The sequence below is a fragment of the Lissotriton vulgaris genome, chromosome 1_1 (assembly GCF_964263255.1).
Source record: "Lissotriton vulgaris chromosome 1_1, aLisVul1.2, whole genome shotgun sequence".
NCBI classification, from domain to species: domain Eukaryota; kingdom Metazoa; phylum Chordata; class Amphibia; order Caudata; family Salamandridae; genus Lissotriton; species Lissotriton vulgaris.
In genome coordinates this window covers 1,018,998,817-1,019,070,905 of record NC_141685.1, presented here as the reverse complement: position 1 = coordinate 1,019,070,905, position 72,089 = coordinate 1,018,998,817, and the positions used below count along the sequence as shown (strand labels likewise).

The window sequence follows — 72,089 nt, the reverse complement described above, 5'->3', positions numbered from 1 at the left end:
TTCTCTCCAGTGCGAGCACCCCTTCTGGAATGGAAACTCAACCTGATTCTCGCACAAATGATGAAGCTGCCATTTGAGCCAATCCACAGAACGGAGTTGAAATTCCTCACATGGAAGGTAGCTCTCTTCCTGACTCTCACTTCAGCGAGGAAGGTTAGTGAAATATGGGCATTCACTATCAAAAAACATTTCTTCAGTTCACAGAGTAGTGTAGTAGTTGTAGTTTATTTGATTAGCACAGTTAATTAAAACCATTGCTAAAATATCAGCATTAGCACAGTTATCACATTACAAAACGAAAATGGAAAAACACTCAGTCAGGATTAAAAAATCAATACAAATAAAAACAGTCTTATAGTTATCAGTGTTTTCGTACCACTGGTCTGGACCAAAAATAAATTAGAGTAAGACAGGAAGTGCTAAACCATTGGACAAAAGAAGTCTGTAATGAGTTTTTTGGGGGGAGGGAGAGGAAGAGCTGGGGCCAAAGAGGATGAAAGGATATTGTCCAGGAGTCTCACGATCTTTCCAATCCTTGCGAGCGCTTGAATGTCTGACGAGGTAAAACACAGGGACGTTGCCTCCCAGCATGACCCAATACCCCATTTTAGAAATACGGGTTTTAGGAGTATTCTTCTGGGGGCATCCATGGCAGGGCAACAGCACAAAAGATGCAGCCATGATTCAGAGTGGTAGGTGCACAGTCTGCAGGCCCCCCTCCTTTGAGGGAGCCCATCTGTAAAAGGCCGTAGAGCAAAGGCCTAAAAGGCGCATGAACATTATGTTCTTCTGAGCCACTGCATTCAGATTTTCCAGCAGATAAGATTGCGATACCCCAGGATGGTATGAGATATTAAGGGGGAGCAGGACAATAGATGTGTTTAAAGCCTGGATGTCCATCCGATGGGAGATTAGTTTCACCTGCTTGTTAACTTTTTTCCAGACGGAGTATGGAATAGTGTCTGACGTTGGCAGTGAATTGTCAATCTCTAGCGATTTTATGGCCTTTGTGATCTGACCATTGCATGGATTTCCAGGGCTGGCGAAGATTTCTTTTAGCCAGAATTTTAAGGTGGTATCACAGAGGACTTTGTGACTGTCAGGACTAATCCTACCGTTATCCCTTAATTCCATCTCAGTTTCACCTTAATGAGCCAGTCATAGCCCGATCTTTCTTCCCAAATCCAGCTACACCAGCAGAGCAGGCGTTGCAAACACTTGATATCAAACGATGTCCCAAATTTTACCTGCATAGAACAAAGGACATTCATAAGACTGATCAGTTGCTTGTGGCTTAAGGTCAAGGCAGGGAAGGAACTGCATTCACAAAAGCCACTGTCAGTATTTGGGTTTCCATGGTAATTCAGCTTTGTCATGATAAGGCTGACAGGTCTTTACCAAGGAGGACTAAGGCACACTCCACCAGATCAGTGTTTGCTTCAGCTCCTTTCACTGGAGTGACGCTGGAGAAAATGTGCTGTGCTGCAAACTGGAAAAGTACCCATAGTTTCATACAGCACTAATGCAGGAACTCTGTGCAGCTGTCAATCAGGCAGTATTAAGTCATCTGTTCAATGAGGTGAGCCTCTTTCGAGTACAGAGGTTCTTTTATAGAAAAGTGTATATTACATATCTAAATATTGTTATACGTTTAGATATAGTGATATGTTGTTTGCATTTTTTCATCACGACAAGATTCAGTCAAATTTAAAGGGCTCTTTGAAAGTACAGTTAGTATAAGTTTATGTTTAAGAAATCGAAAAAAGATTTATATGTACAAGAACATAAGTATCTTCTCTAAGCCTACATGTATGTTACCTCATATTCTCTATTTTAGAGTATGTTCGGGCATTTCCTTAATAATAATAATAATGATCTTTATTTAGATATAAAACATATCTTTAAAAGAATTTACAGATTCACAGCCTGACTAAATATTAGAATAAAAACTTCAAGGAAATAACAACACGAGTGTAGATATAAAAGCACGATCCATTAACAATCATTTCCTTTTTTCTTTCTTCAGACTAGATATATAATGACATTTACCACATGGGAAGGGTAGAAGGACACCTACAAGTGTATCTGCTTTGTTATACAGGTGCATATGTGTATACTTTAGATGTCTCCCACCCCCCCCCCCATTAGACATTATGATCCTTGACATTACTGCTTGCTATTCTGATTCAAGCATGTGAATCTATGAAAGATGCCACAATAGATAAGAAAATAAGTTTTTTAGCTGTAACTATAGTTATCCAGTATTGGTATCTTTCATGGATTCCCATGCAACCCACCCTCCTCCCCGTAGAGACTTCCCTCTTTTGTTTTATGGGATACTTACTCCCCACTTGTGCTTGAGAAATCTGCAGGAAACTGCATCTGCATGGAGTGTTCTAGAGAGTGCTGATGGGCTGTACTTAAAGTGTTTGGTCCTTTTTTCAAAAAAAGGACATAGATAAGTTATTAAATGAATGGCCTAATGCCATTATATCCTATGGCAATTGTTCAATCAATTGAAATTTATAGAGCGACCGCTACCTCAACAGAGGTGTCCTGGTGCTAAGTTGCAGATTCGTGGTGGGGGCAAAAAGAGGGTCGAACTAAGGCAAGCTAAAAAGCCAGGTTTTTAAGGCCTTCCTAAAGGCTTGCTCTGACATGCGGAGGGGGGGCATTGTATTACAGAGTTTCACAGTTTTCGCCGCGTACGCTCTGCCACCCTATCCTAGCCTTAATGAAGCAGGGAACCCTGAGTAGTCGCAGGTGGTTTGATCTCAGGGCCCGGTATCTTTGCCTCAAATAGCCCAGATCCTGATCTCTGGTGACTCTATAGGCCAAGGTAAGCACATTGAACTCTATCCTCCTTTTGACTGGAAAACAATGGAGGCGCCGTAATGTGGGGAAATATGAAGGCGAAACGACACTTTCCTAATTTATATGGTCTCTGATTTTTTAATTATTTCCAATCTGCGAACCAGGTAATCTGGAAGCCCTAGGTAGAGGCTATAGGAATAGTCCAGACAGTGGAGCCAGGACAAGGCAGTACCCCGCACTCCTACTTGTCTCAGTCTCTCCAAAAGAATCGGGTGAGCCAGTGTCGAGGCCTTGACCTACGACGCTGGTCTTTGATCAGCTGACTCAAGACACTGACGTCGTCGGTCAAAGTAACTTCTCCTCCTCTGTGTAGGGGCCGTATGACGACAGATGCAGAATAGGCTATTCAGAATGAGGGGAATATGCAGGTTTTGATTCCTTCTCAGGAAGAGGTTGTTGAAAGACAGCCTATGTCGATTGAGGCAGGGCCCTTTCAGCCCATTTCTATTATTATTGTGCCTCAGATGGAGGAGAGCTGGTTGTCAGCTCTGAGAGAGGCTAGTGGCCTGGATTCAGTTTCAGGGTTGCTTTCTCCCCCTGGCCTTGCCACAGAGACAAGTTCCTCCTTTGCAGATATGCTAAGAAAAGTGGCTACAATTTTAAACTTGTCACCTCCTTTGGTGCAACAGTCCACAGACCCTTTGATTGAGGTCCTTTTTCAGGGACAGACAGGGATAGAACCTGTTCTTCCGTTTGAGGGGGCCCTTTTTGATATTTTATTAGGTTCTTGGACCAAGCCTGAGTCGGGGGTTTCAGAAGACCGTGATATTGCATGAAGGGACCCAGGTTGTCTTCAGACACCCTTCCACCTGTAGCTTGGTGACTCAGGTTGCGACTTCTTTGCAAGATGTAGATTCTGTTCCTAAGAATCCAGTGCGTAAGGAGTCGAAGAATCGTGATGCATGTGGTGAACACATCTTTGCTTTGGCAAGTTCAACCTTGAGATCCGCAAATACATCTTGTGTGCTGGAGCGAGATGCCCATGCCTTATGGGATTCACTACAGAATTTGTTACCATCTCTTCTGGATAATGTCAGCTAGGAGATTGGTGATTTGATTAAAGATGATCCACAGGCTGCTAGGCTTACCATAAGGTGTGGTTTGCACTCCACAGACTCTGTAGGTCGCACAGTGGCATTAAGGCATAGATCTTGGTTGGCAACTTCGGGATTCTCGGAGGCCGGCCAGTCAACTTTGGTTGACATGCCATTAGATGGTGCCCATCTTTCTGGGAGGCAAACTGATGCAGCGTATATTTTACCCGTATTTTTGGGTGTCTACTTTCACTGTGCTTTACAAGTCCTTGTTAATCATGGCTGTTACTACTTGCGGCAGGCTTGTGAGCAATTTGGGCTTCGTTTCACAAGTGTTGTTGCATGCACTTGTTGCTAACAAGGATTGATTTTATATATTATTTCTAATGGGTGTGTAACCTTTGGATGATCATTTTGTTCATACTAAATTCTCAATACCAAGGAGGTATTCATGTTAACTGTTCTTTTGGTGCTCATTCATCTAGGTATAATGGAATGGGTTCTGAGAGTCTTTCAATGGGATTTTATCAGGAAAGTTCTTTCCTCAGATATTTCTTTATCCTTGTTACATGACTTGTCTTGCACTCAGACCTTTTAGTCAACGAGTTTCTATCCCCTTGGGGGAATCGAGGTTAATGTCTGATAACTGATAGTTGGTTCTTTTGGGGATTTTCCCCCTTTTTCCTTCAAAGCACAATTCTCTCAAGGCCTGTAAGGTTGTTTATTATTTATATGTTCTGTGACAGTCATCATGGATTCTATTGTATGCCAAGCTCTTGTTTAGCTATTCCTACGTACATTTGGTCAGTTGTTAGTTAGGACCAGCTCGTTCTCATTGAGAACTTTTGTAGGATTGGTTCACAGACCCTCCTCCAGGGGGTATAGCTATGGCATTTAATTTAAGTGAAGGAATCTGTGGCTAAATCGTTCTACCAAATGTTCTTATCACTTCAGTCAATGATGGCCTCGGATTCCTAATTTTGTTGACTAACTGCCCATTTGCTACACAAGACTTAGACGCATTTTACTGAGGCCGGAGTTGTGACTTTTGAAAACTGGCAGGGTTTAGTTGTGGTACCATCTGGAGGTTGGGATATTAAAGATTGACAAAAAGCAGGGTAGGTTTTGTTGCGAAACAGAATTAGGCTTCCAATGGGGGTGCTGAAATCACCATGGTGTCTTCGACTTTAGTTCAGTACCCAGCAGTATAGATGAGATATACAAATTCAAGTTTCAAAGCTTTATTCGACTTTTAGTCATAAAAGCAAACCTCCTAACCACGATACAATAAATACTAAATATAATAATTCTCTAAAAACATATTAAACAACAAAAGTCGAATGCTGATAAATACTAAAAAATGTATACATACATTCTTTAAAAATCATTGAGGAAGATTAAAAAACGAGCAAGTTTAGACAGGCAGTTCATAGTACATATTAAACAATAGGCTTTAAAGTACGTGATCTTATTACCCAAGCCCATGCCAAGAATTTTGCTACGCCTATTACTAGTGGGGTTGAGCAATCAGATACTAGAATTCTTAAGGCTTGTGCACAACAGCGAGTACCCATATTTTTGCATACAGGTTTTAGCCACTTTTGGCGGGGAATAACGTACAAAGGACAGGAAAAAAGCAGATGCGCAATGTCTTCTGTTTGATTTTTACAATGGTCGCAGTATGCATCCTGTACTGGGGACCAGTGTTGTCTAAAAGCGTTCACTGGGAGTGTTCCCACACGAAATTGGAAGTATAATTTCCTGTCAAATGGACTTTCAATTACATCCCAGTATTTTTCATAAAATGGAAGTTGTTTAATGTCCAAAAAGCCTGATGACAGGGTTGATTGCAAACCTTTACGATACACTGATACATATACCGACTCCCAATAGATATCCTTCAATTGCTTTTTCGATGGGAATAAGGCAATATCCTTATTACCCCACAAGTGGTCAAGGCCCAACTTCGCCAATATACCTCGAAGTTCCTTTAACCATGTAATACGATGAAAACGGTCCCAATTCACAACATCAAACAGAGCTGATACATAGTGGCTTAGCTCTGGGGTTACCATTAAACGCCTCCAATACAGCAGAGGACGTAGGCGGGCAATGTCTTCGATGTTTTTCCTACCTAGGTCCATCTTTAGTGGGATTATGGGGGTACTTTGTGGGGCCCTAACCAGACCTCGCAAAAATGTGTTTTCCGCCCGTCCCAAGACTCCCAAGTTTGAAAAACCCCAGAGCTCAGACCCATATAAGCATGCACTCATTACTTTCATACTATACACTTCAAGTGCACAATTTATAGGTCTTGTCAAAGATGTATTATGCTTGATGGTAACTGCGCCTGCTAACTGGCAAAATTTTAAAGATGCCATATTGATGTGTGATTTCCATTTCATGTCATGTTGTAGGATGATTCCTAGATAGGTAAAGGCATCTACTTTTTCCAGTGGTTCGCCCTTGTACTTTATCACCCCCTTGAAAGATGATTGGGAACTCAAGCACATGAATTTGGTTTTGCTGGTGTTTAGTTCCAGACCCCAACTGTCACAAAAATCCCCAAAGGCGTCAACCGCTTTCTGCAGTCCGCTAGGCGTACGCGATAATAAAAGCGTATCGTCCGCGAACATTAGAACGGGGACGTGTTCACCTGCTATGATTGAAGCATCATTTGGGGATTTATTTAAATACTCCACAATTCCATTTATATAGATTGAAAAGAGCGTTGGGGCCAGAACACACCCTTGCCTCACCCCTCGTTCTACTGGGAAAGGCGTCGTTACTTCCCCCTGTTTGCCCCACCTTATTTTTGCAAAGTTGTTTTCATGGAGGCGCACCAACAAGGTAAGGAGTTCATGGCTTATTCCCACATCAGCCAGAGTTTCCCACAGTTTTTCTCTCGGGACCATGTCAAATGCGGCTTTTAAGTCCACGAAAACTGCATACAATGTGCCGTTTCGCAGCGTGACATTTCTCCAATAGATGGCTAAAAAGTAGAAAACTTGGTCAACACTACTAGTCAAGGGGCGAAATCCCGCTTGGTATGGCGACAATATATTTTGATCTTCAATCCACTGCTGTAATTTGTTCTGGACTAATCGACCCATTATTTTCTGCGCAGTGTCAATTAGACTAATGGGTCTATAATTTTTTGCCTGGGTTTTGTCACCCTTTTTAAATACAGGGATAATTTCTGCCCCTTTCCACGAGGCTGGTACTTCTCCACCCATAGCTATTGCATTTGCCAACCATGTGAAATATGTGCACCAGGAATGCCGGTCTGATAAAGACATCTGCTGGAATGCCATCCATTCCCGGCGCTTTTCCCCCTGACACACAGTCCAATGCCAAGCTGACATCTTTTTCAGTAAATATTTGATCATTAAAAAAGACAGTTGGGGGGGGGGGATATGAATGCATATATTGGACTTCTGGCATATTGGGGTTGAAAGAAATCATTCCAGCCATCTTTTGACACATGGTTTTGTGGTTGGGCAGCTGCCCCTCCCCTGTTCCATTTAACTAAGGCCCAAAACCGTTTGGAATCTTTATTGGTACAGGCCTGTTTTAGCTCACTCCAGCCCTCTTCATCCCAACGCCTCTTTGATTGCTTTTGCGTCAGCCTATAACTATCTCTTGCCCTTTTGACAGCTATTGGGTTTCCTATTTTCAATTCTATACTTAGATTTTGCCTTGCCAATCTGCAGCTTTTGTCATACCAGCCTTTAACGGCTTGATGTTTCTTGGCTGTAGTTGGATCTACTGTTTTAATATAAAAACTTTGCAGTTTACTAAATAGACTTTTATGGGCCTCCATCATGTATACCTGGAAGTTAGGATTCCCATAGTGGGCCTTGATAGTACTCACTTCTTCCTTTATTAGTTTTTAGGTCTCGCTATTCGATGCGTATGCGCATCGAGCTTGCGAGACTATGGGGGCTTAACCACTCTTTAACTAACTTGCAAGGAATCGTGGCGATTCCTTGCAGTGCCCGTGAAATTCAAGCTCAATGCGCATGCGCATTGAGCTTGAAAGCGCGTGCACATGCCCCCAGCCGTATTTTCCCTCAGGCGCACTCCTCCCACACCCCCGCTCCGCCCCCTCCCCTGCCCGCCGTGTTGCATTTCTCCTCCCCCCTCCCCTTCTCTGCCTTCTCTGTTCGACTACTATTCATATAAAAATATAGGCAATGAAACACATTGGGAAGCTTAAAAAAACAAGAACCGACTAAATTAGTAGTGTTATGTTTCTCTCTCCTTTGGGATGCCCGTGCAATGTATGTGTTATCGTTTTCTATCTCTATCCTGGCTGTGTTTTAATAACAGATATCTTAGGCGCTATTCTCACGAAAGCGACAAGAAATGTCATCTCGCGAGGCTTCGGCCATCTTTGTGTCAGGCCGCCAGTGTTGCTATAGTTCCATTTACCCCGCCTACAAAAAGCCCAGCACGAGGCCTTCCTCCTTACCCTTCATTACCTATGCCGCCCATAGCATAAATATCCATTGGTTGACCACCTCCCACTCATCAAAGCCATCCCTGCCATACCGCCGTCTTTGTGAGGAGCATCAAGATATCATTTATTTATTATTAGGTGTGTTATTGAGTTGTAGTTCCCGTTCCCAAGCTATAAAGCTGTGGTACGAGAGCACACCAGAGATCAATGAAACGCGTACTTTAAAGATGAAAGTTAGCTACAGTTCTCATTGTCTGGCTGAATATACTACCAGATTCATTACATCTCAAAGCAATTTGAATATGCATTTTCTGTTGTAAAATGCATTTCTAAGTTAAAAAAAAGACAGACTTGAAGAACAACTCTTTAAATAACCGGTTAATGGATTATTGAGTAGCAATGTTTGTATCAACGTGAGGCTGCCTTGTTTCTATTCCAAAAGGGCGGCCGAAGCAGAGAGAGAAGAACAAATACACAAAAGACTGTGCAATCCTTGTCCGTCTTCTATCTTCACTGCTGCCTCCTCCTCTGTTGGTCTGCGTCATCAGTGAGCCGGGCGCAGAGGCCTCCACCTCCCACTCCGAGATCCGGGCGCTTATGTGACGGGCGTCACTTGCAGGGTGAGTGTTGAGGCTTTATTTGTAAACCTGACCCGTTCCTCCGATGTCCCTTTGTTACCCTTTTCTTTTAGTTGCAGTGCAAACGATTACGACAAAAGTAACCAAAAGGAATGAGAGGCAGCCCACACTGGCAGGCTGCAAACATCGCGCTACAGTACACAAGACAGCAGAGGTGAAAAACCTTGTCAACTGTGATGTGCACTGCTACCCTTCCATTGTTTCCAAGTATGAAGCAATGACTTTTGTGTCTGTTCAACTTTGAGGTTCATTAAAAAGATTGATGACATCTACTACGAGTTGGATTGTTTCAATCTTGCCTCTAAAATTAGGAATTCCAGAGCTCTCAATCATGTCCATTTATAAACATACTGGAAATAACTAAGACTCTTAAGGGGGATGCAAAATATGTGACATATAAACAGGAGCTAAATCGCTCAAGTGGATTACCATCCTTTTTTTTTTTTTTACATCCATTGTTCAGAAATCAGTCAGTGTTTATGCCACTTATGTTAAGAACATTAATATTTGCCCCATAGAGAAGCTTTTTCAGCAGCTGTTTTTAATTGATACCGGGTCTGAGACCTAATGTGGCCTCGCTCAGTTCCCATTGACAGGCATGCTTATGAATTTTTTTTTCTGTTTCCCCTAATATACTTAGGAGACTAACATGTCCTGCTGAGTCCCCACATCATGTATGGGTATGCAGATGAAACTTTCAGTAAGCCCGGTTATAGTTGCAAGTGTACTTATACGTTTTACGTTATTACATTCTGCACTTGTGAATTGTAGAGCATGCCATGCATGTATGGATGTGGTGTTTGTATAGAATACCACTTGCCATAGGTCGGCAGAGTGTTTTTCAGGGTCAAAGGCAAAGATACATTCAACAAATGGTTGAAGAAGTAGCTGTGTTCTAAGGAGCAGAAGTGGACTTGTAGCTGCATCATGATGTTGTTTACATTTTTTTATAAAGAGATGTGTCTTCAGCTCTTTCTTAAATTAGAGTAGAGTTCTGACGTTTCTGGTGCATACAGGGATGTTGTTCCAGATCCCAGGTGCGTAGATGGAGGAAGCTTGTTACCTTTTCCCCCCACAATTATGATATAGGGCATGATTAAGTACGATTTAATCTGGTCTCCGTTTATTTGGTGCCAATTCATACACATTGAGTTATGTTCACTTTGAAGGATGATGCCGACCTGTGCTGAAAGCTTTTTTTCCCTTGCTTTCATAACCAAGTACTGTGACTGTCCAGCCACCCATTAGGTTATTTATCTTTGAGTTTCACTTTTACTGTCACCAATGTTTGCATTGCATACATTTTGGGCAGCTCTTGGTCATTGAGGTACTGGTACTGTAGGGAAGTTTGACTCCATTAGGTGGTTTAGTGTACTTTTATAGAATATTGCAGTGGTTGCAGGCCAAAGATGTATTTTTGTGTCAAACTTTTGTCACAATTACACTTGAGTTAGGCAGTTGCATTCAGCAGTACACCGTCTTCATTTCTGTGGTAGTTGCTTGGCTAAAGTTATTATAATTAACTTGTGTTTTTAAGTGGATAGCTTAGCTAAATAACAAATCTGAAACTGCAAACTATGCATGATAAAAGTAAACCAAAGCATATGCTACTTGATTTCTAGTATGCATTTTTTAAATTTGGATAGCTGCTTTAAATAATGTTAGTTTTGTTGGGGCAACTGTGCAGTCATACATTCCTAAAATAGCAAGCATAGACAACACCACTAGGTCTGCATTTACTACATGTAAACACAAGCTTGTGCAAGTGCAAGTGCAAACTTAGACATGCTTCTGTTTGACTTAACGCCATACCTGTTGAATTTACATATGCTTTTTTTATAAAGTTCATGTGGTGTATATGGCTCGTCCAAGCTCTTTACGATAAAAACAAGTCGGAAATGTATAAGTTGTTTGAAGTGCAATAGTTGCAAAGTCTACTAATAATAGTATTTATACATGCAGCAATCCTGTTACATTGTTACTAAACTTCTTTACATCCTAATTTGATGTGATGTTCTGGAGCAGGTTTGTGAAGGTCTGTCCCTCATGGGCGGATCTGTGTAGATTTTCACTATATCAACATAAAGTATCCATACATTGAATCTATATATTGCTGTGCTTCTCTCCCCTACTGCACTCTCCTGCTCTCTAGAGATGTGGCCTAACGACCAGAGCTGCCATCTATGTCACGTAAATACAAAACATGTTGCATTCCAAATGCTATAGGTGTCACATTCGCAAAAGTTATAACTATTGGCGTTGTAAATGACAAAGCTATCAATTTAGCTATTTTAAAAACCAACAAATAAATAAAATATTTGTCATTTACAAGACCAATAGCTCCAACTTTTCTAATGCGAGACCTATTGCATTTCCAATGCTTGTTTCAAATGTTCTAGTTTCCTTTCATCCCCTAACAACATTCCCCATTTCAGATGTCTTTGATTATTAGAGCACACATCTTGTGTTACCATCTGATTATTATTTAAAAGTGCTCTGATCTCTTGATAAGGGTAAAATGTCATACAGGGGATGGTGGTCACTCTCTAAACGTGATACAACTGCCATGTCTACCAACTTAGACCATGCTCTTACGTCAATTAAGAAATAGTCAATCCTGCTTGTTGCACGACCATTATTAAAGGTGAAATTCCCATTTAAATCAGATGGTGTCCTCCCATTCGTGGCTCTCAATCCCCTAGAGAGGCAGAGACTCTTTATCCTAATGGCCGTGGCACTCCATCTTTTTATGGGTGGGATCTCCAGCTGCGGTATCCCCCATTTACTATCTTCCTCTTCTGTTAAACTCCTGTCCTCTTCTCCTAGGGGCTCAAAGGTTGAATTGAAATCACCCCCCACAATGATATGAGTATTAGGTGGAAGGGTTTCAATATCTTGTTCTAGAGTGGTAAATACTTCAGATGGGATACCTGCTCCAACCCCCCTAGCGTAGATGTTATACAGAGCTACTTCTTGGCCATTAGGCCATCTGATATTCAGTGCTAAGACATCGTTGGATATTATTTGCCTTTGTGATATAGTGCAAGTCATTGCTTGGCGAACCCATATCAGCAGCCCTCCAGAGGGACGGCCTTTTACCCCTCTAGATGCAGGTTTATGAAAATTTAAATACCCCATACGAAATACTGGGTTAGTTGACCAACTTTCTTGCATCTTAACTATATCATGCCTGTCAATATAATCCGCTTATTCTGGGGTGTCTAGCTTACTCGCTATGCCTGCTATATTCCAAGATATAAAAGTCAATGATCGCTCTCCTGTAGTTGGATCTAATGTACATGGCACCTCCATATTTCCCCTAGAGTCCACACTTAATATTCCCCCCGGCGCAGCTCTTAACTCACCCCCATCTATCAATCTAGTATTAGTAGAGTCATCTGATCCTATTATAGATGTATTGGTGTTTGGGCTTGGAGGGACCTTATGATCTAATGCTAGATTTTTTTGAGTGTTGATCTAGTAATTTATCTAATTGACATATGGGATGGCTCGACTGGTGTTCCACTAATACTCTTTTATCTATTGTGAGTCAATCGCACTCGTCTAAATTAGACAATGCTGAAAATCTATTATCCAGGTCTAGCCCCCAGTCATTAGATGGACCCTCCCTTGCACTTCTACTGGCCACTGTAGACCATTTAGTTCTCAAAACACTCAGATTTGATACTAGGCCCTTCCTAGTATAGAAAAAGTCCAGAGTAAGAGGAATTAGTTCTGCCGTTCTACGTTGGGGAGGGAGAAGATTGTTCAGGATTTCCGGTAAAACTTCGGGGCTTTTAAGGTTCAGGACTACACAGTCCCCAGGAAATTTCTTAATCCTGCTCCCTATCCATTTTACCCGCTTTCCCTTTAACAAATCTTCTGCCAGCTTATGTTTACCCCCAGGACACATATGCATATTATTACTTAGCCATTGGAGCGCCTTATTTAATAGAGATTCAGGGTGCTCTATCTGGCCTGGTTTTAAAGGGGGAACATTGGCAAGTACCAGAATGAGAGGTGAAGCTTCTACAATTAATTCCACAGGGTTATTTTCTGTGTTTGGTTCTTGTACTATTCCATTCCCTTCAGGATCTGTAGAGGCTGCACCAGCAAGATTAGTTCGATCTGGACCAAGATCGAGTCCAGCCTGCTGGTTCAGCTGGTTCTGTGGTAGCTCTACTAAACCAGGACCTACACTTTCTAAAGAAGTTTTTTCAGCCAGTTTTTCTACGAACGTATTCGGCAATTCCTCCACTCTATCATTAGTTGTTTTTATATAGGTCTCCAATTTGTTTATTTTGGCCGTGAGGTGATCAATTTTTGACAGTAGGGGTTTTACTATCTGATTTAACTTGATGTCCAACATACCCATAAGTTTTTTTAATATTCCATCATCCCAACCTTGGCTCACATCTCCTTCACCCGCACTCCCATCAGCAATTTTCCTATTGGGCGGGGTGGTAGGCCTTTTCCTGCTTGACCTTAACCCTCCCCTTTTTGCAGGAATTTTAGTGGTCACCTTTGCGACTCTTGGGGCTGGAACAGGGGGTGAGGGAGAACTGGGATCTACAACCTCTATTACTGGATCTAGATCATGCAAGGAGTCATCTAGATCCCCCAATATAATTTCAGCATTAATGTCAGGATTTGTCACAATCAAGTCATTTTGTAGTGGCCCCATATCCAGCCCATGTGGAGCTGGGGATAAGTCAGTTGGAGCGCCTGAAAGAATTACATCCGTACTTAAGTTCACCGTTAGTGGCAATGTTAGTGGGCTGGCAAGACCCAGCGAAGATCTCCGCTCATGGTTAATTTTTTCCACAACTTGAACCAAGTAGTTGTCCATGGTATTACCAGGGGCAATGGAATTTCTCTGTTTAGACATTTTAAGTACCTAACAAGTTTCTTTTAAACCTTTGACCCAATATAAACAATGGAAGTCACAGTAGACTCATTACCTTCCAAGTTAGTTTTCCCAATGTTTCGAAGTCCGTGAACAGGCTGGTGCGGGTAAGAAGGGAAAACCTTTGTGGGCTGTAAGTAGGCAAAAATCCGGGTTATCCAGATAATATGGAGACAATGGAATAATAAAAGGAAGAGGGATGACCCGTCCCGGCACCTTAGGTCTCCTGAGGGCTACAGAGGGCCCGCCCTTTGCCCGGCGCCGACCCGCGTCGCGGGGGCGCTTCGGTCTTTATCGCGCCTCCGGGCGCACAGGTGACGTTGTGACCTGCGGGGGAGCCTGGGTGTTCTAGTTTTCCCTCCTCGGCAGCCGGCGGAATGCAACGGCGGCGAGGGACCAGGAGTCAGGAGCCATGAGCAATACAGGGACAAATCTGCAGTCAGTAGCCTGGAGCCTCTAGAGCAACAAGGGATCCGGTAAACACTCAGCAGTAGTTGGCAGGTTCCACCCGCTCTGCCGAGGGCGCTCCGGTCTTTATCGCGCCTCCGGGCGCACAGGTGACGTTGTGACCTGCGGGGGAGCCTGGGTGTTGTAGTTTTCCCTCCTCGGCGGAATGCAACGGCGGCGAGGGACCAGGAGTCAGGAGCAATACAGGGACAAATCTGCACAGTCAGTAGCCTGGAGCCTCTAGAGCAACAAGGGATCCGGTAAACACTCAGCAGTAGTTGGCAGGTAGATATACACTATTGCGGAAACCACATGTATGCTACAAGCAAATGAAATGGAGGTCCAAAGAAAGTGTTATTAAGCACTCGATCCAACTACAATCAGAAATAAAATAACACTAGGCTGATGGAGAAATCTCATTTATTGTTCATGTTACTGCATAGACATGTGTCCCAATTTCCTATACCTCCCAAAAATAATCTGTTTATAAAAATACAGTCAGATTTTGTACCAAAATGGCATTAACTATAAAAAGAAAAAAAAAGGAACCACCATAATTAAAATAAAACTATTTAAAAGCAGCTTTTAAACAGTGAAGTAATAAAGAAACAATTATACTTCTCAGAATTGGGGACTCGATGGCAGATAGGGTGTGGAAAATAGTGTTACCCACTGTAAAATTACACATTCAAAGGCGATAGATAATGTTAATGGAAGATTAATAAAGTAAATCACCTGATTAAGCAGCCGTTGTACCCAAATACTTCCAAGTGATCGACAGGAGAAGCCAAGAAAACATTTGAATTCTAAACCAGACCATGCTCATGTAAACGTTGGGCTACTGTAGCCATTTCTTTACCAAGAAAAGGCTACATTTTATATTCCTAATCCATACCCAGCTGAACAACATATTCTGGAAGACTATTGTAGGTACATTGGTGTGGACAGTTTCTTTTTCATATACAATACGACATGCCCAGTTGTAGGTGGAATAACGTTCAGCACGTGAATCGAGATAAGTCTGAAGCCCCGAAACACTTGTTAAAGGTACGCAAACCATTTTTTGGGATAACTAACTGCAAACAAGAGGTTTGAATCTTTGTAAAATTGCTAGAAATCTAAACACTGATCTCACGTTAAATGTTGCTGAAGTAAAAGTGCTCTAATGGTGGACCAAGGATAGGTTTCTCACTTCCATCAGTTTTCCACATGTTGAACTGCAACAAAAGCTGTATCCCAAAAACATGGAGAGCATATTCACTCACCCGTGAACCACAGCCTTACCCATAAAGGCACAAACCCCATTACTCTTACAGATAACGCTTAGGAGCTGCAGAATCCATGGATTTCATTGGATCACAAAGGCACTTACAAAATTAAGAAACACAGTTTCCATTTGTGCATAGAGACCACGCATTAACACAGTGTGATGTCACAAAAACGGGAACACTTTTTTTTTTGAGCAATCAAGATTGTTGTGCCCAACATATCTCTGACTGGAAAGCAAAATGTAATGAAAGCAGCTTTGGGGAAAAGACAGAACAAAATCAAAATGTGAACCTCTTATCTGCTCATATTTAATAACACCACTGTCTAACTGAAGCTTGCATAGATAACAAATTGGTATCAACAGTAGCTCAATCATACAAAGGACTTTTTACCTAGCAGAATCAGTCAGATTGTCACCCACATCACAAGTTTGCATATTTAGTAAGGTTTTTTTTAAAAGCACAAAGTAGTACACTATAAAAATTCTTGAACTTACAAATCCCCTGGTACAGGAAACTACTCTTTACATCACATTCCAGCTTAAAGAACGATGGCACGTTTAGGGTCTGGTTTATATGTATTGGGGCAGGAGGTGCATCATCTAATATGCTGAAACAGTCACCTGCCAAAACTAGTATTGTGTTAAAGAAGGCTGGCATACATATATTCCTGTTGTAAACACCATCATGTGCAGAGTAAGACATCAAGTAGACCAACGTGGGCAGATCCAAAATTGCTTGTCTGCTCTAAAGTTAATAAAAACGGTCTTTAAAACACTGTAACCCTAAACAAAGCTCTAATGACAAACCAATATGTTCACAAACTGGAGCTGCATAGCCTTATAAATGGTGAAAAACTGATCATCCTATGCTTCTGTGTCTACACAGGAGCAAAGTTCAGCCACATCACTGTTAGACTACTTCATCTAACCAGATAAATAAAAAGTAGTTCATGAGCAAAAAGATTCAGAAAAACTAGGAGATAAAATGCTCTGCACAGTAGGGTACGTCTTATGAAAATATGTCATCACAATTTTACCAATACAGTCTTCAGGCCACAGTTAAACATTCAAGCATACAGAATATCGGATTCCTAGAATTCTGTTCTGGGGGGGCGGGGGGCTGGAAAATAGGGAGGCATGTTGGTTAGGGGAGACTCAAGTCGTTTTCGGTACCAGGTGTGTGGCTGATCAAATAATCAGACATCGGTAGGCCCTTTACTACACCCACCATTGTCTTCACAGTTTTGAAAACTTAATTACCGAAACAAATCTTCATAGGTCAACTCTAACCTCAGTCTGCAATGCAAACCAGAGTCGTACGGAAGACCACCTATTAGGCAGACAGCACAGTGAGGTCATGACAAAAACAGATCAAATGCCTCTGTTTACCTAGGCCAAAAAGCATGAGCTGCACTTTTCCTTCTTCAAAGTTTGAGTCACAAGTTGCACTCAAGACTGGGAGCACTAACTCACCTCAGGCCAATTTGTTTTAACAGGGGCCCTCGTGAACAGAGTTCAACTGGTGCACACATGCAGCGATACCATGAACTTTAAGCAAAAATTATGCAAAATAGTAAACTTTAATAAAATTCTTATATTCTAGTTTTGTAAATGTTTTTCATAACAGGAAAAAGTGCATAGTTCTGAGACACTACAATGGGCTGGGAGTTTACATTTTTAGGTCTTTATCCCATTCAAACACCTGTGACAGATAAAGTATCTCTGTTTCAGTGCACCACATGAACTCCACTTACAAAAGGTGCTCACAAATGCATGCAGATCTGCACCTCTTTAAGGTGGGGGGGGGGGGGTTGTTGCACATGAGGTGTATTTTGGTGGGAACAGTATTGCATAAACCATAATCCTGTTGTAATAGAATATAGTTCTCATTTAAGACATCTTCGAGTAAAAGAAATCAAAAGTTCAGAGGAGTGGAGCTAATTTACTACTTAATTTCAGTTCAATACTCCAACCAAAACTTAAAGTTATGGCCAAAAAAAAAGGAATAAAAGGATTTTCCTCTGACCTCCTTCAAGCTTGTGCAGTCAGGAGCGCCATTCCACGAGGGGGCACACTACTATTGATGCGGTTTGATCTGTGAGGGCTTTCAGGTTTCAGAAAGAAAAGAGAAAAAAAAAAAACACAAACTCGAGACTTGCTGTCTACAAATCGGTTCACTTAAATACACATTTGAGAATTAGAATATAGCTTTCATACTCTTTTTAACTATTAAAAGTAAATAGTGAAATGCTTCCACGTAAACACTGCATCAACTTACACCTCCTGTCCCTCACACTAAGCAGAGACCAGAAAGGATAATATATCTTTACGTGGTACTGGATGAGTCAACCCTGAGCCAGTAGACAGTCGCCCTGTGGACATTATATGCTATGTTTTGGCTTGAGCTGCCCTTTAAGTGTAACCACCCTGATCCCTAGTGGGAGAGATCCTTTTAAAGCTCCAGTCGATCCACTCATTAGATTTGTGACGGTTATACTGCTACCAGTCCCAGAGCTGAGACTTTTAAAAGGTACTGATAGGTCAATGCAAGTTTGCACAGTATAAACTGGTCCTTCTTGTGACAGTCGGTGATATGCATAATCTAACGTGTAACGGGCAGGAGAAGAAGAACTCAAACACCTGAGCGAAGTAATAAAAAGTGTCTTACAGTGTAACAGCGTGGAGGGAGGGAGGCAGATTCCTCTTCACATCTCTGTGCACCTGCAAAATAGAGGTGCAGCTGCTATTGATTGTGGCCCTGCTCAGTTTATACTAACAGTATTCGATCAAAATCTGTCTTCCCAAAATGGCTCTAACGGGAATACAACTGTGCTGGTATAGAAGCAACAAGTCAGGATAAAACAAGGGATGGGGTCTCTTGAGGTTTACACCATACAGGTGACAGGCACCTTGGGATAGTCACCAGGAAAAGAACAGCACACTGACCTTTCTGCGGTATAATACAAGCAAAGCTAACGGATGTGGCCTTCACAAGCTGGTGTCGGCTATTTATATATTTTATTGTAAGAAATGAAAACGCACTTTGCCAACTGCACCTACATTTGGTGGCATATGTTTGCAATAATTTTAAATATAAATACCCTTCTCCTACAATAGCACACTATGGCTGATTTCTTGCAGGCATGTGTACTTAGAACAGAAACTCCTTTTACTTTTAAGCCATATCACAAGAAAAATATTATGATTGGCACACAGGAAATGTAATTTTGGTTGTGAATTACTGTTCCCTAAACATGTATACACAGAAGGATGACTAAAAAATGGAAAGCCTTGTAAAAGTAAAGTATTAGCCAATCAGCTCAGGCACTGAAGTGCACTTCTTTTTGGGGCCATGTGCAGGAGTGATCAGGCTAAATGCTCTCACTCCCAGAGCAAGACAGCCAATGGCAGAAGTGGGCAGAGCCACTGCCCAGTGATACATGCCGTCATGGGAAAAATGTAAATGACAGTTGTACAGGCCAATGAGTGAAGAGGAATGGCCTAAAGTCCCGCTATCTATGTATATTTGTCCGTATTTTTTAACTTGAATTGTTATACATGAGGCCGCTAGACTATTTAATTTTTTTTTTAAGCCCACACATTCAACCGTTTCCACCCACCCCCCAAAGCTGCAAAAGGTCATCTGCCTTCAATTATTTTACTTAAAATCTACTAGTCAACTATTTCATCCTGGACAATTTTTAAAACTAAAGATGCAGGTGTCTATCAATGCCACAGAGCACGTTACCTGCACACACTAACAGAAGAACACAACAGCAATGGTTACGAGACAGAAGAAAGATTTTAGTTGCCCAAGATGGATGCCAACGCCGGACTGGCGACTGCAGGAGTGTATCCAGGAGGAACAGAACTAAAAGGGAAGCCCCCCGGCATTTGCTGCATCACAAATTCTTAAGTTAAAGGGGGGGTGTCTTCAAATAAAAACCTCAACACTTAAATTAACACAATTAAAAGATGCCTTTCCTCATCCCCATTTAGTAAACGTTTGTAAACACCTGTGTTCACACGGTCTGAATTCCTGCATGTTTGTTTCTTCTTGAAATATCAAGGTGACCAATGCATATCGTGTTTGTGGATGATCTTTCTTGGCCTCTTGAACCCAAGGTGAATTCCATCGGCAGAGTCTTGTAAGGAAATGTATTAAGACTGTGCCTGAGCAGCACGGCACCAGCCTTCAGGCACCCATCCAAAATCTTTGCCACTGGAAATATCAGAAACTGAAGCAGTGTATTAAAGAGGACGAAGGACTTCAGCTTCTGAAGTTTTGTCTTTCCTTTCACAGTTTGTGTGTACCAAAAGCAACTAACCCATCCACCTTCCAACTCACCGTTATTGTTCTTATTACCACACCCTGGATTCAGATGGCCCAAGCCCACCCTCCAACTTGGCTCCAAAGCTACGTCCGGATTTTCCTCTTGTCATTGAATAGGCTCTTCAGCATGTAGACTTGCACCACAGCCACCATTACTAGTACAAGCAGGTTAACAGCCGACCAGAAGTTGACTCTGTCCAGGTTGCTATCCTGCAGGTTGCGATCACGGGCCTCAAATGCCCGCAGCACAGTCTGCATCTGCATGCTCTTCTCCAGGCGGCCCTTCATGGTTTCAATGGCATCCTATGGGGGGAAAATGGTCATCCATGGAAATCAGAAATTAATCCACCTGCTGTAGTTACCAAGAGTGAGCATAAGCAGACAGAAAACAGCTATAACAGTATCCAGAACCTGTTCCTTTAACTTAACCACTATACTCCAGCTGTACAATAGAGTAAGTTCACTCTGTCAGAGTAGCAGTGCATTTAACCCAAGCACCCTTTTAAGAAACCACATTATTCCCCCTTTGCTTTTTCGGTTCTTCTCACCAAGAACTGGAAGTTGCAGTGCAGGAATGGCTCACACTTCTACAACCATACAGAAAGGGCTTGAAACTGAATGCATTGTTCAGTCCGTATACCACATATTGTCAGCTACCTCCCCTCAGGTGCTGCTTCACTGATCTGAAGAGGCCAATTTCAAATGTGAATACTGGGGCTTATTTACAAGCCGTATGCGCCGCTGGGGTGTCACTTTTTATGGCGCTCCAGCAGAGTAGAGACCCCTATCTACAAGGTCATGAAAAGCCATTTTGCAGGGATTTTCCCGGCCTCGTAGATATGGTGTTTGATAACGCAGGACAAGCCGCTGCGTTGCCTTACACTACGTTAGGAGGCATTCCATGGGTGTTGCGGTCGGCTTTCCCATGCAATACCCATGGGATTTGACACATTTCCTGATTTACAAGGATTTGTAAACCTGGGCATGAGGGGGGGGCGGGCGGGGGGGGGGGGGGGGGTGTCTCATAGTGGAGTGGTGTGGCTCACTGGTTAGAGGCGGCAGACCCGGAAGCAGAGGACGGCCCGGGACCAGGGTTCAATTCCCGACGCGGCAGAGTCGTGGACCAGGGTCAGCGGACTCGATAATTCTCACCTCGGTGCCCACTCTAACCAGGGATCACGCTCAGCAACTCTGGGCATTAGCTTGCCTCATCTCCACAACGGCCTCCCACATACGCCGGGGATGCCTGGTTTCACCTTAGAGATACCCAGTAGGGACCATCTCACAGGGAAAGCCAGGACGGGTTCCCCAGCGGTCTACAGCGCGGAGATACCCAATGTGGGGTGATTCATGCGCTTTACAAGACATCATTACATTACATTGTAAGGAGGAGAAACCTTTATTTTGCCTTGTTTTTTCCACTTTCTATGTGTGTTTTAGCAGCACACAAGGAAAGAGCCTCCATGGATTGTTTTTGTGTGTGCAGGCAGGTGTCCCTTCCTGCACAAAAACAATCCTGCCAACAAAAGACACCATCGAACCATGGTGCAAGGGTGTCTGCATTGGTGCTAGGCATCAAACTGTGCACAGACAGGAATGCACCGCATCTTGAAATACAGTGCATTCCTGCCCTTTCAAATTGGCGTAGGGCAGCGCATAAAAAAAAAAAAGACTTGTGGCGCTGCCCTACGCAAATTCATTGTAAATTAGGCCCATAGGTTTTTGTTTTGATAAACAATTTTATTGGTTTTTAAACAAAAAAATACCAGCAGTAGTCCAATACAGTATACCACAGCATTAGTCTGACATTTCCCTTTTACATATATGGGGGAGATGGGTTTGCAGTACATGGTCCTACAAATCCCACACAGTTTCAGAAGGAGATATGTTTATTCTATCTGCCCCAAACCTTACTGTATTTAGCTGGACACCCTCTAGCCGCGAACAATGGTTTCTCTAGTGCTGCGCACCAGTCCACACCTCTGCGCCATTTCGTTATGCCAGGTGATACCGGATTAATCCAACTAGCCGCAATGTCTCGCTTGGCCACCATTGTGGCAGTAGTAAGAAATTATTTGTCAGCTCGGGAGCCATCTTGTCCATCCATAATCCCCAGGAGTATACTTAAGGGGTTGTGCAGGACCTCCCAGCCCAGGACCTCTGCAAGTCCTTTTCCTATGGAGTCCCAATAGCGTGCAATGACGGGGCAGGCCCATATCATGTGAAAGAAGTCTGCTTGGTCATGATCGCAGCACACACAAGATGCATTTGACTTCATACTTGCGCTAAAGAGGCGCTTGGGTGTTAAGTAGGTAGCATGTAAATAATATAGTTGGACCAGACTGAGGTGGGGACTGTCTTGGGTGCCATTAAAGTGTCTCTCCAGTCTTCCTCTTCAAGAGGTCCCACAAGTTTCGTAGGCGGTCTAGTGTATTTTGAGTGTAATTGATTGAGGAGCGTTAGATACGAGAGACACCCCCCCCCCTATCCTAGGTTACCTGTCATAATCTGCACCTCAGGGGGACTATACTCTGGGAGGGATTTGCCCTGAGGTACGTGTAAGTAGAGGGCATGACGTAGCTGCAGATATCTAAAGAATTGTGAGGGGTGCAGGCCCATAGGTTTTAATAATAGAAGTGCCACAAGCTACCAGGAGGGGAGTCGCTCTAAAGGTATCATCCCTAGCCTTGCCACACTGTGGTGCCAGGCTGCCACAAACTGGAAGTGGTTCTCAGCTAAACAGGGTAACCAGTGCAATAGAAGAGTTAGTGGAACCAGTTAATCAAGTCCTACCTCTCACTTCAAAACAAAAAATTGCAACACTCCCAAGCCCTTGGTCAAATTCTCATGCAGGAAGGCCCCTATGCTGGTACTAGCAAAAACTCTGAGTGAGTATGGAACATTTTCTGTCCTAACACCCAACTCTATTGCTTGCTCTTATGTACAGCGGCGGGATCCCCTCTAGGGCAGACAGCAGTTTTTCCTATGTATCAGAAAGCCAGTACAAATGTAGCAGTCTATTATTTTAACTTTCTGGGTAAAGGCTTTGCATTTGTACCTTAATGTCGTCAATCTTGATGTCCAGCAGTTCATCTGGCTCCACCATATCAGCCCAGTTCTCTGCCTCATCATCCCCTTGCTGGGTGTCAAAAATCAGCTCGAAGAACACAAGCTTCTCAGAGATGGTGCTGAAGGAGTTATCAAAGCACATCATGTAGTCTCCCTCTTCCGTCACGTCTACGCTAGAAGAAAGCAGAATAAGAGATTCCAGTGTTACAAGTGGGAAGGACAACTAACGCCGAAGCAAACCTTTATCATCAAGCATGAGATATACCCAGAAATAAATGTGACATGCAACTCCAATCTGGTTTATTTGCTGATCACTTCATTCAGTCCTTTATTGGTAAGCCAGGTTTAGCCGACCACTGTATAGTATTCTATATAGACACATAAGTGGATCATCACAAAGACATTGGTTACCTTCTTCAGACAAACTTATGTTAGAATTTAACTGCGGCTCAAGAAAAATGCCGTCATGCAACAACATACCTCATCAAGCACCCCTTCCTGCCTACCCTAAACACTTGATACGAACAGTCAAAGTTTACCAGTCTGAATGCTCCTGTACCAGGGACCACAATACAAAGATCATAATAGTTCAAAACCTATGAACCTGCTAACAATAAACTGATGTGTAAAATCGATATTGCTTGTGAAATTTTACAAACGCACTGCCAGATCTACTGGTTAGGTTGACTTTTTTTTCTCCAAATATAGCCATACAGGTTAGGAACTAAATACCAACGAACCAACATGCACAACAAAGTTAGGGACTTGAATTTGTATCTCAACTAAATCACTTGCATCATGTGACAGCAAATGACAAAAGTGAGAAGTATGTTGCAAGTTGATTAACTGACCAAGACCACAGTTGATGAAAGAGATGAATTGGTGTGAGAACTCTAAATGAAATTCACAACTGAACAGGGAAGAATCCCCACTTTAGCAATAAGTATTCCAAACCAGGTAGCTTTGGACATAGGACCCATTTTGAGAGTGCAACACTGGCTATGTAGGGAACCCCAAGACAACCCCCTCCATCTTGTAGCTCCAGCCTCTCTGTGCCCTAAACAGCCCAGTGAGCAAACAGAAACAGTGGTAAGAACATAAACTTGTACTGTGTATTCTTGATAGAACAAGCATTTACAATGCAATGGTCTCGCCTTTTCAAAAGTTAGAGCTATTGGCATTGTAAATGACAAATGTTTTATTTATGTGTTGGTTTTGAAAACAGATAAATAAATGGCATTGTCATTTACAATGGCAATAGCTTAATCTCTCGCAAATGTGAGACCTATTGCATTTGCACCCACCCACACACACATAGATGTGGTGGTGGTGAATGTGGTGGTGGTGAATGTGGTTAATGTGGTGGTGGTGGGTGTATGTGGCGGTGGTGGGTGTATGTGGTGGATGTGGCGGAGGCGGAGGTGGATGTGGATGTGGTGGTGGAGGATGTGGAAAACCCGGAAGGGAGAGCTCAAAGCTCAAACCACTGTGAGATGGAGAGTTAAGGGTCACCCAGTCCTTGCAAAGAAGAGAGTGTCCCTCCAACCAAACCCAACCAATGATGATGATGAATCGCTAGCCCCACCGCGTAGAAACTCATTCATCACCGGAACTAGCAATATTGATTTACTTTAAGGGTGTGCTGTCCACAGCACAGACTATGTTTCAATTAATCAGAGAAAAACAACATCCCTGACTGGCTAAATCCCAATACTGAATTTGGAAAAAAAAGCCATTAGATCAAAACGCCTTTGTAACTTGTGGTAGCACTTCAACCAATGAATGAGACGTACATGAAAGTCCAAAGAGCGACTTGGGTAGTATTGGCCTGTGATGTCGATATAAATGGACGAACTGTTTACTGGGGGTGTCCACTTTAGCTGGGAATGGGGAAGCTTTCAGTTGATGAAAGAGGTTGAAGATGTCTTTGTGTAATAGAATAGCGACCCCTACCGGACAAAAAATTATTATGTCATCCGTGCATGTGGCATCTCGAATGTACCTCTCGTTTAACTCGGGCAGGAAGTACCCAATTTGAGAGCTGTTTTAATCGCAGGTCGAACCAAACTGCAAACCTCTGTCCCTTTGAGATAAATTACAGAGAGGGATCAGAAAACCTCAATAAGGCACTTCATTCTTACAGAGCCACCATACGGCACAAGCAGACACATAGCTGGCTATGAGAGCAGTAGGGCTAAACATGTATGCACACCAACGCTATTTAGAAAGGAGAGTCCTTCTGATTTTAGCAAAATGCAGTGCTACATATCAGCTTTCCTAATCTCTTTCCCCTTTATTAGTCATCATAAACGGTAAATTGACAAATAAGAGTTAATCCCCTTCGAATTCCGAAATCACCTTCCCGGATGCCAGGCTGTGTTATAATGCAAGGAAGCATTGGCCTGGGTTCACTTATCTGAAAGTGAGATGCTGTAACAATTGGATCTCCTGCGCGCTCTTCGGGGTGCAGTAGCCAGCAGCGATGCCTCCACGGGCTGTGGGTGTGTACGGGGTGGGGGTTGTGTACCAGCCCACCATCTAAACTCCCGGAGACAGGCCAAACCTGTCTGGTTTCCCTCCCGCTTTCTCCTGATCGGCCTTTTACCGAAACAGAGAAGCGCGCAACTCCTCGACTCAAGATTCGGGCTTACCCACCGCCTGCAGCGTGTTTCGCCCTCAAGGAGGAACGGTGGGCGAATACACCAGACGCCCCCTTGTCTGGCCTGCAAATAATGTATGCACGTCGACAAAATAGTTCCACCACACACAAGATAGTTCTGTGGGTCAATGCCCTGGCTGCAGAGAACTGTGTGCATGTTGCAAGCCACACACATCTGGTCCCAGACAAACTCAAGATTCCCAGGTCTAAACAAGATCTTGTTTGCTATGCTAACACTCATCTGGTTGGCATTACATAAATACAATTTATGTCTGGCGTCAGGGCACCCGGCTCCTCATGCCACCTCCCCCCCTCCATCCTACACCCCTCCCCCAGGGTCGCCAGCCCGAAGGGGACCCTTCTCCCGGCTCTTAAAACAATACTTTGTTCACCCCGCAGTCACTTCCGGCAGTAGCTGTGAATCTCTCCCAGTTCGCAAATGAAAAAACCTGTTCTGCAAATGGCCAGCAGGAATCAGGCAAACTATGCGCACGGGAGCGGTGGGGAGCCGAGGGGACGGTGTACCAAAGGGAGGGCAGCAGCAAAGTGGAGAAGGAGACAGAGGATGGTAAAGGAGCAGAGAAAAGAGGTGAGCGAGAGAGAGGAAAAGGGTAGGCATTGATGAGAAAGGAACGAAAGGAGAGTAAGGGAGAGACAAGTTGTCGAAGACAGATGAAAGCAGAAACAAAGGGACAGAGAGTAGAAAGGAGGACAAGGGAGAGAAGGGAAGGACGAGAGAGACATAAAACAGAAAGAACAGTTAGTAGGGCGGAAAGGGAGAATAACAAAGAAGGGGGCAAAGCATGGACAGAGAAAACAAAGGGGAAGTAGAAAGAACGGTTGAGAGGGGAGTGGGTAGGAGATAAAAACAAGAACAAGCCGTGAGCGTGCACCTGCAAATCCCGAAACCGGAAGTTCGGGAGCGTCACACCTGTCGTGGGGCGGGACTTCAGTCTTCTGCGACAAGCCCAGAAGCCCGCGCCCATGGAGTGGATGGCCAAGGATCAGTGGTGACGCGGGGCTCCCATGCCGGAGGGAGAGCCCTGCGGTGGCAGCAGACGCCAGGAGTGGAGGCTGAGGCCGCTGATATGGTAAGTGGGGCTTAATTGGGGAGGTGGGGGGCGGAGTGTGTGTGTGTGTGTGCCCCCGCGTGTGGGGGGGCGGCAGTGTGTGAGTGTGTGGCGGCGGTGTGTCTGTGCGCGCGTGTGCGTCTGTCTGTGCGTGCCTTCGGCCAGCCTCAGTAGCGCTGTGTGTGTGCGCGAACTCGAAGCGCGTTCACACACCCTTTGCGGTTCGTGCACCGGTCTGTCTCCCTTGACAGGCATCTTGGCAGCAATAGGTCTCGAGGACGAGACCTAAAAAACACAACAGTTTTAAAGTATCAGTGACTGCTTAAATTGAACTCTTCGTTTCTGTTCAATCTGTATTTTTAAAACTGCTGGTTAGGTTTTGCCTAGCAAATGCGTACGAAGTACGAAGTGCGCATGCGCTAGGAAAACCTTATGTTTTTGTCTGTGGGGTCGGGTATCCACCCCCTCCTCCCATTGGCTAGCTCCATAAGTGGAGGCTAACCATTGGGAGAGGGCTCTGTCCGTCAATCTCGGACCAGATTCGGGGGCGTTCCCGAGAATTTTCCCTTTTGGCTACGTCAGCCGAAAGCCTCTTCTCGTCAACGCCCCCGAGTCTGGTCCGGCATTGAGCCGGCACCCGCCTTCCTTAAGCACAGCCTGCGAAACTCAGGCACTGACAGTGGTCGACCTCGAGGCTGGGAAACCGGGATCGAGTCTCGGCAGGACGCTTAATCGCCCTGTGCCTAACAACATGAATGTGTCCGTCTGTAACGCAACATGTGCTCATGTAAAGCGCTCTAACCCCTTCGGGTCTCGTTAGCGCTATATACAACTTTTTTTTTTAAAAAACATTAATGTGTACTGCCTAGCAGATATTTTAAAAGAAATACCAAAGAGCGGTAAAAGTAACGGCCTTAACAGCACTACTTCAGAAACCGCGCTTCGTCACAGCTTACTGGGGCAGAGCAATGCTCCACTTGGTCGGGCAGCCAGTTCCTGGAGCCCGTGTTGGTAGTCGTGTGGCGTTAGATGCCTTGGGTGGAGAGCATGTGCGGGGGCCTTCCCCACTCATCGGGCCCGCGTCCCGTAATTAATACCTGGCCTCGTCGGCGTGGTTGCGGTCTCCTTTGTTCATGGGACACCCTGTCCACAACGCGCTGTAAGGCATGGTTCCCTGGTTTCGCCTGGAGCGAGCCGCAGGGGGCAGCGAGAGACGCGATGCAGTGGCCCTATTCATCAAGCCAGCATTTGCGTGGAGCGTGCCACGGCAGACTTTGGTCCCTCCCCGCACCACTAACAGGATGCGCCCGCCCCAGCTTCATCACCCTGGGCATAGCAGAACATCAGTTACGGTATTGCGGGTGGCAGGTGGAGGCAGCTGAGTGACTATCACCACCATGCCTAGCGTGACGGGCCAGTGATGAATGGAGTCCATTGGGGCCCATTCAGACCCGCGCTGAGGGCTGTAGATAGAGACTATTTGAGGCAACAGTTACGCTCCGGAATTAGCCCCTGTCGGTGTGTGGCGCAGCGAGCCCGGGTGTTACTCTGATGCGCCGGTATTTCAGTCAACATGTCACTATCGAGGAGGCGCACATTGCTGGTTGAGACCCCGCCCGCCGGTACATTAGCTATAGCCTGCTGCTCAACTGAAATATGGCGGTGTGAGTTTGGTGCAAGCAGCAATGGGTGTCAGAACTTTGATATCTTTCGGCGCACATGGCTGCTCGCAGTTCACCTGAAGCCGGAAACTGTTAAGGTGCGGGGTCACGTCACTGGGAGGCCCACACCAGCCGCCTCAGCGCTGAATGGCAATCTTTACAATACCCGGCACAGTTCATTTTACATTATTTAAGAAAGTTGGGCACCTTGTTACCGGCTATTCGAAACATTGTTTGATGGTTTCTGCGTTCTCGCATACTGAGGTCTATTTAACCGAACTTCGTTGCTTCTCGCCTATGAGGGAGCTCAAGCGGTTGGAATGTGGCACTTAGAATAGCCAGGTTTGCCGGTTCAAACCCCAGGTGGGTCATGTAGGGCTACGAGTCTGTTGTTATTGGGTTGTGTTACAGTCTTAAAGTCGCTTGAGAGTAGCAACAAGTTATTCAAGTCCCACCTGACAAAGGCCTAACGGCTAGGGCGCTCGACCCCGGACCTGGGGAACTGGGTTCGAGTCTCGGTAATGTCGCTAAACATCCTTTGATTTTGGGCAAATCACTTAATCTCCCCGTGCCTGACAAAAATGAATGTGTGGCCTTATGTAACGTAACTGGTGCTATGTAAAGCGCTCTGATAACCTATTCAGTTCAAGTTTGCGCTATATAAAACTCTTGAAAAAAAAAAAAATTTATTCATTTGTTTGTGTCTGGTCAAAGTCAGAATTATTCCCCTTTTGTTCTCTTGGCTCTGGGGGATGCATTGGTGCGATATAAACTATTTTACAGGTTCAACCCTCTGTCGGGGCTGTCATCGATGGTGACACAGTCACATACTACAGTCATGTTAGTACTTCAAAGGCTGTCTCGATGTTTTGGCAGGTTTGGTGTTAATGTCTTAGTATAATATTTTAAATGTTCTATGGAAAGCTCAGATCCCTCCACATGGCTGCCATTTACGTATTTAGATTGGGATAGCAATGCTACTGTTTCTGAACCATTTTCACAGACAAAGCAGATCTCATCTTACACAGGGTCACAAGTCCTCGTTTGCACGGCTCCAATGTCATTCGTGAAGGAACAGGGGGGACTTTCGCCTGTACTTAAGCTAAAGTATGTATACACGTGTCAGAACTGGTAGCAAACGCAATTTAGTTTTATTGTCCAGTGAATAAATGGATTATGCCTGCTCTCAAATGTCTCTTTGGCTGGGGAGAATTTAGCTTGAATTTGTGTTTTGTTTCACGCAGGAAGTAGCACAAGTGGTTACAGTGTGGCGCCAAGACAGTGGTAGTAATCATTTGGATAGATATCACAAGTGGCTGTTACAGGGGCATTAGTAGACCCACGGGGAAGGTCTTGACACGTAGCTGTGTGCACTCCCATTTCTACCAACTCTTTATAATTTACATGGTTGTTTTGATGCACTGTGAGGGGTAAACCCCTATCCCCAAGGGGGTGCTGTATCACCAGGTGGCACTGTCCCATGGTTTGTGTTTTTTCGTTCGGTCAAAGGTGTCAACCGCTTGACATGTTGGAGCTTAGTGATCCTGGTGGGGCAAACCGCAGCAGGAAACTACAGAGTCCGGCGTGATCTGATTAGCCCCCTAAGTGCAGTGGCACAGTTTAGAGGCTTTCCGGCAGAGGTAGTGTGGATTTGTGCAATAGCCAAAGCAGTAACTAAGGACACCCATTTCCCCCGGTGTGCCTCTGCAATTGGTTTATTTGTTAGGGTTTTCGCGTTGCCCAGCTCAGAGTGGCGCTGGACAGGCAACGTCATTCGGATGTACTGGCAGCAATTTTGCTTACGAACATGTGCCCACTTGCCAATGGCTACTCATGGGTCATTTGTATGTTTTCCCTCATGCAGACTTTATTTACTGGCCTTCCAGGCACGGGATAGTGCAGAACAGGTAGCGTCCCAGTATATGGCCGGCGGGTCAGGTGCCTGGGTGTGTGACCTGCGCAGTGGATTGGTTGGTGGGTGCTTTTCCTTAGGGTTGGGATACTCTGGACAAACCTCGGCTTGTTGAGGGCATGTGTCGTAAACTAGTGGTTTCGCTTTATGGCATTGTGTGAATACTTCGCTGGTTGGCCAACAAGGTCCTCGTTCCACCAAAGGTTGGGTAACACGTGCCCATTGCGTAAGGTCTAATGGGTGTGAGTACAGTTACTGGCGGCGGTGGCCAGAAAGGTCTGCTATTGTTGCATCTGTGGTTGGGTGCAAGCATTGATTTCAGAGTTGCACGTCACTTATTGTTGCACCGGCGCTTGTGACAGTCTGCCACGAGTTGGGCGCTGTCAGTCTAATTTAGAGATGACCAGAACAGGCCTTGATTATTTCAAGTTACATTAGAATTACTGTTGCCTGCTGCCGAAGCCATTCCTAGCTCTGCGGGCTCGGAATAGGCGGAATTGCACGCGTGCATGAGTGCCAGGATTTGTAGTTTTAGCAGTTGGGCTTCAGTAGATTTGGGTTGAGCCCGACAGTTTCCTGCGTAAGTGCTGTGACTCTGTGACTCCCAATTTAATTTTGAGTCCATAGTCCTGCTTGTGGTAACTGGAATAAGGCGTGCTGATTACATAACTGGATTCGATGACTGAGGAGGATCCTGTTGAATTGTTTTGGGCCAACACCGAAGTGAGCCGCTAGTGCAGGGCCAGAATCATTAGGCGACTGCAGCGCGACATAGGTCTTATAAAGGCACAGCTTCAAAAATTGGGCAAGAGAAGTAGTCCATAAGGACCACCCCACGCAAGGAGGGCTAGCAGGGGTCACTCAGGGTACCAAGCTATTAGCTGCCATTGTTTTGAGCAATTAACCAGCAGGCAGAGTTTGAGGAAAGCTGCTGAGTTGCCTGAGATTGCGGCTCGTCCGGGGGCTAGGGATGGTGACGTTTCAGGGTAAGGTTCGAATTATTAGTTGCGTTGGGATACGTTGGCTGGTTGCCCTTACTCGTGCAATACGGCGATAAAGTTGCAATTTTGTGGAGTGTTGAACTAAGTCGAACTTAGTAGGACTGTGGCCCGATTGACCTAGTGAGTTGTCAGGCTAGGATGTCTCGCGCTCTTGGGCACAGTTGAGTCCCAGCCACGAGTAGATTGCATTAGGGTTAGCTGGCTGTGGGTCAGTAAACGCTGAGGCATCAGTAGCATTTAGCGGCTTACAGCAGATGTGGTTTCCGATACATGTGGCACTAGTTAGAGTAGAGCCCTACTTGGAGGTAATGCCTTAAGTAATTGGAGGTCTGTTGCCATCGCCTTTCAATTGAAGCCATTGTCTAGCTTGTCTTTTGATTAGTTGGGCCTGCACAAGCCACACGGATACCTCCTATATAGTTGGTCCACGCTGAGACTGTCTCTTAAGTTGCATCACATAATCACCAGTTTCTTATACGCAGGCACTTTCGCACTAAGGTGATGCGTGAGCAATCTGCACTGAATGGGGGCCTACTTTAGCCGCACATCCACCTAGAGCCTGACCCCACTAAGACCATTCAAGTTTGGCTCGGCATCAGGTTTGGCTGATACAACAATGCCGCATTCTGGCTCCATCTCAATGGGCACGGGTTGATGCGTTTACGGCCAGGTAGGCGTATGGTTTGGCTGATTTGCTGGAAGGGTCCCGAGGTTGGGGAGGCAAATCTTCAACAGTCAATTAAACAGCGAGGGTTGACACGCAGTGGAGGGCCCTTTTGCTATGTCCACGGGTAAGCTTTGACCTAGACAGTATTTTATTTGGTGGTGATTCAGGCTAAAGTAGGTTTTCCGGGTGCAGTGTTCACATGCCGGAAAGTAGAGTGAGGAAGTATTAGTTCCCCTAGTTGCACAGCAAGCATATGCAGTTGTTTAGGCTGCTTGTTAAAAGCTTCATGGAGTACAACGAAGGCCAGGCGAAGGGGTCGACTTGTACAAGTGACAAACATGAGAAGTTTCTCCAAACAGTGTTAAAAGGGTGGTTGCCTATATCAAAACTAAAACTGGCCTTTTGCGCAAGATGGGGAAGCTTGCGGCCAGGCAGTGAGCTGTCCAACGTTGATTTTGTGTAAAGTTGCATGCATGCACCAAGAGTTGGATCCCCAAGTTCATCCCGGACGGACTTTAAGTCCCGTTCTTTAGCCAGGCCTTGGCTGTTGCAAACAGCTAATGGGTTGGTGGGGTGCAGTGCCCTTTCGGGGCGACTAGTCAAGAAACGGACATTATAGTTTCTCGTCACGGTGTTCTCAAAGGGAGATTGCCTAGTAGGTCCCTACCAGCCATATAAGCATATAGAGGCAATAAGTGACATACCTAAAAGGTAAGCCTTGGGTTATAGGGACGTGATCCCAAGGGAGGTCGCTGGGTTGGCCTACACAGGCAGGTGATTTCCGCAGGGGCTTAGTACGCTTGTGGCCAGGCAGAGGCTTGCCTAACCTAGGTGGTTACAGTAAAAAAGGCAAGCACGCACATAGCGATGGATGCCCAAGTCCATTCGAGGCAGTCATTATCACCTGCTCAATGGCCAGGGAGCTAAGCATTGGTGGGAGCTGCCAGTTTAATTGTGGGTTGCGGTGCAATAACCTAAGGAGTACGTGGGGTCAACATAATTTGGCTACAATTATGGAAGAAGGTTGTTTGGTGGTCCGACTGCCCAAATAGGGTCAAGTGTTCTGTTTTATTCGACAAAGAAACTTGGACACCCGTTGCCATGCCACTTTTCCCAGGGCAGCTCTGTCTGCCTGGTGTTTTGTGCCGTTCTGCCCTCTGTTACAATCATCCCCCCCTCGTTTTTGTGTCCTTCTGCCCTCTGTGTGCCTAGTTTTTGTGCCAATCTGCCCTCAGTTATAATTGTTTCCCCTCGTTTTTGTGTCCTTCTGTCTGGTGTTTCGTGCTGTTCCTCCACCTGAACTGAGCCCTTTAAAATAAGGCCATGCTCCAAAAAGTACTGCAGCCCCCTGCCCTGAACCATAAATAACTGCCCCCTACCTCCGTGAAGTACTCCGACTCTGCTCCGTACCCTCCCTTGGCGCCTAAAACTGTCCCCTGCCATGCACCCTACAAAGCCTCGACTTAGTAAACTGTCCCTTCTCTGTGTGCTTCGAGGCCGTAAAATGTAAGCCTAGGCACAAATGGATGGTTGGATTTGTGGGGTAAAGTTTTATTTAATGTGATTTTATGTAGCGCGAACTTTACTCGAAGGTGTCAGATCGCTTTACATAAGAACCAGTTGCCAAACCTAAGGACTTTGTATCTTTTACTTAACGCATGTAAATCAAACAGGAAAACAATTCAAATGTACTAGATGTAGTCACACAAAGAAGAGACTGTTGATTCTCGTAATATTTCTATATACATATGGAAGGGATATGAATAGATGTACTGCAAGAGTCACATAGGAATGTTAGAGTAGAAAGGTCTACTGCATATACTAGTGAATACAGTCATCTCTATATACAGAAAAAATGAGTTATATTTAGAGGGGTCGGAGTGGGACGCAGTGGGTGGATGGATGCATGATGGATGGATGTATGCATGGTGCATGGATGTATGGGTGGATGCATGGATGGGTTGTTGGTTGGATGGGTTGGTGGATTGCATAAATTGTTGAGGGATTGGCTGTATATATGCATCTATCCATCCACCCATCCATGCATCTATCCATACACCCATCTATACACCCATCCATGCATGCACCCATCCATGCATCCACCAACTCATCCATGCAAGCATTACAACAAGAGCACATAGCTCTCCTTCGTCTCTCCTCGCCCCCCTTCCCTGAGCCCGCAGCTCTCCTTCGCCTCTCCTTGCCCCCCTTCCCTGAGCCCACAGCTCTCCTTCGTCTCTCCTCGCCCCCCCTTCCCTGTGCCCTGCTATTGTAAATGACAATGCCATTTATTTATGTTAAAAAAAACATAAATAAAAATAATGTCAAGAGCAATGCCAATAGCTCTAACGTTAACAAAGGCAAAACCATTGCATTGTAAATGCTTGTTCTACCTGTGACTGTTTAATTTCTCTCCTAGTTTTCCCTGCATTGTGCTTAGGCCAGCAGGGGCAACTCCCCGGTCTCCTCCCGCAACCTACCCCCTTTTGTGTCTTTATAAGTTAAAAAAAAAAAACACAAAATTAAAAGGACAAACTACACCCTCAGAGGCTAAGCAGAGTGGGTTTAAGAGACTGCTTAATCTGCTGTATGGTTTAAACTGTTCGGAAAGTGCACTTAGCACTCGTTTTTGTCTAGAAGTGCCCGAAAAGTAGTATTTTCACAGGTTTTAGATTTGGGCCTTACCTGCTAGCTAAAACAGGACCTGAAAAGTGTGGATTGAGCCGGTCTGTATCCCAGGTGGTTCTGACTTCAGGGGCAGCTCACCCTGCCCATCAGCCTGTGCTTGAGGTCACATGTTTTTATAGAAGTTTGCTATTGGACGTTACATCTGTCCTCTGATTGGTTCCTGTAACTGGTATTCCTATTTGGCTTAGGGTTAGTGCTCTGACTGGCCCCTGGGTTGGTGATTCTACTGGACGTAGGGCTTAGGGTTAGTGTTCTGACTGGCGGATATGTGTATGGTTTTTTGAATGGGTCCTGGGGCTCAGGTGTCTATAGGACCTAGAGCTTAGGGTTTAATTTCGGATTGGCAGTTAGGACTAAGGCTGTGATCGGTTGTAAGGGATCGGTCTCCTGCTGGACTTGGGGCTAGTGGTGTGAGGAGTTAGGGCTAGGGTTCCCATTGGCCGAAGGGGGTCACCTGATCACTAGGGCTATTTAAGCTTAGGGCTCAGGATGTCTCAGCCCGGGCAGAGAGGACAAGGGACTGGTAGGGCCTAGAGCCAGAAATGCTGCCCATGTTCCCATTCACCAGCACCCAACTGAACCAATCCACAACCATATTAACACATTCACAGTGAATGTACTCTACTCTTACTACAAACAAACCCTACACACATTTCAAGGTCTCAACACCCACTACAAAATACCCCAACTACCACACATTTGCACCTTCACTCAAACACAAAAAAACACTATATCCCATCCAGGTACACACACTCCCTACTCTAATTACGCCTAATATACACCTTTCTGTCAAACAAACCTACACTCAACCTTCCATCTTTTCACCCACCAACTCCCTCTTTTTTTTTACAAAAAAAAGCACACACACACAATCCTTACACTCCACTGCACAACACATTAAATCTTTTAGCAATCCAATCTAACAAACACATTACTCTTGTTCATTCCCTCGCATACACGCTTTTCCAAAATACATCACTACCCTCCTTACCTTGCAGCTTCCACTCAACAACACATACAAATACTTATGCTTTATACATACAAGAGAAGAAAAAAAAAAAATCACATAAAGGTGCCAATTAAGGTAATGAGCCTGTGACATGCCAGTAATAACTTCATGCAAGAACCACAACCTACTTTCTCTGAAATTCTAAAGGGAGATCCAGTTATGTTAATAAAGAACTGCTATGTCAAACAAACAATTAACACAGGAGCAGCCTTAGGCTTAACAGAGGAGTGCAAGACATCTGGAAATACACACAATGATCAATAAATGACAACTCAAAAATGAGCTCCACACCATTTTATAAAAACAACAAGTACCTTTATGTAGGATTAGGCATGTAAGAAAAATTGTTCGGGTAAGTGCGTTTTTAAATGTAAAAAAAATTCCCTTTAAAAAGTGGACACTGCAATTTCGGAGTTCAATGTTATCCTATGGAAAGAACAACAAGTTCTGCAAACAGGTATAGTACAGCGACTTACATGACTGATCTCCAGGAGTTACGGTGACTGGTGGGCAAGATCCAAAGCAGTACAAGCAGTACACCGTCAGCGGCACGAGAGCGGCTGGGTGCAAGGTACAAAACAGAGTTGGGAGCCCACTAGGTTTCTATGGCGCAAGTGACACGAGCAGCTTGTTACGCTGCAGCACAATTTTAATCGGAGATTAATTCTAGCTGTATTAGCTTAGAAATGGCATTTTAAAACGGAATTGTTTAGTGTATTGCACTTTTGTTCTAAAAGACCTCGTTTTTAATAATTACTTACTAGCGCTCAGCTCTTGACGCTGACTCACTCCCTTTATTGATTTTTCACTCGCTCGATGCCTGCCGAGTTAGGGCAAGGCACCGAGCATTAGGGATTCCTGTGGCGGCCATCTTAGTGCGGGACAGCGCGGTGAGAGAGCGCTAGTCTCCGTCATAAAAGGAAACAGTTGTCCTCCGCGATAGCGGACGCGCCTCGTCTTCGCCGGAGTCCAGCCAGAGTCAGCCCGTCTGTGCCCGTCCGGGCCAGGCCGGGACTTAGGGCTCAGAACTCTGCCCCTCTATTACCCAGGTATGATGCTTACGCGCGAATCTCTAATAGCATTACGCCCTGCCAGACACGACAAATGTACAACTTTAAATCCCTTGTTTGCTGGTACCCAGACCTGTCCAACATGTTCCCTTTCCCTGTCAAACTTCCAGCCTTATCCTGATATTCCGCATGGTATCCTTTCACAAAACCCCCCGCCAGAAAGTGTGTTCTAACAACTTCACTTTCTATGTGGTAAATTGTCGTTCCTTACCACAACACAAACTGGATATCTTCCATCTATTAATGGAAGAGAAGCCCAGTGCGATATTTCTCACCGAGACCTGGCTCCATGATGGCGCGGGCCCCGATGTTGCTACAGCACTCCCCACGAATTATGCTATTGTAAGGAGAGATCGCGTCGGCCAAACAGGAGGGGGCATAGCCATTATTTACTACAAAGATTTTGTATGCCATTTTGAACCTGCAGACATTCCCAATTGCGAAGCAGCATCTTTTAAAATTATCCTCAGCCCCAATTTCACTTTTTCTGGTTTACTGATTTACCGACCACCAGTTTATAACCCCTCTTGGTCTGATAATTTGGTAAACTTTATCTTACCTCACCATCTAAAAGCTCAAAACTTTACAATACTGGGGGACTTGAATCTCCATCTGGAGGATGAGAACAATACTAACTGTAAAAACCTCATTGATGATCTCCTGGCGTTGAATATGACACTGCGTAATAAGAGTCCCACCCATAAAGCAGGACATCTGCTTGACCCCATCATCTCTAATATGGAAGAACTATCATGGCTGAACACTACTCCTATATGCTGGTCAGACCACTTTCTCATACTCTTCGCCATCTCTCTTAAACCCACTAAATCTCTTTCTATCACTTCTTCTGAATCTCTGAGGAGAAATTGGAAAAGATTACATCTAGATGACCTTAACAGTGCATTGAACAAAAACCTCCCAAGCCTTGATGGAGACATGGAAAGCATAGCTGAGGCTACACAAGCATGGCTTAATGATGCAGTGAATGCCTGCCTACCCCTATCCCGTTGTAAGGGAAAAGTACACCGTCCCCCGGCCCCTGGTTTACAGAGGCCCTCAAGAAAGAAAAATCTACTTGTAAGAACTTGGAGAGACAGTGGCGGAAGAACTATGAGGCTCACCAAAAAGAGATCTACCGCAGGGCCAGAAACAGCTATCACTCGGCATGCATGAAAGCTAAAGCATGCTATGTAACCACGACCATAAATTCAGCGGCTAATAAATCCCAGACTCTCTTTAACACGGTGAAGGAATTGGCTGGTGAAAATACAAGAGTGGAGGCTCCCCCTCTTAGCACTCAGCAATGTCAAGACTTGGCATCCTTCTTTACCGAAAAGATTGAGAAGATCGTCTCCAATATTAACAAAAACAGTACGACCTCTCATAACCAAGAGGACACCTCTCAATGCTTTAAAGGAAACTGTCATCTCGAAGCCTGGCCCCCCTTAACACCGGACAAAACGAGGAAACTTCTTAAAACTATCAAATCGGGTTCTCCCCGTGATCCCATACCCATCAGTATTATCAGTCAACTGGAGGTTTCTACCCTGACGCCCATTACGGACATACTTAATGCGTCCATGGAACAGGCTTCAGTTCCTGCTATATGGAAACAGGCCATAGTCAGCCCTTTGCTGAAAAAGCCAGCCGCCGATCCTACGGTATTGGCCAATTATCGACCAATATCGTTACTTCCTGCCTTTTCCAAAATGCTGGAAAAGCACATCCATGAAGCTCTTTCCACACATGTGGAAAATAATGAACTACTTCACCCTTCTCAGTCTGGATTTAGGAGTGGGTATTCCACTGAAACTGCCCTGCTCGGAATCACGGAAAAAATTAAAGAGCTCAGAGATGATGGCCAAACGGTGGCACTGGTCTTGCTGGACCTAAGCGCAGCCTTCGACACCATTTCTCACTCCAGACTACTTTGTAGGCTGGGGGAGAGTGGTGTCGAGGGCAAGGCGTTAGAATGGATCAAATCATATCTATCCTCCCGGACCTTCCAGATCACCTCCTCCGAGGCTTGTTCGGATGTTTTTTATTCCCCGCACGGGGTACCACAAGGATCTATTCTGAGTCCCCTTTTGTTTAATTTGTACCTTCGCCCACTAGCCACCCTTGCAGAGAACTTTGGTCTTATTTTGATGACTTATGCAGACGATTCTCAGATTTTATTCTCATTATCCAAATCTGATTCGTCTGATTCTTCTGCACTTAAAACAGGCCTCCATGAAATTTACTGCTGGATGTCAGACAACCAGCTTAAGTTAAATGGGGAGAAAACAGAGATCCTCCTCTTAGGGAACAGTAAAAACCTCTGGAGCGATTCACATTGGCCGACCTCATTGGGCAAGCTCCCGACCCCTGCCACCCAAGTCAGAAATTTGGGAGTCATCATTGATGACAGCTTATCCATGGTGCAACAAGCTAATAAAGTGGCTGCCATCTGTTTTACTATTCTCAGATGGCTACGTAAAATTGTCTGGATGTTACCATCGACCACCCAGAAGACCGTAGTCAATGCCTTAGTGACATCTCGGCTTGACTACGGCAACATCCTGTACCTGGGTGCAAATAAAGCTGTAGTAAGACGCCTACAGCTGGTGCAGAATGCTGCGGCCAGACTGCTCTGTAGAATTCCCAGATATGCCAGGATCACTAAACATCTCAGAGACCTGCACTGGCTCAGGGTCGAAAATCGGATCCGTTTTAAAACCCTGAGCTATTTGTTCCAAATTAAAGCTGGGACTGCCCCCAAATATCTTCAAGATCTTGCCAAGCCTTACCTTCCAAACCGCAGTCTCCGCTCAATTACATCTGCGAAGTTTGCGGTACCAAGGTATAAACGGGCTAGAGTGGGAGGAAGATCCTTTGCATTTTTGGGCCCAACTCTGTGGAATTCACTGCCTACCCAAATACGCAAAGAAGAAAACTACAGGAGTTTCAGAAAAAGCGTGAAAACCTGGTTGTTTGATCAATAATCATTGCCTTAGTATCTGCTCTCTCTCCAGGTGTGCCTTGTGTCTTTGCTGATTTTCGGCGCCGGGAAACCCTTTGTGGGTAGCTGTGCGCCTTATAAATGCTACAAAAAAAAATGATAATAATAATATGGCGATTGGTCACTGTGAAAAGAGGCGGCAGGCTCTGCCTGGAAGGCCAGTCGGAGTGAACCAGCAAGTGGGATCAGGCCTTGTGATGCTTGGGATGGGGTGGGGGAGGGCTAAGACGTCAACCACAGGAGGCGTCATACACTCCCTAGTCTTTAAGAGTGCGACAAGCAAGCACCAGCGCTTGCTATTCTTTCCTTGACCTGGCGTATTTTCACCCGATCATTTCCTGGAGGGGTGTGGAATTGCATCATGCTCTCTGATCTGGATTCGGTTGCTGCTCACTCTTTTCCAAGCTACCTCTTGAAGCACCTTTGGCGAGCTCCAGTGTATCCTACATAGACAGTCTCTTCCTGGACCACTGGTATCGACAACACGCTCTTCTCTTAGAGTTTGCCAGGTCAGCGCAGGTACGCGGGGTGCGACGCCATATATCTGAGCGCTGCACGAGGCTTGGCCGGCCTCCACCTACAGAAGCTAACTGTACTGGAAGTGAATGCCCAGTACTGTGCTCCTATTTTTGAGTATATTATATCCACTATCCGGAGTTAGAATCCTTATACGATATGTAGTTTGACTTTAAGGGTTTGCTACCACGAGAAACAGTCACTAACAAATTAAGTATTGACATTGTGTTTGTTGCGAGACGGATCATGGTTATTTGATTTATTTACGTTATTGGAGTGCCAAGAAATTAACTCCTTCATGAGTAAAGAGTCCAAATGTCATGCCTTAAAATCTTGCATGCGAGTGAACCCTATAACTAGAGGGAATGTATATATGGAGTGAATGACCAGAGGGGAATACTTAGGTAATGCATTTTTCTCTCTTTCGGTCAATGCAGGTTTTACATGCGAGGAGGTGACTATTAGCAGACTGTTTACCTCAGCCAGTGCCCTGAAGAAACAACAAGGGCAGGACAAAGTGAGAGAGGAGGGCTACCAGTCTGTTATATTTTACCCACTCCCCCATTCCTTGGGTGCACAGTTTTGGGGAACAAGACCGCTTGTTCTCCAACTGCACACCATGGGGAGTGGTCGGATTATCGTCACACCATCTTCCCTGCCAGCAGAACAAGGCTAGGTTAGTCTTTTCATACATGTATAATGCTAATTGGTATACAGTACGCCATCTGGCTACTTCTGAAAAATAGTGTCCACCTCACAGCAGCCTATCTTAGGAGTGGGTCTAGCCTGGAGATGGCACGCCTAACTTCACTATCTAATTTTCCCGCCTGTCCAGGTGCCATGGGCGCCCTGGACAAAGGGGTCAAATTCCTCTCCAGGGAGGGAGAGCCAGATTCACACTTCAAAGGCAGAAGCCCTTTAAGGCTTGCCACTCAAGGAAGGCTAATCAGCAGGTAATCCTGTGTGGGGGGGTGTTACACCCTCTTCCAGGACAGGTTATTGTTCTGGGTGTACTGAGAGCAGAGGCTCTGACCCTAGGAGGTCAGAACAGTGTCTTGGCGGCAGGCGGGCAGAAACCAGCCAGCAAGGGCACCAGAGGCTGGTAGGCCTTCAGGGGGCACCTCTAATGTGCCCTCTGGGCACATGTATTGGTAAATCCAACACTGGCATCAGTGTGGACTTTCCACTGAAGCCATGTAGCTGGGGGAACTCGTTTTCACCAGCGCCCAGCACATGTCTTAAAACAGCTTGCCTGGTCACTTGTACTGGCAGTAACAACACGGACCAGCACTAGGGTATATCTGCTCATGCAGGTATGCACTTGCATGTAATATTCAACACCCTGCTTTAGAGCCGTTGGCCTACTGTAGGGATAATTTACAAATATTGCATGCAGTGGTAGGGAACATGGCACAAAAGGATGTGTGACGTTGTGATTTCACTTTTGTCTGCACCAAGACACACAGCGTGCAATGGCAGTCTTGCATGTGCTTGGTGATGGGTCCCTTAGGGTGGCACAATGTGTGCTTTAGTACCTTATGGGTACCATTTACTATAGACTTACAGAGGGTACTAAAGCTTTTGCCAACTGGGGAAAAACAATTGAACCTTTTTAGGGACAGAACACTAGTACTGGGGACCTGGTTAGCAGGAACCCAGAACATTTCAGTCAAAGCTGCATCAAATACTAGAAACAAAGTGTGTGGGGCTGCAACAAAAAAACAGTTTCCTACAGTAGCCATTGTTAAACTTGCTTTATTGTTTCATGTGACAGGGTATGGGGAAAAGCAGAGCATAAAACAAAAGCATAATTTAAACAAATGCAGTTTTAATATTCTCCTGCATGGTGGCCAACAAAATTTGTATATTAGGCGGGGAGGGAAATTAATTCTAGTCTTTTCAGTTTATGTTTCTGCTGTGAGAATTGACAGGGTTTCAGGATTAGAATATATCTCACTGCACCCGTCCCCAGACTCACGTGTGCACTCCATCTGATCGTCTGTACTCTGCCACAAGCATAGCTCCACTGGGGCTCATGAGGATAAAGTCGACATCCAGGCCAGCACCACCAATGACCTACATGATAAGAGGGCATATGAGTTTGGGATTAAGTCACTGAGTAAACAAATAGAAGAAGCCTTTACACAGCACAAGCAAACACCTACAAACAAGAAAAAGTAAGGCACACTCAGTAGATGGACAAACAGGTGATATACCTAGGATCTAAAACACAACCACAAATTAATTCAGAATAGTGGTGTGAATTGCCACAGGAATGCTTGACAGGAGGGATACCCATTGTATTTTTTGTTGGTAAGCAGATTGCACATAACCGCAAGGAGTAGAGTTAGTTGTGCTACAGGACAGAAATGTTCCATTCTCACTATGTGCCACTACTGGACATTTCTGGTATTCAAAACCGGTTTAATATCCCATTTTTCCACATGCACCTCAGGCTAGAATCTTTCACTTCCCACCCAAAGACATCACACCAACATTACTTCTTTTGTGCCCTATTTTACCAAGATCTAATTGTTCCATGTGCAATCTATGTGTGGGGCCAGCATGTATTCAGACTCCAGGCTTCCTTCAGATAGAAGCACCAGGTTTTCTCTGCTGCATATTTTAATGGAATACTTTGTCCTTGGAGACCAGAACTTTCCAGAGACAAGAACTTACAAAAGAATAACCTAAAAGGGTCACAAGCAACAATGCAGTAAAACGGGTACCTATTGTCAAAGAATCAGGCAAGCCCAATTATGGAGAAAATAAACAAAAAAACAAACAAAAAAAAGGACCATGTCAAAGCCAGGAACCCATGATGAAATGAGAAAACAAGGTTTGGTTTCTCCCAGAGAAACCCCCAAGAAAAGTCTTTACATATTATACAGGTCCTACTTTTAAATACCATGCATCCTGCCTTGTGAGCCACAAGGCCTACATAGGGATGAACTATTAATTAAAAAGTAAGTTTTGACATGCCAAAAAGGTTTATTTTGAGAGATTGAACTGCATGTTTTACATTGCTCTGGTCCGGCTACAACGGTTGTCCAGAAGCCAAGTTTACACTGGTACTTTAGTGGATGACACAATAGGTGCTGCAGTCCAGTACAGGAATTTTAATTCCATTCCTTGAATACACTTTGTACCATCTACTAGGGACTTAAAGGCAAGTTCAATATGCCAATTCAACCATGTTTAAAGGGAGAACACAGGCACTTTCCAACTGATTAGGAAATGTAAAGTGCACAGTTATAAAGCGCGCAAAAATATAGGTGCCAGCAAAAAAATCCAGAATGACCAGGCAGAAACTGTAGATTTCGTACACCACTCCGTTGAGAGTGCATATATTTTCCAGCTCTCTGCCTCCTGTGCTTCCCACAAATGCCCATCCCCCTTGTTGAGCTCTCAGGCGTGTGCTGCTTTCATGTACTTCTTCCCAGCAATCAGGGGTTGCTTTACCGGTTTGCTTCGCCCCCGTGTTGCTTTCCCAGTTTGGTTTTCTCCCACCTTCCCATGTTGCTCTTGCTTGTGTTACTCCACACTCTGCATCCCACGCACCCTACAGACCCCGCCACGATGAACCCCCCCAAGCCGCACCGACCACGACCCTCTGACCACTTGGATCAACATGAGCACCGAAGACATAACTAAGACCATGAGCACCATCCACTCAGGCTCACCGTCTGACCCTCTCCCCCACCACATCACCAACAAAGCCGACAGCCTCATCGCACCCCACCTGCGTAACATCATCAACCTCTCCTTCGAAACAGCGACCTTCCCGGAGAGCTGGAAGCACGCCGAGATCAACGCCCTCCTGAAGAAACCCAAGGCTGACCCGAGCGACCTCAAGAACTTCCGGCCCATCTCCCTGCTTCCGTTCCCAGCGAAAGTCATGGAAAAGATCGTAAACACCCGGCTCACCCACTACCTAGAAGACAACAGCATCCTGGACCCCTCCCAGTCAGGCTTCCGCAGCAATCACAGTACCGAGACCGCCCTCATCGCCGCCACAGACGACATCAGACTCCTATTCGACATAGGCGAGACAGCGGCCCTCATCCTCCTGGACCTCTCTGCTGCCTTCGACACCGTCTGCCACCACACACTACGCACATGCCTCTACGACGCAGGAATCCGAGACAAGGCCCTGGACTGGACCACCTCCTTCCTCACCGACAGAACCCAGAGAGTCCTCCCCCCCGTTCCATTCCAGAACTACCAAAACCATCTGCGGCGCCCCCCAGGGATCCTCCCTCAGCCCGACGCTGTTCAAAGTCTACATGGCCCCCCTCGCATCGCCAGACTACACGACCTCAACATAATCTCCTACGCCGACGACACCCAGCTGATCCTCTCCCTCACCAAGGACCCCCTCATCGGCAAAGTCAACCTACACCAGGACATGAAGGCCGTCGCCGACTGGATGGAGGCAAGAAGGCTCAAGCTGAATACGGACAAGATGGAGATCCTCATCCTCTGGCCCAACCCCTCAGCGTGGGACGACTCCTGGTGGCCAGCATCACTGGGAACCCCCCCCGGCACAAACCAACCACGCATGCAACCTAGGAGTCATCCTCGACTCCAAGCTCAGCATGACCAACCAAGTCAACGCAGTCTCCTCCTCCTACTTCCACACCCTCCGCAAGATCTACAGATGAATCCCGACGGACACACGTAAAACCGTCACCCATGCTCTCGTCAGCAGCAGACTTGACTACGGAAACGCCCTCTACGCCGGAGCCCAGTCCAAGCTCATCAATAGACTCCAAAGAATACAGAACGCCTCAGCACGGCTGATCCTTGACGTCCCGCGCAAGGACCACATCACCCCGCACCTGAGAGACCTGCACTGGCTCCCCGTCGACAAAAGAATCACATTCAAACTCATGATCCACGCACACAAAGCACTCCACAAGAGCAGCCCTGCCTATCTCAACAAAAGACTCGCCTTCCACGTACCCAACAGGAAACTCCATTCCGCCGACCTGTCCCTGGCCGCCGTCCAGCGCATTCACAGAACCACTTCCGGGAGCAGATCCTTCTCCCACCGCGCCGCCAAGTCCTGGAATGCCCTCCCCCTACGACAGACCACAGACCTCCCGGCCTTCAGAAGATTGCTCAAGACCTGGCTCTTCGACCACTAGCTGCAGCTGCTCCCCTCCCCCTCAGCGCCTTGAGACCTTAGCGGGTAAGTAGTGCGCTTTACAAATTCCCTGATTGATTGAACAAAGCAAATGAGGTCTGAGTCATACCACTGGTACTCGTGTGTTGTAATGAATGCATACACATATGCACCATGAGTTGGCACATCCACCATCAGCTGTCAGCTATCTGTATTTTTGTACTTTTTTGACGAACCTACACAGCATTTTCCCAACACTGTATAGCATCTCCAAAAGGCACTGGCAAAGCCAATAGGTGCCAAATCCAAGACCTATTGGCATAGCCAATGCTTCTGATTACATAGCACTACTTGCTGATTATTATGGAGTCCTTTTTAAGCAAAGAACGTTTTTATACATAAACCATGGAAATACAAACAAAAACTATGCGTGCTTATGGAAACGAGGACCCCAGAACTATAAACAACAACTCGCATAAACACATAGGCACATGCTGATGGCAATAAAACATTATTTAAATACATATAACCAAACTGCTGAGGGAATTAAACAAGCATATAATGCAATGAAAGGTATTGCACTTGCCAAGCAGTTCAATGCAATGTGTGACATTCCAGGTGCTTTGGCCAACAGAACATTGCAACATAGGATTCATAGTTTCACCAAAGGATTCAAAACATGGAACGACCTCAATATTTTATACATGACAAGGGGGAGGTTGGCAGTAGCCCACTTTGCAATTTGCCTAAATGTATAATTAATTTTAGCATACTGCCAAGCGCCCACTGCAGTAATACACTACCACTCGTATCCCTCACCTGATATTCCACTTCCATGGTGGCATTTGCCACAGCCGTCTGGTAAAAACACTCCTGCCGGCCCGCCGGCAGTACAAAGGTGAACTCGGTGTCCTGAGGCTGCGTGAAAGCGGCTACCGCCGCGGAAAGTAGAGTAAACCCAGAGAGCCACCTGAGAGCAGCCATTTCCAGTTGGAACTGACAGGACATCGGTCGTTTTAAGAAACGCTACTTCCATCTGAAGTGACGTAACACGCACGGCACACTATGGTGCCTGCTTCAAACGGTGCCTCCCGTAGGAAGAAACGGAACACGACTCCGACCCAAGATGGCGTCACGCTTGACGTAAGTATAGACACCATTTTTGAACGAAACAAGCAGCCGCCATCATAGAACTACTGCAACCCGCATTGCTGTCTGCATAAATGGTTATAAAACCAATAGAAAATGGCTAACAGTTTGTGGACGCTAATCACAGAAATACACGTCAAAAGAGTTGCGGGTGTGTCTTTGCGACTGACAGCCAATTGCAGCACATTGAGGGGGCGGGCCAAGTTATATTTGGTGTCAGCTGCAGGTCGTTTTATGGGCACAATGCAGACGTGGGCGGGGCTTGGCATGCTGACCTGGACCAATTGGATTAAGCCCAAAGGTCCCTAAAACTCCCAACAATTATCGAAGAGTCTTCGAAAAAGCCTACTAACAAGCATTGGCATAGCCAATAGGTCTACCTTTGGAACCATTTAAGCGTTTAGCCAGAACTATTGACTGTGGCAATGTTTTTAAGGTATGTTGTAGAGCAGTGTGGCTGCTGTGCTGGGTATTGCAAACTTGGGGGCAGATTTACAAGCCCCTTGCACCACTTTTGCGTCATCTTTAACATGGGAAATATTATGCAAATGTGGCGCAAGGGGCTTGTAAATCTGCCCCTTGGTGTCTAAGTTCTGCTTAGTGCAGTGATGTGGGGGCAGTGGCATGGTGTGGAATGTAGTGGTGTGTGTTGGTGGGATGCATGTGGATGGTATATGCATCTTTACAACAACAAAAAATCAATTGTAATTAGATTAAGTATGCTTGTCTGCAAACTATTAAAAGACAATAAGAACACATTTAATATACATCTACCCATGGACCAATGTAACTTGTTTATAATAGTAAACGTTCAATTGAAAACAATGATACTACTGGCCTGTTGGTAACTTGTGCGTTTATATAATAATAATGACAATTACTGGTAAAGTCAGCAACGGGTTTCCTAATTATAAAGTTGAAATATCAGCATTTGGTGAGCTGCACATTACAGTTTGGCGTATTGACCTTTTAGTCAACTGTCAGCAAACCATAATAAAATAACCATATATTTAAAACCTGGAAGAGCTGGGACAATGCAAGTCGCTCAGGTAGTTCTGCTTTATATGCAGATTACTGGCAGTGGGTTTGCAGGTTTTTGTAAATGAGTAAATCCCTGTAACAGGATCTTGTGAGCTAAGCATGGTCACAGATACATATTTTAAATAAAGTATAAATGGCTTGGGCATGCACGTTTAGTTTGGAAAGCCATTTGAAATCTAAATATTGTATTGGTTGAGCGCCAAACATAAAATTCATTTTTATCAAAAACGAAATGGATAATGTTTTAAAAAAACTAGTACAGTTAAAGTGTCATTGAATGAATTGGCGTTGCATGGATTGGTATTGCATTGAGTGGTGTTGCCTGTAGCGGCACTGCGTAGAGCTGAGTGGCATGGCGTATAGTGAAGTGCTGTTGTGTAGAGCAGAGTGAAGTGGAGTAAAGCAGAGTGGCGTTGAGCGGAGTAAAGTAGAGTGGTGTAGAGTAGAAAGGAGTAAAGGAGAGTGGAGAGAAGTACAGGAGAGTAGAGAGGAGTATAGGACAGTGGAGTGGAGTAAAGCAGAGTGGTGTTGAGTAAAGCAGAGTGGTGATGAGTAGAGTGGTGATGAGTGGCGTGGTGTTGAGCGGTGTGAAGTATACAGGCTTGATTAAAGAAATAAACACAAATTGCATACTCCCAAATCAGAACCCCAGTATGGTTTTTATTCACACATTCAGTGCAGTTTATCGGCAGGTGTCCCATTGTGCATCTTAATCACTGAATCTGCTTCCCAAGCTGCACTTTGCAGGGCCCCTCCTGTGCTGCTGCTCCCCCTTCAAGCCACTGATAGGTAACTCTTTTACAACTCATAAAGGTCTAGTAGAGTGAGAGCTGTATGTCCATTGAGAGAGTTAAAAGTGCAGAGGAACCGAAATGCAGACAATGGGCATTATGAAGTTCCTCTGTGCGGGCAATGGGTCAAGACCAAGGATTGCAGGACAGACCTGCAAAATGTGGGACGGTTGGCCACCTTATAACATACTGTGGCTAGGTTTGTATTGGAAAGTGCCCCTTTTTGATATGGTCACCTCCACTTTTTGCCTGGTATTTAATGTGATTTCGACTGGAAGTGCACTGGGTCCCTGCCAACAAGCCCCCCAGTACCAGCTCTCTTTCCCAAAACTATACAATTGTTTCCCCAATCGGCAATAATTTAGCATTCTCTGTAAGTCCCTAGTAAATAGTAACCCTGGTACCTAGGGCCTGAGGTACTAAGGATGAATCCCCAAGGGCTGCGGCACAAATTGTGCCTCCTAAAAGACCCTTCACCACACACATGCATGACTGCCACTGCAGGCTGCATGTCTTGGTTAATACAAAAGTGAAAACACAACATGACACACATCCCTGTGTGTCATGTCCCCTAACACTGCATGTAGAGTTTGTAAGTCATCCCTACAGCAGTCCTTGAGGCCCTAAGGCAGGGTGCCTAATACTACATGAAGGACCAGCTTTAGGACAGTGCGACCACACTGGGCGCTGATCTGTGGAGGGGGGAACGTTGACCTCAGAGGGTGCACTGTGTTTAGCAATAACTTATGATTGGAGAAATAAGGGGCACTTTTGCCCGGTGGTAGTGAGAGAATCCGAATCAGAGGTCATGGTGGTGGGGTCGCCAAAAATGATTGTCACACCAGCAGCCACCAGCACTAAAGCCGGCCATGACTACATGTGAGGGCATGTCTGCATGAGCTGATATGCCCGTGCTGGTCAGTTCCATTACTGCCAGTACAAGTGAACAGGGAAGCCATTTTAAAACATATGCTGGACACTGGCGAAAACAAGTTCCCGAGTTTCCGACCCCCAAGGGTGAGAGCCTATGCTCTTGGGTGGTCATAAAGAAAGTCTGCACGGGAAGAGGGTGTTTGCATGCCCTCCCACAGGATGACCTGCTTCCAAGATGGGGGAGCCTCAAAGATGCTACCAACTTTGTAATGCGATTTAGTCTTCCCTCACATGAGAGGAAGCCAACTCTCTTTATTCCAGAGCCCCATGGCACCTGGACATGCAGGAAAATTAGCTAGTCAGGTAGGGCTAATCTGAAGTGGACACAACTTTTCAGAGTTGGCCATCTTGGTGATAGCAAGCTTGGGAATGCTGGGACAGGGTTATGCCCACTTCCCTCAGGACGTGGTCATATAAGGGGCAGAGTGACCCCAGTGGTAGGTAGCCCATTTACAACTACCCTATCCACTAACACCCTTAAATTTCCTGTTAATCAAAACATTCCCCCTTCTATCAGTAGCTTAAAATGCTCTTGCTACACATTCACTTGATCCAAAAAGACTTTCAGGCTGACTGCCCCCCCCCCCCCCCCCCCCCCAGCCAAAGCAAAAGCCTTTTTACACGAAGACCGATCGCCATAGACTAACATTGGGAAACAAATGTTGTTTTGCACCCCTGCACCCGGCCACCCTAGTGCCACTGATGGTGTTCTGCTGGTGGTGCCTTGTACCTTGCCCACCACTCACCTTAAGTCCCGGAGGTCGGTCCTGTAAGTCGCTGTACTGTACTTGAATGCTGCACTTGATCTTCCTCTCATAGGATAACATTGCAACTTCTGAAAAATGCACTGTTGACTTTTCAAATGCAAAAGTATTTTATTGAAAAACATACTTACCTGATCTGATTGATTCTGGTGCTTAAAGTTTTATAAAGATATGTGTTATTTTTATACATTGGTGTGGCTCTCCTTATTGAATCGTGTGCATCAGAGAGAAGTTATCTTTATTGTTAAATTAATTAAAATTGTTACAATATTCTATCAATACAACAAAAGCTTGGTTAGGAACTCACACAATTATTTAAGAATAAAGTAATTGTTTAAAAAAGATTTAAAATAATAAAAAATTACTGTTATGAATATTTTCTTAACTGGCAGTAAAATATTATACATAGAATTTAAGAAAAAGTTTTTATCATAGTCTCTCTTTCTCAATGGCCGACTAAGTCCTGTTATAGTTCAGTTTTCAGATTCAGTTTGGCTTGGATGGCATCTGTGAATTTCCCTAGACGGGCAACAATTTGAGGTGTTTTAGTAGAGAAGCACAGGTCGGACACTTCACTGCAACTTTGTAGGCCAAGCAACCTACAAATAGGGAGAACCAAGAGCTGCCTCTCACTGACTAACTTTGGCCAACAGCACAACAAATGGAGCCAGGATTCACGATGATAATTACAGAGTCGACAAGCCACTGAGTTATCCTCCCGGGCCCAGGTTGAATTGAAATCCTGTAACGAGGGGGACCCGGATGACACCATGAGAGACAATGACATTTTACCTTTCTCCGAACAGCAGACAGAGAACTGGAAGATAGACGAGGTTGTTGCATCCGGACTCGAGTTCGAACCTGAGTTTGACCACCAGGAAGAACACTGTTTCTTTAATTGGGCGTAACCCGAGGCAGGCCCCGCCCACAAACCCAAGGTAAACCCTGCAAAGAACACACACAGGTGTGTTCATCACCCGGAGGCGGAGTAGGAGTTTGGAGAGGTGAGGAGTGGAGGTCAGGAGCAGAGAAGATCGGAGGCGAGCCAGGAGCTTCAACAGGAGGAGGGAGATCGGAGGCAGAGAGCGGAGTCGGCGGAGGAGCCAGGAACATCGAGGAGGAGGAGGATTGGACCGGAGAAGAGCCTGGAGTGAGACCAGACGACGGCAGCGACAAGCCAGGAGGCCAACGAAAAGGCGCTTCGCCCAGCCGCACTTCAAGGGAAGTGTGGCTCTCGCAGGTACGGTCACGCTTTGACGGCTGGGCCGGACGTAAGTGGGCTAAACCTCATTGAGAAGTTCACACGGCTATCCATTGCACTACCCTCCCCCGCTTCACCTAATCGTCGCTCACATTCCGGCCAGAGGGTTTTGCTGTGCACGTGTGTCCCTCACTCCCTTTCCTAATCACTGTATATATATGACACCCGGACTAAGACCTGTCCCGTTTTCTTCCTTCCATCCCATTCCTGATCTCTGAGCTGGAAGAGGACGCGCCTACATACCGGACTACCAGTCCCAGAAGACTCCGGGAGAGAAGAGGAACCGGAGTAGGGAGGTGCAAAGAAAAAGCCTCAGCAGCGGAAATGGACAGTGAAATCCCCCTTCCCTATTACCGGAGGGTAATTCAGCGCAGACGAGTTTTAAAATCAATAAAACCAGCTGTACCCACAGTTCCTGTTTCCGTGAGTCTGTTCCCATCCTCACATATCCGTAATGGGTAAAGCGAGCAGTCTCATGTAAGAGATTCTTCCCTGGGCCATGACTGTCAAAGCTTGCTCCAGGTAGGGCTGCGTTTTCCCATGGTATATGAGGAGTCCAGCGAGGAGAGATTCAATTGGTGATGCAGGCTTTCCAAGTCTCTTTTAAAGGATATTTTCTTGGCTTGTGTATTCACTGTTTTCCTCCAAGCTGTTAGCGGAATGTCAGGGTTATTCAGATTTTGGATGTTGATGTCCAATAATCTAATGCCTCCTGCCAGATGCACCTGCCATGGGGAACCCTCCTCTTCAAAGAGCAATTTAATTTGTCTTTTTAATGACAATTCTATTGCTCGTGTGGTCCTGATATAATATTTTATTAAATCACCTGAGCAAGTAATGTCCGGACTGGTGAGACCCAACTCCAGCCTTACTCTTGCTCGCCTGGCCTGTCTAGGGAGAGCTAGGACCTTTTTGTAAGCCAAAATATGATGGTTCGCAAGGAACTTATTGAAGACACCGGGGAAAACTAAGTGGCCATAGTTAAGAGAGGGCACTAGCTTTGCTTTAAGAACTTTCAAAATCGGTTCAGCAGCTGGATTATGAAGTAGCTGATTAAGGCTTTTTAAAGAGAAAATGATGGCAGCCGCTTTCCTTCTCAGATGTTTTAGGTGGGCTGTAGGTGTTGCCCCTTCCGATAGCCAAAAGCCCAAATAGTTGTAGCTCATACTTGTTTTAATTTGCAGGGCCCCAAGTTGCTAATGCATGGTCTTCTTACGCGGGTACTTCCCTATTATAAGTACTCTGGTCTTTTGCTGGTTCACCAGGAGTTTGTTCTGTTGATTATCCATGCAAGGCATTTAGGGCTTTGTGCATCATTTATTGACTTTTGTGTGTAATTGCATATGTCTAACACTCCTCTCTGATAAGCCTAAGGCTGGTTGACCACACTACCCCCAGAAGAGCACCTTGAGATTGCTAGAGCAAGCCCCTGTCCACTCAAGGGAATACCTGGACTCTTTGCACTGTATATCTCGTTTTGATATAGTATATAAAGTGCAAGCTTCCTACAGTTTAGCATATAGCCATTTGCAACGACCAAAGAAGTGATGGACGGAACACTTCAATTTATCTTAGTCCCTAGCAAAGGGGTGTCAAATGGCCATTATATTAATGACTGGTATTATGCCATCTCAAGGCCAAAAATGCATTTTGAAATCGGCAAAAGCCTTTGTAGGTCTCGCCTGCCAGGCATCTTTTACCAGTCTGTAGGCGGAAGCCTATATTGTCTCCAAACCAGGTTCTTCTCTGGCAGTATGATTTGATCTGACTGGGTCTGTGTTGGATACAGAGACTTGAGATTCACCACTCCACATTCTTTTTGAAATATTTAGTCACAATTATGTTTTCTTGTTGATCTGTGTGAGAAAGTACCTCTTTTGAATGGTTAGCCTCAACTTTTTGCCTGGTTTTGATGTGGTTTCGAATGTGGTGCATACGCTTCCTGCCATCCAGGTCCCCAGTGCTCCTTCCATAAAACAAATCCCCAATTGGTATTTCTGCCTCTTGTAAGTCCTTAGCAAATGGTACCCTGGGTACCTAGGGCCTGGAAGATACGGACGGTCCCTTGGGAACCCCCTCACTGGGACCATGCTACTGCCCTTGCAGCCTGCATGCCCCTGTGAGGGAGAACATGGCAAAGTTGACATGGCACCCTGCCTGGGTGCCATGCCAGCTAGCACTGCCTGACAGTATAGGTAAGTCACCCCTCTAACAAGCTCAAAGCCCTAAGGCAGGGTGCACTAATCTCAAGGAGAGGGTATATCAACATAAGCAGAAATGCCCCAACAATATTGGGCACCATTTCCCAATGTTGTAAGGGCCTGTGAAACCATACAGAGTACATGGACTGGGAACTCGACAACTCAAGTTCCACAGCACCACAATGGCTTTACTTAACATAGGAGTGTTTGGTACCAAACTACTCTTCTCAGTAAATCTACACTGATACCAGTGTGAGATTTATTGTCCCATGTACCCAGAGGGCACTTCAGAGGTGCCCCCTTATCTGCAAACCAACCCTGGTGTGGTCTCTGACGGCTGTAGGCAGCCAGATACCACCAGACATGTTTCTGGACTCCTGGGTAGAGAGCCCCTGCTCTCTGGGGCCTGAAACCATGCACATCCTGGGCAGAGGTGTCATGCCTCCACCCCCAGATGGGCCAGTACTCGAAAAGGGAAGCTTCAAAGGCCTGCCGCCTTCTTAATGCGACTCCCAGCCTCTGCAGCTAGCAGCAGATGGCAGTCCCCCGTTTACACCCCCACTTTGGGTAGGAAAATCGGCAGGAAAATAAAAAAAAGGTAGGAGGTGTGCCCACCTCTGCCAACCCCACCCCTAAGGTGGGGGAAAGCAAGGTGAAGCCCAACTTTCAGTCCCAGCAATCTTGAAGATGGGGGGGCCCGTCAATCAGCGCTAGGTCTATGCCTCCTTCCCTAGGAGGGTGGCATAGTAGAAGTAGTAGCCACCTGAGGTAAGGTACCCATTGGCCCTACCTGTTACTCCCCTAAAACGCCTCCTAAATTTAGTATTTAGGGGGCTCCCCCAGACCTGACCCTCAGATCTGCGATGACCTAAGAAGCAAGAAGACGACCCTGCAGAGATGACTGAAGACAACGACTGCCTTGGCCCCGGCCCTACAGTCCTGCCTACAGCTTCTGCGAACCTGCAACCCATCTTCAAGCCAGCGACCTCTGAAACCCTCGGAGGACTGATGCCTTCGACAATGACTCCCATCTACCAAGGACAGTGGACCTGTCCAAGAAGAAACAAACCCCAAGAATAGCCACAGGGTGGACCGACACTTGTTCACGCAACTCCCTGCAACAGAAGAACTTCAAGAACCGGTGCAATTGAGGACCGAAACTAGTGTTGATGCGGCTCACTGCTACCAAAGATCTCCCAAAGACCGCAGTGGTATAGGACCGGCACATGTGTCGACGCGATTCTACTCTGCCCAAAGAAAGCACTGCAACTAGATGACCTCCACAACCTTGAGGGATCCTCTTGGCTTCACGACCCAAGAGCCTGTACCCTCCTGCTAGTGGACTAGCCGGTCGCCTCCTGCAACGCCTGCCCAACTGCGATCACTTCAAGATGATACGACGATGGCGGACCCCCATCTGATCTACAGTCATCGACTGCCAGCGATCTCAACTATAACTGTGTTGGCCGCCTGCTGAAACCTATCCTGCTCATTGCCCCCACCGACTGAGAGGGTGAAGATAATTGCAGGTATCGACCACCTCTGGGTAGATACGGAAATCGCACCTTACGTGTGCCCCAGTATCCCACAACCGACCCTGCACTCAATGGGGTTCTAACCACCCTGAAGACGGAACTGTAAGTTGTATACTCGCTTGATACATCCCTCAATTGATTTCCTCCACAGGATAATCTTGAACTGTTCGAATATTACACTATCGATTTTTGAATGTGTAAGTACCTTTAATTGAAATGTACTGACATTATTACTAAGACCTGGGTCCTAAAATAAAATACAAACAAAGTATAATTTTTATAAAATTGATCTGGATCTCTTTCTTGAGTCGTGCATCCATTATTTATCACAGCTGTGCAATAAATGTCTTACACTCCTGTGTAAGTCCTAAGGCTGCTCGCCCACATCACCACTAATAGAGCACTTTGGGTTTTGCATTGAGCCCTGTACACTTTTGAGAAACCCCTGGACTCTGTGTATAGTATTACCACCTAGTTATAATATCACATACAGAGCCAGCTTCCTACATTCTGTGCGACATTGTCACACAAGTTGGGTCAGAGATGTGATGGGCAACAAGGTAATGGTCAAAAGGATTTGCAGTTTTGTCAGCAAGTTTCTTGATAATTGGATTTTCTATTTGGTCAAATCCTCTGTAGAATTTTTTATTGAGTTTTCAGAAGTGGTGAAAGCCTATTGAGGACTATACAAAAAATGTACAGTGTACTTAGAGCACGCCCATTGCTTACTATTGATTGGCTTTACTGTCATTTACTGGATTTTGGAAGATGCACAGAGTGACTGGAGCAGCGGGCGAGGCAAGAAAAGGGCACAGCAGAGGTAAGTGTGTGGATGGCTGGACATTTTTTAGTAATAATAGAAAGTAATTTTAGTCAAAACTGAGTAAGGGGCCATAATTTAAGAGCTGACCTGAGAGAAAGTGGGGAGCAAGTGGATTACCCCAAAATGTATAAAACCCAAATAAAAGACTAATGGCTCCTAAAAGGAAGCAGAGAAATCGCAAGGAGGCCGTAGAGCAAAGCCCAGTGGGAGGAGAACCCTCTATGGAGAGTAGAACCCTAGAAGAAAGCCTGGAGAGCTTGGAGAGCCCCAAAGAAGGGGTAAAAGAAGTGTCTCGAAAGAGGAAAAATAAAAAAGGCTCTAAAACTACAAAAGGAGCTATGCAAAATAATAAAGGAAGCTCATCGCCCTCCAAATTAATAAAGGACTTTGTAGGGAAGCACTACAAAAAAATAGTTTCTTCTACCAAGCCAATGGAAGGGGAAGAAGAGCAGCAGAATGAAAATGGCTTGCAAGAATCTAGTGCATAAGTAGTAGAGGTATCGCAATCGAGGAACCATTCGCTATTTATCCAAAACGAAATAATAACAGGACCGCGGCTCTCTTCGTCACCGAAGTTACTCTCACTATATGGTCAGGAAATGGAGGAAATGGAGGACCAGGAGGTATCTAGCCTAGCGAAAATTGACAGCGAAGGCCTGAGATGTGACCGGGACGATGTATTGGTCCCAAAGGCGCTTTGGCCACACACAAAGATAATCCAGACGCACCAGCAGACCTCGAGAACAGAGAGAAGAGATAATTCTGAGAGAAACAGTTTACATGACTTTGACATCTCTGCAACTCCCTCTTCCTCAATGATGGACGTACTTTTGATATTTCAAAAAACCCTTCAGGGGATACTAGAGGTCACAATGTTAAATAATGGGGTGTTGAAATCACAAAAGGTCCACTTGCAAAAGATAGAGGAGGAATTGCAAGGAATTAGGGGGCAAATGCCTTCCATGTTGAGTCCTGTTCTAGACCCACAGGTGACGGAAAATAACGGGGGTATAGGTATAATAGAACCGTCACACAGTGTATATGTATCCAAATGCCCAATGTTGATAAGAAGAAGAGAAGTCATTGGAGATACAGTCAACTAAGGCTGAGCGGGCTCTTAAAAAGAGAGTTATATAGAAAGAGAAAAGAAAAAGTTGGCAAAAAGGAAAGTAAAATGGAAAGAGCGGAAACACCTCTAAATAAGGCGAGAGTAGGGAATATGAGAAAGGGCCGAATTATTAACAAAAGGGAAAGTGTTACCAAGAGACCCACGAAGGAGCTATTAAAACCAAAACCATCTTTAAAATCAATGAATATGGGAAACAATATACAAAAACAGAAGCATCAAAATTATGAAAAAGTTGGACAGGGGCAAGTGAAAAGTGAAGTAAACAGTAAAGAAGGGGGAACTGGATGGAAGAACTTTAGAACAGATTTAGAATCCCCAAAGAAAGAAACAGAACAAGGTGATAATAGGTGGTTATATTTTGAAACGGCTCACTTAGCAAAAAAAGGGAAAAAAACAAGAAAACTGGTACCATTAAATAGATCCCAACTCCTATACTCATTCGCAAAGTGTCCAAGCCTGAGGAGTATTGGTACAAAAGATTTGAGACAGGTGGGATTTTTAGAAAATAGCCAAGGAAAGCAATTCTCAAGAGTGTCTGTTTACTCAGCTTTAGTAAGACTGGCAATTGAGAAAGCAGAGAGGGAGATTCTACAGGAGGGTATAAGGCTGGTACCCGAGAAAGAACTAGAGGTAAATATCAACCAAGGTAGAGGCTTCCTAAGGTGCCATGCAGGGCTTGGCAAGAGACAGGTGAGGATATGGGAGGAGAATGAAGGGGGGTAGATAATCTGAATATAGTAGTAAATAATTCAGCCCTTGACAAATCCTGGGGCAATTGGAGCCAAAGAAACAACTCGGGTCCATCTCAGTGGCTTCAGGGAGGCATGGAAGAAGAGGGTGGACTAAGTGAGGTTGAATAGGATGATGGGGTGTCGCATAGCCTTAAGTTTATATCATGGAATATAAATGGTCTTGGGGAGTTGACAAAACAAGAAGCTATAAATAAGGTAGCAAAAAATTTGGGAATTCTGTGTCTGCAAGAAACTTGGCTATGCGACGAAACCCCAATTTTTGATGGGTTCATCCGGCTCAATCGTTCAGCTAATAAAAAAAGGTTTGGGTGCCCAGCAGGAGGAATTATGACCCTCCTGTCTACGAAAGTTGCAAAGAATGTGGTAGTAATAAATGTAAAATGTAAATGGCTACTTGCATGTAGGGCTTCCCTGCTGTTCTCAAACAAAACTCATGAGAATGTTATTGTTATAAATGTGTACATGCAATGGGGAGACACCAAGGAATATGGAACTGAAATGGAACATTTTAAAGAAGATCTCGACTCATTATGGGAAAAGTATGGGTCAGATAAATTTTTTATTATGGGGGATTTTAACCACAAATTGTACCCAAAGAAGGTTGATATTTGGCATAGTGAAATCTTGGAGGTATATGGAGTAAAAAATGCATGCTTTTTAGCCTGTGATCCTTCAAGACAGGACTTGGCATTGGGAAATTATTTAGGGACTAAGGGCCCGATGTACGTAAATCTAATTTACCACTTCTAAAATACCGAATCATACCGATTCGGTATTTAAGAAGTGGTAAATTAGAGGGGGGGAAATGTAGGTAATTCTGATTCAGTAAATACCGAATCTGTAAGATTCGGTATTTACCGATTCTGTAAATACCGAATCGGTATCCCCCATTGATTCCTATGGGCCTAGAAACCCATAGGAATCAATGTGGAATACCGAATCGGTATTTACCGATTCGGTAATTACCTATTCTTGCAAGGGTGCAGGGGGTGTCACTTTGACACCCTCTGGCACCCCAATTACAGGCTTGTGTGCCATGTGGCATACATACATGCCCTATGGGCATGTCTGTGTGTCACATGGCACAGGTGTGCATGCACAGATGTGCATGCACACCTGGAATCTGTATTTTACCACCCAATTAGATTGGGTGGTAAAATACCGATTCTTAAAGCCCTGTGGCACTCTGACATGGGCCAGCTACATCTCCATTTACAGAATCGGTATTTTACAGAGTCTGTATTTACCGATTCGATAATTTTACCGAATCAGTAAATACAGAATCGGTAAAATACCGATTCTGTAAATGCATGCCCTACATCTGAAAACCCTAATACCGGTCGGAAACGGCCAAAATCGTCCGTTTCCGACCGGTATTAGGGCTCCTACATCTGGCCCTAAGTGTCTGTTCAGTCTGAATGGAAGACTGGAAAACGATAGCCCAGCACAGAAAACATTTAAAAAAGGCAATCAAAATTGTCCAATAGATTATATGTTTATGTCTGCATGGAATTTTTCCCTCATAATAGGTTTTGAGGTACTCCAAAGGGAAGAAAGCGATCATAACCTCCTGCAGCTGGTGCTGCAAGGGGGCATGCTGTACCCCCGAGATAAAGTGATCCCACAGCAAATTGAGTACCCTAAAAGAGAGACCACTAGATTAACGGCCGAATATACAGAAAAATTAGAGAAGTTACAGCAGAAGGTAGATTTGGGAACAATAAGGGGGAGAACAGTAGAATGGTATGAGGAAAAAATAGCCCAAGTGGTGCTTTGCCTTAGAATTGAATTAACAAAAGATAAAACAAATAAGCACACCCCCATAGTAAGACAACATAAATGGTTTTCTGTGGAATGCCTAAAGAAAAAAAGAGAGATAAGAAAAATAACCAGAAGTATTAAAGTAAAAAATGATGGGATAAGACAAATCTATCTTAATAAACTGAAAAGAGAATATAAAAGGCTAATTACCACGGCTAAAAGAGTGTATAAGGATAAATGCTGGGAAAATCTTCTGGAAGCCATTGAAACTAAGAATTTACGTGAGTTTTGGAAGCTGGTAAGAACTGGCTCCGACCACATGGTGGGGGCAATGAACTGTGTGGTAGAGGAAGCAGCATGGGAGAAATATTTGAAGGAACTATATAGCCCTCAAAGAGAACCTGACAAAGGAAGGCCTCAGCCCTGGCAAGGGCTAATGGAAGAATTAAAGGCAGACTTCACAGAAAACAATGTAAGAAATACAATAGTGAACCTAAAGCTATCCAGAGCAGCAGGCCCAGATAATCTCCCTGCAATAATAATAAAAACTGAGCTAAATTGGTGGGCGAGTTTCTTTTCCCACATGTTTCTTGTGATCCTTGATTCAGGCAACATACCTAATAATTGGAAAGGGGCAATAATAAGACCCGTGCACAAAAAGGGCAATATGAATGTACCACAAAACTATAGATTAATTAACCTATTGGATATAGGTGAAAAGGTGTTTTCAAAAATAGTGCTGCAAAGACTGAAGGACTGGGTGGAACAGTATTCGATTGTACCAGTGGAACAGGGTTTTTTTAAAGAAGGCCACTCTACGATCGATCACTGCTTCGCCCTCTAGGCAGTGGCTCGTAAGTCAGTTGAACAAAACGGTAAATTGTGCTGCTGTTTTGTAGATTTCAGAGCCGCATTTGACTCAGTTGACAAGAACTGCCTCTGGCAGACATTAATAAAGGAAAACATCCCAGAGTACTTGCTGGCCATCATAAAAGAACTACATAGTGGGAACTGGGCGCAGGTAATCAGAGACACAGAAGGTTCACTGACGCCAAAAATAGCAATTGGGAATGGGCTCAGGCAGGGCTGTGTGCTGGCCCCCCTGCTTTTTGCAATCTTTTTGGCGGACTTACCGGCAACTCTAGAAGTTGAGAGAAGTGCCAGTCTGAGACTGGACGGTAAGAAAGTGTCCTGTTTCCTGTACGCAGACGACCTGGTGATCATGGATCAGACTGAAATTGATCTCCAGAGGAAGATAGATGCTTTTAGAGAGTACTGCAAAGGGACATTTTTAACTATAAATATGGACAAAACCAAAATCCTGTGCTTTGGGAAAAAGGCAACTAGTTTTACATGGTTCTTAGGAGACCTGCAATTGGAAACAGTCAAGGAATATCGGAACCTTGGACTGTGGTTTGATAGGTCTCTTAAATGGGGCACTCACCTAGAAGCACAGAATGCAAAAGCATTTGGATCAATCTGCGGGTTGAAAAAATGTAATCATGACTATGGAGACATGTCTCATAAACCGGTACTAAAAGCATTTAACACAATGATCCCGCCACAAGTCCTGTACGGAGCAGAAATTCTCTTTTTAAGCGGGAAACGTGACTGGGATCTAGCGGAAGGGAAGTGCTTGAAAAAATTGCTTTCCCTACCCCGTTCATCAATAATCCAGGCGGTAAGAACCAAGTTAGGCTCAACTGCCTGGACCATATAGTCTCAAATGCTTTTAATCCGTTTCTGGAAACGGTTAGACACAGAATCAGTCCATAAGGTATCTCAATGGTGTAGAAAGGAGATAAAATCCAGCAGTTTAAGATGGGCTAGGGAGGCAAGAAAAAAGGTATTATTGACTAGTGATCATCTAAGGGTGCCAATCTGCCAACTATCGTTAAAGGTAGATTTTACCAAGAGCGACCTTAGAAACCAAGGACAAGAAGTGTCTAAAAAAGCCGATTTAGAATATCTGAATAAGAAAAAATCTGTTTAATTTTTAGAGAATCATGGCTAAAGGGAAACTGTTTTCCTTATTTGGATATCCTACCTAATCCAGGTCTCAGACAGGAGATTTTAAGATTAAGAATGGGCATTAATCCTTGGCTGATTGATGAAGAAGTAAAGGCACAAATGCTATCTAGAGACGGATTATGTAAATGCGCGCTTGAAACTAAAGGTGATATAATGCACATTTTACTAGACCTCCGAACTCTACTAGACCTCCTTAAACGGTATCTATGCCCAAAATGTTTTAAATATGATTCAAGGCTACGGCTACATGCGGCAGCACTATTAATGGAACTACCAAATATAGAGATAGCAATTGCATTGGGTAATTACATGAAGGCAATTAAAAATCCCCACGAATGGTTTAGTCAGCCTTAAGAGTTTTATAAATTGCTTTTGAGTTTTATGTCAGGTTTTATGAATTTTACATAAACATGAATTGATTGGGTTTTAGAGTTGTATTAAGCCGGGTATAAATTGTATAAGTGTGCCCTGTTTTTATTGGATAATTGGTATTTATTTATTATTGAGGGTGTACTAAGCTCCTTGGTGCTCCGAGAATGTACAAATTGCACAGTAGTAATAAGTGTAATGAGCTTTGCTATTTGTTTAAAGACTATGGTCTAAATAAACAATGTCTTTGACTTGACTTGACATATTTATTTAATCAATGAATGTATACCCATATTTGAATGTTCATTGGGTTTTAGCCATTTACAATATAGTAATCTGAAAACATTTCCATTTAGAAATGCCCATCTGGAGATATTGAAACTTAATATGGACATGTTTTTTTTAATTCCCCTATCTCAATCTGCACATCTATAGGCATGAGACTCTTGATTGACAGTAATGTGAATGTCCAACAGACAACCTATTTCCCTTATTTTTCCTTATTTAAAAATAAATACAGACTGAAAAATAGATGGTTTTCGGTTAGCATTTATGTGTGAAAATCAGAACAAATGGAAAACTGGGAGCCTTCGTCTGACTCATAACACTTGCATGCCCCTACAGAATGATGCGGTTGACAACATCAGAGGTAGATCATTGGAGGTCTTTTCCTCTTTTACATTTTCTTTTTTTAAAGCATCGGCATAGCGAGTAGGTCAACAAAGAGAGACCAATTAGCTATGAAAATGCTTCTTTTTTTATAATGTATTTATTGAAGATTGCATAGTTAAACACAGCAGGTACATATTACATCGACATATGTATGTACGAAAAAGCAAGCATTGTGGGTCCTGCTGCTGCACCTTATGGAAGGATAAGAGTTTTGTAAACAACTAGTAAAACAGGCTACCGTCAGTACAAACATGAGGCAAATCTGGCAATCTCAGCATTCTTGTACAAAGTTAGGAACATTCTGATAAAGAAACATATCACATGGAGTCAATACACAAAGTGGTGGATAAATCATATACCCCTACATATAGTCACATGTGGGTGTTTATCACATCTCCTGTCAATGTTTAGCTTGAGCGGAGTGCATCATTTTCTTAGGCCTATCGCAGCACAGTATAGTGCCATTGTGTTATAAAAGTGGTACAATTGCACAGATACTAGTATTGGGTAACCCCAACACAGCACTCCGGAACTAGGCTATCAGGCCATCGGGCTCAGACGGGGGGGGACTCCGCTCTGTTCCGTGACCATTGCAAGAACGGCTCCCAGATATCCCGTGGCCGCGAGGCAGTCGGCATCAGATCCCAATATGCACCCAGCTGTGTGTGTCAATATGCCACATCCGACAGCCAGTCCGCAAATTTAGGCCGGGTTCTACGTCCCCATTTCATAGCCACTTGACGTTTAGCATATAACAACAATAAAGCATGCAATTTCCGACTTTTGGGTTCCGCGTTCACCACCCACCCTAGGATACCAAGGAGCGGGGAAGGACCATCTGCTCTATTCAGAATTTGATTTATGGCTACAAAGATTTCTGACCAGTCTTCAGACAGAGCCGAACAGTTCCAAGCCACATGCATAAAGGAAGCTCCCTCTGCCCCACATCTCCAGCATTTATCATCTTCTCTAATACCCATGCGGTGAAGAGCTAGTGGGGTGCGGTAGAACCTGTGAAGAAACTTAAAGTGGATAAGTTGAAGTTTGTAATTTGGGGAGAGTTCCAGCAGCTGTCTACAACCGAATGACCACTGGTCGTCAGTCAAGGGCGTCTCAAGTTCTTCGTTCCACAACTGCAAAGATTTAAGCACCACAATAGGGGACTGCTCCTGCATGGAGTTGTATAAGCGTGATACCGGTTTCTTCCGGGATGCCCTCGCTAATATGTTCTGGAGTGCATTTAGGTGTGGCGGCTCCTCTGGGAACCGGTCCCACACCGCTTTGCATGCAGATTTAAGTTTGTGATATGTGAATGTGTCCCCAAAAGACAAAGGCTGGCTCTCCTCCGCGATCTCCAGATCCAGAAACACACCCTCTGGGTAAAAATCCGCAAATGTGTACAGCTTAGATCCAGCGATGGATACATCTCCTCCGCCTTCTTCCTGGCAGGGTAGCATGGGGTTTTGTTTGAGGGGAATCGCAGGTGCATATAACAGGGGTAGGACAGCTCGCCTCTGCAGCGCACGCCATGCCCAGCGAAGCATGTTGGCCGAGTCAATATCCCTTGTTGGTCTGGGAGTTTGCGATATAAGGCAACACTTAAGGGCAGCGGAGCCACCGTGTCCAGCTCAACCTCTACAGGTGGTTGGTAAGGCGTGGGATAGGCCCAGAAGTGCAGATATTGGACCTCTGCGCACAGCGCGTATAATTGCATGTCTGGAGCACCCATGCCCCCCTGTCTCAGCGGGAGTGTTAACAATGCCCATGATAGTCTAGCCTGGCTCCCAGCCCACACCAAGGACAGTAAATGAGAGCGTAGACAGGTGAAAAAACATTGCGTCAGTGGGATGGGGATGTTTGCGAACAGATAGAGGAATTTGGGCAATACAATCATTTTCGCAAGTGCAATTCTACCAGCCAGAGATAAAGGGAGTTTCAACCATATTGCCACCTTACTTTCAAGCCAGGACACCGCCCTGCCAAAATTTAGAGTCCAGAGGTCTTGGAGATTTCGGCTGATCCAAATGCCTAGGTATTTAACCTCATCAGCTTCCCACCGCAGAGGAGAGTCAGAGTGCACTTCGGAAGTATTGTCGGTTAGTGGAAACATTACCGACTTAGACCAATTTATAGCAACTCCTGACAGCCCCCCGAATTTACCAAATTCCCTCAATAGTGGATTCAGGTTTTCAGCTGGGTTATGCACATACAGAGTAACGTCGTCAGCATATAGCGAGATCAGCAAGCTTCGGGAGCTGAATCCTATACCTCTGGCGGAATGATGTTGCCTAATTCTGGCTGCTAATGGCTCCATGGCGATTGCGAATAATAAAGGGGACAAGGGGCACCCCTGTCTGGTACCTCTGGAAATTGTGAACGGGTCTGATATCATGCCATTTACTCTCACCTTAGCCTTGGGAGCAGTGTAGAGTAGGCGAATTTGATTTACGGGCTGAATCCCATACGCTCCAGTATAGTAAAGAGATATGGCCATTCAAGAGAGTCGAATGCCTTTGTGGCATCTAAAAATATCACTGCAGCTTGTACATCTGGATGCAAATAATGCAATACCAAGAATACAGTTCTCAGGTTGTGTGTGGTTGCACGGCCAGGTATGAAACCTGATTGGTCCGGGAGGGCCACCATTGGGAGCAAAGGTTTTAGACGATCTGCTATTATTTTCGCATACATTTTCATGTCCACATTAATCAGTGACAAGGGTCTGTACGAATCCAGGTATCGTCCGTCTTTATCTGGTTTCAGCAGTGTCATGACAAGGGCTTCCCTCATAGATTCAGGCAGCGTTCCCACCTCTAAAGCCTCAGCAAACACCTCATGTAGCCGTGGGGCAAGCTCATCCACATAAGTTTTATAGAATGCTGCCATAAGGCCATCTGGCCCTGGAGCTTTATTTAGCGGTAGAGCTTTGATAGTTCTGGCGATATCCTGGACCGTCACGGGGTGGTCCATATACTGCCTACGTGCGCTGTTAAACCATAAAAGCGCTATGGACTCTAGATAAGACGCAAGAGCGTCCTGCGGCGCAGCATGCGTGGACTTATACAAGTTGGAATAGTATGTAGTGAACGCCTGTAGTATCTCACTTTGCCCCGTCGTCATGACTCCTGCGGTGTCAAAAATGGTGTGCACGTGTGTGGGTGGTGCAGGGAAGTTGATCATTCTAGCTAGGGTTCGACTGGGCCTGTCAGCTTCACCATATCTTCGTGCCTCAGCCTGTTTGCCTAAGAATTTCAGCTCGCGCTGGGCTTCCTCGGCGAAGACCAGTAGTTTAGCTTTAAGTTTTGAGGCTGTGTCTGGTGTAGGGTCAGTGCAGAAAGATTGTTCAAGTATCTTGAGCTCCCTCTCCAACCCAGCTACGGTGTTTCTGATGGCCCTCAAAACCCCCGCCTTGCATGCTATGCATTGACCCCTTATGACCACTTTAAAGGCGTCCCATAGAACTGCTTCAGTGGTGACAAAACCCTCATTGTTAGCAAAATAGTCTTTTATGTCTTGTCTTATTTCTTCAGTGAAGGCTGCATCTTGAAGCGCATGTGGCGGAAGGCGCCAGGTGAAAGCCCTCATGGGGGCCCCAGGAATTTCTAGTTCTAGAAGGCAGGGAGCATGATCAGAGAGGGAGCAGGCCAAAATACCAACATCAACAGTCCAGGTGGCCACATCTTGAGATACCAGCCAAAAGTCCAATCTAGACCAGGCAGCATGGTGTGCGGAAATACATGTTTCTAATCTAGTGCGTGCGTTTCGGGGTCTCCATATATCTATTAAAGAGCCTTCATCGATTATGTCTCTCAATGCCTGGCTGGCGTGTGGATGTAATTGCCTGGATGCGCCCTTTCTATCTAATGAATCATCTATGACCATGTTAATCGTAGGGCAGTCTAGAATCGTTATCTGTGCCCACACCTCCCTGAAGAACTCTGAGTCGTTCACGTTCAGCCCATAGACAGCCGCCAATGTCACATTTTTGCCAAATAGGGTTCCATGCACCACCACATACCTGCCATCTTTATCACTTGTCATGTGTGCTCTGTCCAGTCAATACCTCTGCGCACAAGTATAGCTACTCCCCTGGCATAATTAGAAAATATAGCTGAGTATGTGGACCCCCATCTTGAATGTTTGAGCCTGGGTGAGGCCGTGGAATTAATGTGCGTTTCTTGTAAGAAACAGATGTCTATGTTGTGTCGGAGTAGGTAGCTGGGCATCAATCTAGACTTTCTACCATCGCTCAAGCCTCTTATGTTCCATGTTAGAACCTTAGTCACACCCATTGCCTCTTGTCTGAAGTAGTGTATGTGTATACTGATTGACCCATGTTAGAACACTGCCCATCAAAAAAAAAAAACATGTTCATGTAGTACTGACAACTCGCCAAACATCCCCGTTTCCCAAACCACCCCCCTCCCACACCAACCCCCCAATCAGGTTGTGTCAAGACCCCCCCTAACACGCCAGCGGCGTTAGAACAGTAGAACCTTTGAATTGTGGGAGACACCCCTAGGAGGCGCGGCATCTCGAGCGTACACCCCTGTTTGCACAGGGCGGCTGCACTATTGTAGGCTGTTTCTCTGGCATTAAGAAAGAACCAAGGACCAGCTAACAAGGATAAATGACAATTTAAATATCGCACAGTAGGAATCAAATAGAGAAGCAATTTACAGCCCTCAACTTGGACAGTAGTGTCGACATATGGCTCAATAATAAGAGCAAATCACCATTCTCGGGAGGTCATCTATATCAGTACCTGTAAGGGGTGAACCTCACCCACGAATAGCAACACATCAGGGCTCTTAGACTTCAGTCATTGTCGCTCATTTGACCCCCAACATCAACCACAGTGAGAGTCTTCCTCTTGGACTTGGGCCCACTCACATGCTTCGCAAATTTGAGAGCAGACCTGGCATCGAGGAAATGGTGCGTGGTGCCTTCGTGCACGACCCTTAATTTTGCTGGGTACATGAGGGAGTATGGGATTTCCGCCTGGAGCAACAGTCTCTTGGCTGGCAAGAACTCTTTGCGAGCCGCCTGCACCAGTGGCGTGAAATCTGAATGAAAAGAAATGTTGCTCCCCCTGTGTGTTATCCTCCCCTTTTCCCTTGCCAAACGCAATATTAAGTCTCTGTCCTGGTAGTTGAGTAGTTTCACTAGGATCGGTCTCGGTCTCGGTGTGGCCCCTACAGGCGGCTTTTTCCCCAGTGTTCTATGTGCTCGCTCCACAGTGAACACCGGAGAGAGGTTAGGGTCAAATATGTCATGCAGCAGTTCTGTAATAAAGACTTCCATTTTCCCCATCACTGGTCTCTGGAATTCCTGTGACCCGAACATTACACCTCCGAGGGCGCGCCTCTAAATCGTCTACTTTGGCGCACAATGCTTCAATTTTCTTTTCCATGTTGGTAATGTGCGTTTTGGTGTCCTGTTGAAACTCACAGCATTCTGTGTGTCGATTTTCAAGGCTATCAAGACGCGTTTCATGCGTTGCGACCTGGGATCGTACATTTTCCAGTTGGGCCGTCACAGCATCCAACTTTGCGTCTATGCTTTTGAGGCTTGAGCGTACCTCCAGCATTAGTGCAGTGACATCCATTTCTTGAGGAACCTCTTGTGACGACCCCCCTGCAGCTGCGGGTCCTGCTCCGATTGTTTGGTCTGCCTTTTCTGTTTGAACGTAAGCTTTGGTTGGCGGGGATCACCCTTACCCATGGTTTGATATCAAGCTTAGTCGTTCCCCACAGTGTCTTGTGTATTGGTGAAGTAGACCTCAAGTGATTTTATGGCCTTAGGGGTTGGGAGTGGGGCACAGCACGATGTGGATATTGCAAGACAGCCAGTCACCTCAGCTTTCCCACTGGCAGTGTCTCTCTGTGCACGTGAGGCCGCCAAGCAGGAAGGTATGTAGGGCGGTGTTGCTTCAGCGGGAGACCTCACCCTGGCGTGCAGCGGCTGGGCATTAGAGGAGAAAGGCCTCTGTGTGTGAGCTGCCACCAAGGGTCGTGGGATCTCAGGTATTGCGTCTACGGCAGCACACTGCGATGAAGAACAGACCACAGGCTGGATAGGGTGCGTGTGCTATGATATCGAAACCAGCGCCATACAGATGCAGGAAAGCAGATCTTCTCACTTCATACAGGAAGCCCCCCCAGTATAGAAGGGCAAAGGCAGCCGTCGCCTGCAGCGCTACCTCTCAGCTGCCATTTCCGCCCAATCAGGCTCGACGCATACAGCCTCTGACACCCACGTGCACTGTGTAGGCAGCGGTAGTGCCTTGTTATGCGGGTCTACTGTGCCAGACAACCATCCCTCCTGCAGATTATGAGATCGTTTATGCCCTCGCCGCATGCACCAGGAGCTCAAGATCCTCGGCCTGGCCGCACTTGTGTTCGTGTTTTCGGCGAGTCAGCCCAACCCAAGATAGCTGCTCGTCGCACTATCGATCCACCCAGCCAGACAATTAGCACGAGAAAGGGTCACTTAATCCCGCAAGGATGGAATGCTTTCGAGAGTCGCCCGCAGCAATAGCAGTGTCCTTAACCCACCTTTGCATTTGTGGGCTCCGGGCTGCCTCTCGTTGTTTCACCTCTCGATTGGTCAGGCCTATGCAACCCCGGCCTCAATTGACGTCAGTCGCCCGGGCGGGCTTCCAACGCTGCCGGATTGCGTTGCAACCTTATCTCGGTCAAGGCAGCTGGAGCATATATTAACGGTTCTATGCATGCCAGGGCTCCAAAAATCAGGTCGACTGTGCCCCAGAGCTTGCGAAGCCTCTACAATCCGAAACTGGGTGTTTGCTTCCCAAAACAGCTAGGATTTTGGCAGGATAAATAGTGCAGCCGGTGGAGCTCGCTACCTAAGCGGCCATTTAGCTGCTCGTTCGGCCACGCCCTCCCCATGAAAATGCTTCTTTAGGGGTGGGGTAGCCATGAACTTTAGCATTTTTTCATATAGTCCTTCTTGTTGCTGTAAATAACAGACATTAACTGTTATCTAATACATGGTACTTATTTTACCTTCAGGCTCCTGAAGGGTGATGGAGCAAGGTTTCATATGTAAACCAAACTTGCCTGGATTCAGCCCTCTCGAAATAACATATAACTTCGTAACCAACATGTTTTGTAAGGACTAATATTTGCACCATATGACATTTCAGTATCTAGGGGAAGCTCGCTTATGTGCTTTTACTAACAAGTAATCCGAGTGTCTTAATATGGCCGCCGAAAACGCGGCTACTCTTCTGCGCTTGCGTCTACAGCATCTATTTAGTATGACGTACTTTCGCTTTGGTGGGAATTCTTTGCAGCTGCGCAGTAAATTCTAAGATGGCTGCTTTTAACCTAACCTGCTAATAATGCATATGCCACTCCTTAAACTAAACCTTGTGTGTTTTGCTTAACTATTAATGCATTAGATAAACTAAAGTAATCGGGTTAAAGTAGAAATGAGTGGTATACAGTGCATTCCTTGATTTTTGTATTCTAATGTGTCTTCTTTGACTTTATTAATAGCTCTTATTTGGGCCTGAAGGGTACCGAAAAATCTCCATCTTGACTTTTGTGCGCATGGATGTCCGAACAACGAAAACCTTGAAGCTGTTATTGAAAAGCAGCCAAGTCTCACTTTACCAGCGATGTGCATGGGAATCTGACCCCGTGACCCGGAGAAAGAAAGAAGAACTGAAAATGTTATTAACATTGTATATTAAATGGAAATAATGTTGCTGGGTGGAATAAAAAGACATGGGAAAATAAATTTATGGGCGGGAATTTGCTTAATTAAAATAAGGGAAAATGACTTCATACTGGTATGGTGTGATGACCTCTCCCCGTCTTTCTGACCAATCAAATAAAGGGAATACACACATTTGCAACATTTGGGGTGGTATATACTCTGAAAATTGGTATAATTAAGGTAGGCTCAGTCAGTTAGATTGTCCGACGTCACTGACCCAACATATGCTGAAGAAGAAGCGAGAGCAGAGTGCTGGTCAAGCACTTTGACAGAAGAATCAAGAGTTGGCTGAGGGAGAAGAATCCATCTACCCAGTCGGGGTCCGAGAGTAGCTGTAGAGTAGGGTTTACGCTGGCGTTGCACTTAGCGAAGGTTACCTGTCCTGTCCTGCACCTGTCCTGACATGACCTGTTGGCTCCTGTCTAGTCGGGAGCCCATTGCTTTGCCAGCCCTTGGCCAGGGATTGGTCCTTGCACCATTCTAGGTAAATATAAATTCCATGTGGTATGTACTTGTGCTTTTTCCCCTTTTCCACCCTTCCCAGGTACCAATGTCTAAAATTCTAATTAAGTCTTCAAAGATTTTCGTTTTGATCTATATTCTTATTCTTGAGAAACTGTTGAACTGTTTACACTGGTACATGACTCACAAAAAATTGCATAGATAAAGTGTTTAAAACTACCCCGAGTCTGTGGTTATTTTATGATAAAGCAATATTGTCATACTACCTATTATTCTAACTGCCAGATCCATGTTCCTTAGGGAATTAGATAAATGACAAGGAATTGGTAATTTATGGTGTTCAGGTATATTTTATAAAACTCCTGGTAGGTAGAGGAAAAGAGATTAGCAGTTTAGAGTGTGTGTTTTAATGGGCCCCGGTGAGTATGTTGTTTAGAAATATCCTGAGCTGGTAAGCTTGCACCATTCAGTATTTCTTGGTAGCAGAGCTATGGTTAGGTTTTAGTTAAGATAGGTAGTTAGTAGAAAATGTGTATATATTTGATTTTACGTAATTAACCAAACCTGTTTGTATTGATATTTGTTGTCCAGAAACACCCGGGGATATTGAATAGCAGGTGGTAAATGGAAACCACACTGCATTGAGGTTACTTGCCTTGATGAAGTAACTGTGGAAAGTTAGGTAGAACTTGAAGCACTAGTTAGGGATTATTTTCTTGGATAAATGTGAGAGCGATTGATAGCAAAGGATTTCGCTGGTGACATTTTGGTCTTATATCACCTAGAAAGGGTAAGTCTAAAGGAGTAGCAGGTTCTTCAGTGCTTGAATGAAGGGTAAGCGGAAGAGGTTTTACTTGTAGTGTGTGAAGGGTAAAAGGAAAAGTTTTACTTGCCGTGAAAGAAATGTGACTTTCTTTGAATTGAGTCAATCAGGTACAGTAGCGAATGTTTTTATGTTGTTAATTAATGAAATGCATAAGTAAAATTGAAAGAAATTTGAGTTTCGTAATTACCTTGCAAAGGAGGGGTTAGTCGCAGGTGCTGCACTGATGTCACCGTGAGCCGCGCTGGGATTGGTAGAAACAGCAGGCATGTAGCCGAGGTAAAATTTATAAAGGAGGGTGAGTGCAGAGAGTAAACCTCACTTCACAGAAAAGCAGCGTAAGCATTGGTTAACGCAGTCTGTAAATTAAATGCTGATTGGTCAATAAATTAAGAGACGCGCTGTTATTGGATAGATCAATTCAGAGAATT

General features: G+C 45.1%; 1 protein-coding gene across 1 annotated transcript; it reads right to left on the bottom strand.

Annotated features, from left to right (window-relative positions):
• Window positions 1-14,764: 14,764 nt before the first annotated feature.
• Window positions 14,765-46,615, bottom strand: TMED1 (transmembrane p24 trafficking protein 1). Its single transcript, XM_086961536.1, has 4 exons — window positions 46,235-46,615; window positions 42,266-42,363; window positions 23,023-23,206; window positions 14,765-20,267 (listed from the first exon to the last, which is right to left on the bottom strand). Exons 1-4 carry the CDS (start codon window positions 46,421-46,423, stop codon window positions 20,049-20,051), a joined length of 690 nt encoding a protein of 229 aa, XP_086817662.1. The 5' UTR covers window positions 46,424-46,615; the 3' UTR covers window positions 14,765-20,048.
• Between the last annotated feature and the right edge of the window lie 25,474 nt (window positions 46,616-72,089).

Excerpts from the sequence above, each read along its gene's own strand:
- TMED1 (XM_086961536.1), bottom strand. The coding sequence starts at position 46,423 with ATGTCCTGTCAGTTCCAACTGGAAATGGCTGCTCTCAGGTGGCTCTCT. Across the intron at positions 42,364-46,234 it reads CCATGGAAGTGGAATATCAG|GTCATTGGTGGTGCTGGCCT; the intron begins GTGAGGGATACG and ends CTTATCATGTAG. Across the intron at positions 20,268-23,022 it reads TCAAGATTGACGACATTAAG|GATGCCATTGAAACCATGAA; the intron begins GTACAAATGCAA and ends TTCCCCCCATAG.